The following is a 72,089-nucleotide window of genomic DNA, read 5'->3' on the forward strand; positions in this document are numbered from 1 at the left end:
GTTGCCAAACCTGTTTCTTCCACCATTATTATTATTGAAGCCTTGATTAGGCTTCTGTTGATCCTTCCATGAGAGGTTAGGATGATTCCTCCATGAAGGATTGTAACTGTTTCCATAGGAATCTCCCATGTAATTCACTTCTTACATTCTAGGATTCTCAGGATCATAAGTTTCTTTTTCAGAGGAAGCTTCTTTTGTACTGCTTGTTGCTGCTTGCATTCCAGACTGACTCTGAGAAATCATATTGACTTGCTAAGTCAATATTTTGTTCTGAGCCAATATGACATTCAGAGTATCAATCTCAAGAACTCCTTTCTTTTGAGTTGTCCCATTGTTCACAGGATTTCTTTCAGAAGTGTACATGAACTGGTTATTTGCAACCATTTCAATGAGTTCCTGGGCTTCTTCAGGCGTCTTCTTTAGATGAAGAGATCCACCAGCAGAGTTGTCCAATGACATCTTAGACAATTCAGACAAACCATCATAGAATATGCATATGATGCTCCATTCTGAAAGCATGCCAAAAGGACACCTTCTGATCAATTGTTTGTATCTTTCCCAAGCTTCATAGAGGGATTCGTCTTCCTTCTGTCTGAAGGTCTGGACTTCCACTTTAAGCTTACTCAATTTTTGAGGTGGAAAGAACTTTGCCAAGAAGGCATTGACCATCTTTTCCCAAGAGTTCAGGCTTTCTTTAGGTTGTGAGTCCAACCAGGTTCTATCTCTGTCTCTTACAGCAAAAGGAAAAAGCATAAGTCTGTAGACCTCGGGATTAACCCCATTGGTCTTAACAGTGTCATAGATTTGCAAGAATTCAGCTAAAAACTGATGAGGATCTTCCAATGGAAGTCCATGAAACTTGCAATTTTGCTGCATTAGAGAAACTAATTGAGGCTTAAGCTCAAAGTTGTTTGCTCCAATTGCAGGAATTGAGATGCTCCTTCCACAGAAGTCAGAAGAGGGTGCAATAAAGTCACCAAGCATCTTCCTTGCATTGTTGGCATTGTTGTTATTTTCGGCTGCCATGTCTTCTTCTTTTTCAAAAATTTCTGTTAGGTCCTCTCCAGAGAGTTGTGCTTTAGCTTCTCTTAGCTTCCTCTTCAAGGTCCTTTCAGGTTCAAGATCAGCTTCAACAAGAATGCCCTTGTCCTTGTTCCTGCTCATAAGAAAGAAAAAAGATCAAGAAAGTATGGAATCCTCTATGTCACAGTATAGAGATTCCTTGAGGTGTCAGAGGAAAACACGAATAGAGGGATGAGGTACGTAGATAAGAATTTGAACATATGAAGAGAGAGAGAGAGTCCGAATTGCTAATTGAGGGGGAGTGTTAGTCCTTAAATAGAAATAGATGAGAGAGGGAATTTTCGAAAATTTTTAAAAGAAACAAAATAAAATTAAAATTTAAAATAATTAGTTAATTAAAAAGAATTTTGAAAAATGGTTAATGGTTTTTCGAAAATTAAAAGTGAGAAAGTGGTTAGGTGATTTTGAAGAAAGTTTTGAAATCAATAATAAAAAAGATATGATTGAAAAATAATTTAAAAAGATTTGAATATTTTTTTGAAAATCAAAGTTGATTACTTGACTAATAAGAAACTAAAAGATATGATTTTAGAATTTAAAGATTGAACCTTTCTTAATAGGCAAGTAACAACTTGAAATTTTTGAATCAAAATATTAATTGTTAGCATTAATTTCGAAAATTATGAAATAAAAATAAGAAAAAGATTTTGAAAATCAAATTTTAAAATTTTCAAAAATATTAAGAAGGAAATTGAAAAAGATATGATTTGAAAAAGATGTGATTTTGAAAAGGTATGAAGATTTGAAAAAGATTTGAATTAAAAACTAACTTACCTCCCTTGTGTTGTCCTGGCGTTAAACGCCCAGAATGGTATCCATTCTGGCGTTTAACGCCCAAAATCCTACCCTTTTGGGCGTTTAATGCCCAGCCAGGTACCCTGGCTGGCGTTTAAACGCCAGTTTTCCTTCCTCACTGGGCGTTTTGAACGCCCAGCTTTTTCTCTGTAATTCCTCTGTTGTATGTTCTGAATCTTCAATTCTCTGTATTATTGAATTGAAAGACATAATTTTGAAAATTTTTTTGAATTTTTAATGATGAGAGAGAGCAACAACAAAATGAAACTAATCATGAATAACTAAGATCAAATAAACAATGCATGCAAGAACACGTTGAATGTCAAGATGAACATCAACATATATTTTTAAGAAAAGAATGCATGCAAGACACCAAACTTAGAAATTTTCATTCTATAGACACTAATAATTCAAAATGCATATGAAAAACAAGAAAAGACACCAAACAAGAGAATTTAAAGATCAGATCCAAGAAAATCATCAAGAACAACTTGAAGATCAATGAAGTACATAATGCATATATATTTTTTTTCGAAAATTTTTAAGATAATTTAAAGACTATGCAATTGACACCAAACTTAAAATTTGACACTAGACTCAAACAAGAAACATAAAATTTTTGGTTTTTTATGATTTCAATAATTTTTTTTTATTTTTTGAAAATTATTTTGAAAAAAAAATAAAGAAATTCAAAATTTTTAATACAAATTCCAGGAATCATGCAATGTTAGTCTAAAGCTTCAGTCTAAAAAGATTAGACATGGCTAGCCAAGCTTCAGCAGGACATTACATATAACAGCCAAGTTGATGGGAATCAATTAGCTCATGTGATGATAAAAGCATCATCTGAAACTCTAGAATTCATTCTTAAAAATTCAGAAGAACATAGAATAATTTATTTTTTTTAAAATTTTTTTCAAAAATAAAAAGCTTAAAAATAAAATAAAATTACCTAATCTAAGCAACAAGATGAACCGTCAGTTGTCCAAACTCGAACAATCCCCGACAACGGCGCCAAAAACTTGGTGCACGAAATTGTGATCTCAACTGCGCCAACAACTTGGTACGCACGATTGTAATCTCAACTCTTTTTCACAACTTCACACAACTAACCAGCAAGTGCACTGGGTCGTCCAAGTAATAAACCTTACGTGAGTAAGGGTCGATCCCATGGAGATTGTCGGCTTGAAGCAAGCTATGGTCATCCTTGTAAATCTCAGTCAGGCAGATTCAAATGGTTATGAGCTTTGATCATTAAAATATAATTAAAATAGAAAATAAGATAGAAATACTTATGTAATTCATAGGTAGGAATTTTAGATAAGCATCTGGAGATGCTTATTTGCTTCAGAACCTCTGCTTTCCTATTGCCTTCTTCCAACCATGCGTTACCTCCTTCCATGGCAAGTTGTATGATCCTCTCGGATGAAAACAAATCCATATGCGCTGTCACCGCACGGCTAATCATCTGTCGGTTCCTGCTAGCGTCGAAATAAGACCATTGTCTTTTTTCACACTATCACTTGTGCCCCACATTCGCAGGTTTGAAGCTCGTCACAGTCATCCCTTCCTAGATCCTACTCGGAATACCACAGACAAGGTTTAGACTTTTTGAATCCCAGGAATAGCTGCCAATAATTCTAGCCTATATCACGAAGGTTCTAATCTTAGATTAGAAACCCAAGAGATATGCACTCAAGCTATTGCAGATAGAACGGTAGTGGTTGTCAGGCACGCGTTCATGAGTGAGAATGATGATGAGTGCCACGGGTCATCACTTTCATCAGGTTGAAGTGCGAGTGAATATCTTAGAGAAGAAGTAGGCATGAATTGAAGGAAAAACAGTAGTAATTGCATTAATTCATGAACAACAGCAAAGCTCCACACCTTAATCTATGGGGTGTAGAAACTCCACCGTAAAAAATACATAAGTGAAAGAAGGTCTAAGCATGGCTGAATGGCCAGCCTCCCAAAGAGGGTTCAATCATCAAAACATGATTCAAAGATGATCAAAAGATGAAAATACAATAGTAAAAGGTCCTATTTATAATGAACGAGTAGCCTAGGGTTTACAGAAATAAATAAATTTGATGCAGAAATCCACTTCCGGGGACCACTTGGTGTGTGCTTAGGCTGAGCATTGAAGCTTTTTCGTGCTTAGGCTGTTCCTGGAGTTAAACGCCAGCTTTGGTGCCAGTTTGGGCGTTTAACTCCAATTCTGGTGCCAGTTTGGACATTTTACGCCAGAATTCCTTGGGCTGACTTTGAACGTCAGTTTAGGCCAACAAATCTCGGGTAAAGTATGGACTATTATATTATGCTGGAAAGCCCAAGATGTCTACTTTCCAATGCAATGGAGAGTGCGCCAATCGGGCTTCTGTAGCTCTAGAAAATCCACTTCGAGTGCAGGGAGGTCAAAATCCAAAGCATCTGTAGTTCTTTTTCAGCCTCTGAATCAGATATTTGCTCAGGTCCCTCAATTTCAGCCAGAAAATACCTGAAATCACAGAAAAATACACAAACTTATAGTAAAGTCCAGAAATGTGATTTTTATTTAAAAACTAATAAAAATATAATAAAAAGTAATAAAAACATACTAAAAACTATGTAAAAACAATGCCAAAAAGCGTATAAATTATCCGCTCATCATATACTCTTAGCTTTAATTGATGAAAAGACATTTTTATTCGAGTAGATTTCCTTCCCTTTTGGCTTTGGATAAGTAATTGGTGACACTTCAGTTGTCAAACTCAGCGGTTGATTGAAAATTGGGAATTGCTAATTGATTTGGATCCCTCTAAAGCTAGTCTTTCCATAGGAGTTGACTAGGACTTGAGGAATCAAGTTAATTAGTCCACTTGACTTTTCTTTATTTAGTAAGGGTTAACTAAGTGGGAGCAATAAACAATTCTTATCACATCTGATAAGGATAACTAGGATGGGATTTCCAGTTCTCATACCTTGCCAAAAGTTTTCTAATTATTAATTTATTTTTCTTGCCATTTAAATTACTTGTTCCTTATTTCAAAAACCCACAAATATACAATTCCATAACCAATAATAAATCATACTTCCCTGCAATTCCTTGAGAGACGACCCGAGGTTTGAATATTTTGGTTATAAATTTTATTGGGTTCTGTTACTTGTGACAACCAAACTTTTGTACGAAAGGATTCTCTGTTGGTTTAGAAGCTATACCTACAACGTGATTATTTTCATAAAATTCTCTACTAGCAAGAATCCCGTTCGTCAAAATGGTGCCGTTGCCGGGGAATTGCAATTGTGTGCATTATTATTGGTTATTGTAAATATTTTATTTTGCTGTTTATTTATTTTTATTTTTGTTTTTTTTATTTTTTTAGCTACTATGATCTCTCACCCCCGTCGCTTTGAGTTTGGATCTAATGTTGTTGAAAGACATGGAAGCTATAATAGGAACATGCATCAAGGTCGAAACAATCACGGATGGAAGGAGCCACGAGGATCTGATCAATCCTTTTGGCAACAACACTTTCCAAGATACCATGGACAACGACCATTCTACAATGGATGCCAAGACAATAGTTATGGTGGACCCCCTCATGACAAACCACCTCCACCAAATTGCTATGGTCAAGAACCATTCCGAGGTGCGTGCCAAGATGATAGATATGGTAGACCCTATTATGGTTACCAACAAGCCCCATCATATGCCAATAAACCACCTCCTCAACATAGCTTCGAACCACCATGCTCACAAGCCACCTACAACCATTCACCTCTATATGCCCCTAATCCATATCCACCCCAATCCCAATCCAATTTCTTCCAAGAACCACCACTCCCATATGCACCATATCCACATCCATCGAACCAAGAATCACAGGATCATCTCAAGGACACAGTGAACCAATTTCTTGCAACCCTTCATCAATTGGAGCAAGTGATAAATCGATTAGCCCCAGTACGAAGGAGACACTAGAAGCTCCGGTGGACAGTAAAGAATATGACTTTGAACTGGAACAAGTAGAGGGAGCTACAATTATCGAAGAAGAAGAATTGGTTGAAGACTTGGGAGATGCTGAACCTCCATGGGAATCAAGAGTTGTGGAGAATTCCGCCCAGAAATTTGCAGTTGATGCTAAGGAGGATAGTGCACAACCCCCAAGGCATGTATCTTCTAAAGAACTGGAAGGAATAGATCAAGAAGTAATTTTCCTTGGTAATGATAATCATGAATCAAGTTCTCCTAATGATGACCTCGCAATCACAATTGAACTCTTTGAGCTAGAAGAATCTTCCCTGAGTGAATATAAAGATGATGTAGAGGTAGACTTTTCTCAACCTCCAACTTATGACTTGAGTGATGGAGAAGACATTGAAGACTTTGATCAAGACGAGGTTGCAATTAAAGAGGTCTGTCAGGAAATGGAAGAATTCACAGAGGAGTACAAGGAAGTGGAGCTTGCAAAACTACCGGAAACACCTCTCCCAAGGCCATTACCACCTAATACAAACTTCAAGTGGGTAAAATCCTTAGCCTTTATCTTTACCTTTCCACTTGAATATGGTTTGCTTGAAACCGATGGCCAGCTTAGAGCTCTTTGTGGCTTTAAGAGTAAGCGGGAGATGGTTAGTAATAGAAGTTGGAATCCAAAGTTCAATATGGTTCCACGCTCTAAATGGAAGTGCAAGGATTGGTATTGAACTCGATTGAATGAATTTCGGAAGAAGTTTGGATATCTCAGTGGAAATTCAGGTTGTGTACCGCCCGGGTGGAATAATGAAGATAGAAGTGGAGATGGTTACAAAAGCAAGGTTTGGGATCCTGGAATTTATCCTGACAATCAATACTCCTGGAGCCTAAAAACCTGCGTTAACTTGCTCAAAGGCTTTACGTGCCTAGTATGGGACCCCGGAGGCTATTGGAATTGCAAGCGTTGGTCCAGATTCTTGGATGAGTTCAAGCACAAGCCACCATAACAAGGAGCTCATCAAATGTCCAACTTAAGGACTTTAACTAAAAGTGCTAGGTGGGAGACAACCCACCACAATATGATCGTTCTTTTTTCAATTTTAATGTGCGCATGGGTCACGCGTGGGCGTCGACTCCAAATCGACGTCACAATCCAATGCCCAGAAAAGTTGGGGTGGAATCGTGTGGCTGTTATGCGTACGCGTCACTTTCACTTCACACACACCACACGTAAGCGTGGGTGACGCGTACGCATCGCGTAAAAATTATAGCCCCCTTAATTGAAACAGAGAGTTGCACCAAAACGACGTTGGATTTGTGCGTTTAGCACAATTGTAGTCAATGCGTATGCGTTCTCCACGTGTACGCATCATTGTCCTTATCCTCCATTCACGCGTTCTCGTCAATGACGCTTTTGCGTCACTGCATTTCTGCCTTATCCACGCTTTCGCATGACCCATGCGTCCGCGTGGATTTGAATCCACTTACCCCCGACGCGGAACCCTAGCCCTCTTCGCGTCACCCTTTTTCCCCCCTTCCTCTCTCACAGCCTTCCCTCTCCACTCTCTCTTCCCCTCTGCAATTACCACCGCCGCGCCCCCGCCATCCCGCCGCCACCACCCTCACCCCCTCTTTCCCCCTCTCTTCCTCTTCTCCCCCTCCCTCACCCCTCCTTCCCCTGCCTCCGCCACCACCGAACCAGCCCTGCCGCCACCATCCACCACCCTTTTGCCGTGCCACCGCGCTGCCCCCACCCATCACCGCCGCCCACCACACCCCCCAACGCCACCACCCACCAGACCCCCTTCCTTTCTCTCCCCCTCCCTCTTTCTTCCCCTGCCCCACCACCCACTGCCCGCACTTCCAACGCCGCCGTGCTGCCTCCCATCGCTGCCGTGCCGCCACCAACACTACCACACCACCACCCTCTCTCTGCGTTCAAATTGTTACTACGCCCACCATGTTCCGCTGCACACCGATTCCTTTCCCAGTTAGTTAGTTAGTTGCATCTTTTTCAAATTCTGTTCCAATTAGGATAGTTAAAGATGTATGATCGTAGTGGATTTTAGGTGGTTAGGTAGTTAGGATGTGGTTAGTAGATTTAGGTATGATAATTGCGCCGTTCTTGCTGCTTGCTTTATCTATTTCGCAATTCTGAAATTGCTGTGCTGTTCATTACTGTTTAATGTTGTTTTGATTTAAATTGCAATTCTTGCTAAAAATTGAGTTTGTTTATTCTGAATTCATGTGACTTGCTATTTGTTACTCGTTTGTGCACTACTTTAATGTCTTATGAACTGTTTCTACTGCTGTTTATTACCCGGGAACGTCTAATTTTTAGCCGGAATGCTGCCCGATTTTTTTTCCGCAAATTGTTTCACTCAACCCCCATTCATGAATTAGTTCAGGTGCTTTTAAATTCTGCACTAATTATTTTCAACCAAGCCAATTCATGGATAAAGGGGCTAGCATTCTTATTCTTTCTGGTTCCCTTATTAGTTAATTCACATTATTGATGATTTTATTGTCATTTTGCAATTCTTTTATTTATATGATTTATCATCAATAAACTGCAATCTTTGCTTGAACGTGAGTTGCTTGTTCTTCAAGTTTATGCAATTTTTGTTAATTAGGACATACAATACCATGCCACTCACTTTAACCTTACTTTTTAACTCTTAACTGCATTAACTTTCTAACTCTCTTTTAGTTTTCACCTAACTACTTTTATCCTATTTCAAGGCATGATTGTTGTTGTTCTTGATAAACACGCATTCCGCATATCATAGAACTTGGATTGTGATATTATTTCAATTCTTTGACTTTTAGCTTGCATACGGTCCAAAATTCTACATCTATCTAACTCACCTCATGCTTATATTGCTAAAATCCTATTTGCTTACCTGTTTTCCTTCTCTAGTTTAATAAACTGTATCCTGGAACCTTTGCTTTTTTGGATGTCAGACCCAAAAGGCAAAGGGAAAAGTAACCACAGGCAAAAGAAAAAGAGGCGAATCCTCTACCACTATTTTGGATATCCTCCATGATGATTCTGGCGGGAGAAGAATTTTACCCCGCAGGAAAAGGCTGATCAGCTACTGCCTGCCATCGACCCATTCAAGTTTGCAAACCGATACTGTGAACTAAAGTATCCGGTCTTTGCAACTTCAAGGAACCTATATCTAGAAAAGACCCTCCGAATTCCAGCCAAACTCCTACAGTACACCACCGAACAAATCAAACAGAGAGGCTGGTACATTCTTTAGAGAAACTTGACTGAGGTCAATGCATCTTGGGTCAAAGAATTTTACTGCAACTACTTTAAAACGACCCTGGATGCAGTGCAGCTCAGAGGCAAACAGATTCTGGTTACTAAAGAGGCAATTGAAGATATCCTCCAGCTCCTACCTAAATCAGATCAGCCAAATGGTTATCAGCAAGCTGAGGAGGATATGAGATTTATGAGGTTTGACTGGGACGCCGTAAAGCGCAATATAGCTCTTGATCCGACTATTCCATGGGTCATGGGTAAATCATTAGTGGCCCCAAAGGGCATAAAAATTATTTATCTAAATGATGAGGTTCGGCTATGGCAGTAGATTCTGAGCAACTATGTGATGCCGAGCACTCACGAGACTGAGGTGCCAACCGCCATGACTACCCTTATTTGGTGTGTGATGGAGGGCAAGGACCTATATCTTCCCCGCTTTATCCGGTACTACATGGCTAGGGTCCATGTCCGAGGCACTCTACCATGGGAGTGGAGGTACCATGAGAGCTTGCGGATGAGAAGCCACCAGCCGCCGATTGCAAGAAGATCATCCCTCATGGCAGAAAGTTCATGGCTCTGGGCTACAGACCACCCTTTCTCACTGCCTCCACTGATGGAGCCACCTCTTCTACTACCCCTTCAGCATCTGTTGCCCCAGCCACCCCCACAGCACCCTCACCTGCTCCCGAGCCCATTTACCACCTAGTGCACCGACTCTTCGAGCGCCTGGATCGGATGGAGCGCTGCAACAAGCGACGTTATGAGCATTTGAAGCTGATGATCCGGTCAAGCAACCCTGACATCCCCTCCGAGCCTGACACACCATCGGAGCCATCTGAGGAGGAGGCGGATGATCATGAGGAGGAGGCACGTGCAGAGCACCAGCAGACAGCATCCCAGCGGGCAGAGCCCCAGCATGAGGAGCCTCTGCAGACACAGCCATCAGACCCACAGGCACCGATACAGGCAGAGCCTTAGGCACTATCACTACCAGAGCCCACAGAGACACCACAGCACATCCTTTCGGAGATGCCACATCTTCACACCCAGCTTGATTGAGCATCGAGGACGATGCTATTATTTAAGTGTGGGGAGGTTGCCATCTCTGGCGAACCTTATTTTTGGTGAACTAGTTTCAGACTCTTTTTATCCTATTTTGTTTATTTTCTATATTTTTATTTTTATTTTATTTTTATTTTATTTTATCTTATTTATCTTTCAGTACTTGTGCATTTTCTTTTGCTGTATTTCTACTTTATTTCGGCATTTTGCACTTTGGGCTGTATATATCTTAGATATTTAGCTTAATTTGCACTTTTAGCTTATTAGTTGTGATATAGAAAATATGGATTATTTAGTTTAGTTTACCCTTTTAGCATATAATAATTTGGTTTAATTGAAAAGAAAAGAGTAAACTAGAAATTTTAGTTTTTTAGAGTCACAACAATTCACCCACCATATATATATATATATATATATTTATAAGAGCCATTCAAAGACTCACATTGAGTTGAATGGAAAATCTTGATTTCTACTTGTATGATATACATAACTGATATATGATTTTTGAGTCAAAGAACACACAACCCGTGAGTTTTTTAGCTTAATTGCATGGTTACATTTAACCATATTTTTCATTCTTGTGTGTTTCGCCCTTCGTTTCTATGCTTGCAATCTTTACGTTGTTTCAGTCTATATGTCCAATATAGAATGTATTTACATACTTGCATATGATTGAGGCCATTACTTATTTTTGCTCACTTATCCCAAATAAGCCTACCCTTTTATGTCACCCTTGTTAGCCCCCTTGAGCCTTTTGAATCCCCTTCTGTTCTATAACCACATCACTAGCTTTAAGTAGAAAAACAAATTAAAAATCCCAAATTGAATCTTTGGTTAGCTTAAGATAGAGATTATGTATCAACTAAGTGTGGCGAAACTGTGGGAACTTGGGTTGATAGGAAGGTATTAACTCTATAAATCATTTGAAATTTGGGAGCATGCTCATGTGAAACCAAAATAATTAAAATACCATATGTATTGATATGTTGTATTTATGTTTCAAAAAAAATCCCTTTTTAATAAATAAATGAATAAGAGGACAAAATTACTCCAATAATGAGTTTAGTAAAGAAATCAGTGCACATGGGGTAAAATAAAAAAGAATTTGGTGCATGAGTATGTGATACAAAAGTAGAAAATTGGGTAGCTAGGCATAATTTTAACTGTATAGAGTATGTATATGTTAGGTGAGATCTTAGACTAATCAAGGATTCAATTTATAACTCACTTAGCCTTATATATATATACCCTCACCTTTACCTTAGCCCCATTACAACCTTGAAAAATTCCTCATGATGTTTGCATGTATACATTAAATATTTGTTGATTGGTTAGATGAAGAACAAAGTTTTAGAAAGTATGACTAGAGAAGGATAGAGTGATTAACCCCAAACACTGAGTGACTAGAGTGTATACACAAATCCAGTGAGGGTTCAATAGCTCATTTCCATATATCCATGTTTAATTATTGATTTTCTTGCAAGTTTGTGAAATCTTTTGATTAAATCAACTCAATTGTGAATATGTATTTTAACATGATTTAGCCTTGGCTGTGCATATATGATTCCTTGAAAAATTTGACTCAATTTAATCATATGTAAGCTTTATATATATAAGTGGATAGTAATTAGAATTGCATGATTCATTTAGGTAGCTTGCATTTAGAATAGATTGCATTGCATAAGGTTCCATCATTCTTCACTCTTTTCTCTTGGATTTAGCATGAGGACATGCTAATGTTTAAGTGTGGGGAGGTTGATAAACTACTATTTTATGATTTATCTTGTTCTCAATTGAGTGTTTTTATCAATTCTTCACCCACTTATTCATAAGATTTGCATGGTTTTAGAATTCCTTCCTTATTCCATGATATATGTGAAAACATGTTTCCTATGCTTTAAAAATATTAATTTTAATTATCCTTTATTACCATTTGGTACCGTGATCTGTGTGTTAAGTAATTTCAGGTTTCATAGGGCGGGAATGGCTCAGAGGACTGATGAGCGGATAATTTATATGCTTTTTGGCATTGTTTTTAGTATGTTTTTAGTTGAATCTGGTTACTTTTAGGGACGTTTTCATTAGTTTTTATGTTAAATTCACATTTCTAGACTTTACTATGAGTTTGTGTGTTTTTCTGTGATTTCAGGTATTTTCTGGCTGAAATTGAGGGGCTTGAGCAAAAATCAGATTCAGAGGTTGAAGAAGGACTGCTGATGCTGTTGGATTCTGACCTCCCTGCACTCAAAATGAATTTTCTGGAGCTACAGAACTCAAAATGGCGCGCTTCCAATTGCTTTAGAAAGTAGACATCCAGGGCTTTCCAGAAATGTATAATAGTCCATACTTTGCCCAAGTTTAGATGACGCAAACTGGCGTTCAACGACAGCTATCTGCCCAATTCTGGCGTCCAGCGCCAGAAACAAGTTGCAAAGTGGAGTTCAACGCCCAAACTGGCACAAAAGCTGGCGTTCAACTCCAAGAATGATCTCTCCACATGTAGACTTCAAGCTCAGCCCAAACACACACCAAGTGGGACCCGAAAGTGGATTTATGCATCAATTACTTACTTCTGTAAACCCTAGTAGCTAGTTTATTATAAATAGGACTTTTTACTATTGTATTAGACATCTTTGGATGCCTGGTTCTTAGATCAGAGGGGCTGGCCATTCGGCCATGCCTGGACCTTTCACTTATGTATTTTCAAATGGTAGAGTTTCTACACTCCATAGATTAAGGTGTGGAGCTCTACTGTTCCTCAAAGATTAATGCAAAGTACTACTATTTTCTATTCAATTCATCTTATTTCGCTTCTAAGATATTCATTCGCACTTCAACCTGAATGTGATGAACGTGACAATCATCATCATTCCCTATGAACACGTGCCTGACAACCACTTCCGTTCTACATTAGATTGAATGAGTATCTCTTAGATCTCTTAATCAGAATCTTCGTGGTGTAAGCTAGAATGATGGCGGCATTCAAGAGAATCCAGAAAGTCTAAACCTTGTCTGTGGTATTCCGAGTAGGATTCAATGATTGAATGACTGTGACGAGCTTCAAACTTGCGATTGTTGGGCGTAGTGACAGACGCAAAAGGATAGTAAATCCTATTCCAGCATGATCGAGAACCGACAGATGAATAGCCGTGCCGTGACAGGGTGCGTTGACCACTTTCACTGAGAGGATAGGATGTAACCATTGACAAGGGTGATGCCTCCAGACGATTAGCCGTGCTGTGACAGAGCATTTGGACCATTTTCCCGAGAGGATTGAAAGTAGCCATTGGCACCGGTGACATCCTTACAAAAAGCCAGCCATAGAAAGGAGTAAGACTGATTGGATGAAGACAGCAGGAAAGCAGAGGTTCAGAGGAACGAAAGCATCTCTATGCGCTTATCTGAAATTCTCACCAATGATTTACATAAGTATTTCTATCCTTATTATATTATCCATTTTCGAAAACTCCATAATTATTTTATATCCACCTGACTGAGATTTACAAGGTGACCATAGCTTGCTTCATACCAACAATCTCCGTGGGATCGACCCTTACTCACGTAAGGTTTATTACTTGGACGACCCAGTGCACTTGCTGGTTAGTTGTATCGAAGTTGTGACAAATTATAAATTGAGATTAGAGCACCAAGCCTTTGGAGCCATTACCAGAGATCACAATTTCGTGCACCAAGTTTTTGGCGCCGTTGCCGGGGATTGTTCGAGTTTGGACAACTGACGGTTCATCTTGTTGCTCAGATTAGGTAATTTTCTTTTTGTTTTCTTTTCAAAAATTTTTCAAAACTTTTTCAAAATTTTCTCATTTGTTTTCGAAAAAAAAAAATTTTAAAATAAAAAAAATGTTTTCAAAAATATATTTTTCTTCAGAATTTTTAAGAATGAATTCTAGTGTTTCATGAAGCATGTTGAAACCTGGCTGGCTGTAAAGCCATGTCTAAATTCTTTTGGACAGAGGTTTCACTTATACTCAAGAGAAGAGCTTCTTTGTCTTTCTTAGCAAATTAGCTGATGCATGTAATAGCATACTAAAGCTTGACTGGCTATTAAGCCATGCCTCACCCTCAGATTGGAGCTTTAGACTAAAAAGCACAAGATTCCTGGAATTCATATTAAAAATTTTGGAATCCTTATTTTCCTTTTTCAAATTTATTTTCGAAAAATATAAAATGAAAATACAAAAAAAAAAATCATAAAATCATAAAAAAAAATCATAAATATTTTTGTGTTTCTTGTTTGAGTCTTGAGTCATGTTATAAGTTTGGTGTCAATTGCATATTCATCTTGCATTTTTTCGAAAAATTCATGCATTCATAGTGTTCTTCATGATCTTCAAGTTGTTCTTGGTAAGTCTTCTTGTTTGATCTTTGCATTTGCATGTTTTGTGTCTTTTCTTTTTTTCATATGCATTCCTGAATTCTTTATGTCTAAGCATTAAATAATTCTAAGTTTGGTGTCTTGCATGTTTTCTTTGCATTAAAAATTTTTTCAAAAATGTGTTCTTGATGTTCATCATGATCTTCATAGTGTTCTTGGTGTTCATCTTGACATTCATAGCATTCTTGCATGCATTCATTGTTTTGATCCATAACTTTCATGCATTGCATCATTTTTCTTGTTTCTCTCTCTCATCATAAAAATTCAAAAATCAAAAAAATATCTTTCCCTTTTTCTCTCTTAAAATTTCGAAAATTAGATTTGACTTTTTCAAAAATTTTTAAAATCTAGTTGTTTTTATGAGTCAAATCAAATTTTCAATTTAAAAATCTTATCTTTTTCAAAATCTTTTTCAAAAATCAAATCTTTTTCAAATTTCTTAGTTATTTTCGAAAATTCCAAAAATATTTTTCAAAAACCTTTTTTCTTATTTTTATATCAAATTTTCGAAAATAACATCATCAATTAATGTTTTGATTCAAAAATTTCAAGTTTGTTACTTACTTGTTAAGAAAGATTCAAACTTTAAGTTCTAGAATCATATCTTATGATTTCTTGTGAATCAAGTCATTAATTGTGATTTTAAAAATCAAATCCTTTTCCAAAACTAATTTCAATCATAGTTTTTCAAAAATATCTTCCTTATCTTATCTTCTTCAAAATATGATTTTAAAATATCTTTTCTAACTTCCTATCTTCTTATCTTTTCAAAATTGATTTTCAAAATTTGTTTCAACTAACTAACTAACTTTTTGTTTGTTTCTTATCTTTTTCAAAACTACCTAACTAACTCTTTCCTCTAATTTTCGAAAATATTTCCCTCTTTTTCAAAAATTCTTTTTGATTAACTAACTATTTTAATTTTTGATTTTTTATTTTTGAAAATTACTAACCTTTTTCGAAAACTATTTTCAAAAATCACTAACTCTTTTTCAAAAATTATTTTCGAAATTTTCCCTCTCTTATCTTATTCTATTTATTTATTCATCTACTAACATCTCTCCCTCACCCACCAAAAATCCGAACTCTCTCTCTCTCTTTCTGAGTTCAGATTTTTCTCTTCTTCTTTTCTTCTACTAACAATAAGGAACCTCTTTACTGTGACATAGAGGATTCCTCTTCTTTTCTTGTTTTCTTCTCTTTCTTATGAGCAGGAATAAGGAAAAAGGCATTCTTGTTGAAGCTGATCCAGAACCTGAAAGGACTCTGAAGAGGAACCTAAGAGAAGCTAAATTACAACAATCCAGAGACAACCTTATTGAAAATTTCAAACAAGTAAAGGAGATGGCAGCCGAACCCAACAACAATAATGCAAGGAGAATGCTTGGTGACTTTACTGCACCTAATTCCAATTTACATGGAAGAAGCATCTTCATTCCCACCATTGGAGCAAACAATTTTGAGCTGAAACCTCAGCTAGTTTCTCTGATGCAGCAGAACTGCAAGTTTTATGGACTTCCATCTGAAGATCCTTTTCAGTTTTTAACTGAATTCTTGCAGAACTATGATACTGTTAAGACTAATGGAGTAAATCCTGAAGTCTACAGGCTCATGCTTTTCCCTTTTGTTGTAAGAGACAGAGCTAGAGTGTGGTTGGACTCTCAACCCAAAGACAGCCTGAACTCTTGGAATAAGCTGGTCATGGCTTTCTTAGCCAAGTTCTTTCCTCCTCAAAAGCTGAGCAAGCTTAGAGCTGATGTTCAAACCTTCAGACAGAAAGAAGGTGAATCCCTCTATGAAGCTTGGAAAAGATACAAGCAGCTGACCAAAAAGTGTCCTTCTGATATGCTTTCAGAATGGACCATCCTGGATATCTTCTATGATGGTTTATCTGAGCTATCAAAGATGTCATTGGATACTTCTGCAGGTGGATCCATTCACCTAAAGAAAATGCCTGCAGAAGCTCAAGAACTCATTGACATGGTTGCTAATAACCAGTTCATGTACACTTCTGAGAGGAATCCTGTGAATAATGGGACGCCTATGAAGAAGGGAGTTCTTGAAATTGATACTTTGAATGCCATATTGGCTCAGAATAAAATATTGACTCAGCAAGTCAATATGATTTCTCAGAGTCTGAATGGAATGCAAGCTGCATCCAACAGTACTCAAGAGGCTTCTCCTGAAGAAGAAGCTTATGATCTTGAGAACCCTGCAATAGCAGAGGTAAATTACATGGGTGAACCTTATAGAAACACCTATAATCCATCATGGAGAAATCATCCAAATTTCTCATGGAAAGATCAAAAGCCTCAACAAGGCTTTAATAATGGTAGAAGAAACGGGTTTAACAATAATAAACCTTTTCCATCATCCACTCAGCAACAGACAGAGAACTCTGAACAAAATACCTCTAATTTAGCAAACTTAGTCTCTGATCTATCCAAGGGCACTGTAAGTTTCATGAATGAAACAAGGTCTTCCATTAGAAATATGGAAGCACAAGTGGGCCAGCTGAGTAAAAGGATCACTGAAATCCCTCCTAGTACTCTCCCAATCAATACAGAAGAGAATCCAAAAGGAGAGTGCAAGGCCATTGACATAACCAAAATGGCCGAACCCAAAGAAGGAGAGGAGGACGTGAATCCCAAGGAGGAAGACCTCTTGGGACGTCCAGTGATCAATAAGGAGCTTCCCTCTGAGGAACCAAAGGACTCTGAAGCTCAACTAGAGACCATAGAGATTCCATTAAACCTCCTTATGCCCTTCATGAGCTCTGATGAGTATTCCTCTTCTGAAGAGAATGAGGATGTTACTGAAGAGCAAACTGCCAAGTTTCTTGGTGAAATCATGAAGCTGAATGCCAAATTATTTGGTATTGAAACTTGGAAAGATGAACCTCCCTTGTTCACCAATGAACTAAGTGATCTGGATCAACTGACATTGCCTCAGAAGAGACAGGATCTTGGAAAGTTCATAATACCTTGTACCATAGGCACCATGATCTTTAAGGCTCTGTGTGACCTTGGCTCAGGAATAAACCTCATGCCCCTCTCTGTAATAGAGAAACTGGGAATCTATGGGGTGCAAGCTGCTAAAATCTCATTAGAGATGGCAGACAATTCAAGAAAACAGGCATATGGACAAGTAGAGGACCTGTTAGTAAAGGTTGAAGGCCTTTACATCCCTGATGATTTCATAGTCCTGGATACTGGAATGGAAGAGGATGAATCCATCATCCTAGGAAGACCTTTCCTGGCCACAGCAAGAGCTGTGATTGATGTTGACAGAGGTGAACTAGTCCTTCAATGGAATGAGGACTCCCTTGTGTTTAAAACTCAAGGATCTCCCTCTGCAACCATGGAGAGGAAGCATGAAAAACTTCTCTCAAAGTAGAGTCAACCCAAGTCCCCACAGTCAAACTCTAAGTTTGGTGTTGGGAGGCCACAACCAAACTCTAAGTTTGGTGTTGAACTCCCATATCCAAACTCTAAGTTTGGTGTTGGAGAGTTTCAACAATGCTCTGAACATCTGTGAGGCTCCATGAGAGCCCACTGTCAAGCTATTGACATTAAAGAAGCGCTTGTTGGGAGGCAACCCAATGTTTATTTATCTAATTTTGTTTTTGTTTTTCATGTTTTATTAGGTTCATGATCATGTGGAGTCACAAAATAAATATAAAAATTGAAAATGGAATCAAAAACAGCAGAAGAAAAATCACACCCTGGAGAAAGCATCTGCCTGGCGTTCAACGCCAGAACAGAGCATGGTTCTGGCACTGAACGCCCAAAATGGGCAGCATCCTGGCACTGAACGCCCAGAACAAGCATGGTTCTGGTGTTCAACGCCAGAAATGGCTAGTAAATGGGCGTTGAACGCCCAGAATAGGCACCAACCTGGCGCTGAACGCCCAGAATTGTGTGCAAGGGCATTTTACATGCCTAATGTGGTGCAAGGTTGTAAATCCTTAAACATCTCAGGATCTATGGACCCCACAGGATCATCTTAGGATCTGTGGACCCCACAGGATCCCCACCTACCTCCACTCACTTCTTCTCACCTCTCTTTCACACAATCCCATAAACACCCTTCCCCAAAAACCCTTCACCAATCTCCTCAACCTCTCTTCCCCATCACCTCTTCACCACTCACATCCATCCACTCTTCCCCATAAACCTACCTCATAAACCCCACCTACCTTCAAAATTCAAAACCAATTACCCACCCAAACCCATCCTAAATAGCCGAACCTTAACCCCCCCTCCCTTCCCTATATAAAACCCTCCATTCTTCATCAAACTCACACAACACACCCCTCTACACCCTTCTTGGCCGAAACATTTCCTACTCTCTCTCTCCTCCATCTCTTTTTCTTCTTCATCTATTCTTTCTTTTATTGCTCGAGGGCGAGCAAAATTCTAAGTTTGGTGTGGTAAAAGCATAAGCTTTTTGATTTTCCATTACCATTGATGGCACCTAAGACCGGAGAATCCTCTAGAAAGGGGAAAGGGAAGACAAAAGCTTACACATCCGAGTCATGGGAGATGGAAAGGTTCATCTCCAAAGCCCATCAAGACCACTTCTATGATGTTGTGGCCAAGAAGAAGGTGATCCCTGAGGTCCCTTTCAAACTCAAAAGAAATGAGTATCCGGAAATCCGACATGAAATTCAAAGAAGAGGTTGGGAAGTTCTAACAAATCCCATCCAACAAGTCGGCATCCTAATGGTTCAAGAGTTCTATGCCAATGCATGGATCACCAAGAACCATGATCAAAGTAAGAACCCGGATCCAAAGAACTATGTTACAATGGTTCGGGGGAAATACTTAGATTTTAGTCTGGAAAATATGAGGTTGGCGTTCAACTTGCCAAACATGGAAGAGAACGCACGCCCCTACACAAGGAGAGTCAACTTTGATCAAAGGTTGGACCAAGTCCTTATGGACATATGTGTAGAAGGAGCTCAATGGAAGATTGACTCCAAAGGCAAGCCAGTTCAACTAAGAAGATTGGACCTCAAGCCTGTAGCTAGAGGATGGTTAGAGTTCATTCAATGCTCAATCATTCCCACTAGCAACCGGTCTGAAGTTACTATAGACCGGACCATCATGATCCATAGCATCATGATTGGAGAAGAGGTGGAAGTTCATGAGATTATACCTCAAGAACTCTACAAGGTGGCTGACAAGTCCTCCACTATGGCAAGGTTAGCCTTTCCTCACCTCATTTGCCACCTATGCAATTCGGCTGGGATTGACATAGAGGGAGATATCCTCATTAAAGAGGACAAGCCCATCACTAAAAAAAAGATAGAGCAAGCAAGAGAGCCCATTCATGGAGCTCAAGAGGCGTATGAAGCTCATCACCATGAGATCCCGGAGATGCCTCAAATGCACTTTCCTCCACAAAACTATTGGGAGCAAATCAACACCTCCCTAGGAGAATTGAGTTCTAATATGGGACAACTAAGGGTGGAACATCAAGAGCACTCCATCATGCTTCATGAAATAAGAGAAGATCAAAAAAGCAATGAGGGAGGAGCAACAAAGACAAGGAAGAGACATAGAAGAGCTCAAGGACATCATTGGTTCCTCAAGAAGGAAACGCCACCATCACTAAGGTGGATTCATTCCTTGCTCTTAATTCTTTTGTTTTTCGTTTTCTATGTTATGTGCTTATCTATGTTTGTGTCTTCATTACATGATCATTAGTAGTTAGTAACTTTGTCTTAAAAGTTATGAATGTCCTATGAATCCATCACCTCTCTTAAATGAAAAATGTTTTAATTCAAAAGAACAAGAAGTACATGAGTTTCGAATTTATCCTTGAACTTAGTTTAATTATATTGATGTGGTGACAATGCTTCTTGTTTTCTTAATGAATGCTTGAACAGTGCATATGTCTTTTGAAGTTGTTGTTTAAGAATGTTAAATATGTTGGCTCTTGAAAGAATGATGACTAGGAGACATGTTATTTGATAATCTGAAAAATCATAAAAATGATTCTTGAAGCAAGAAAAAGCAGCAAAGAACAAAGCTTGTAGAAAAAAAAATAGCAAAAAAAAAAATAGAAAGAAAAAGAAAAAGCAAGCAGAAAAAGCCAAAAGCTCTTAAAACCAAGAGGCAAGGGCAAATAAAAAGGATCCCAAGGCTTTGAGCATCAGTGGATAGGAGGGCCTACAAGAATAAAATTCTGGCATAAGCGGCTAAACCAAGCTGTCCCTAACCATGTGCTTGTGGCGTGAAGGTGTCAAGTGAAAACTTGAGACTGAGCGGTTAAAGTCAAGGTCCAAAGCAAAAAAAGAGAGTGTGCTTAAGAACCTTGGACACCTCTAATTGGGGACTTTAGCAAAGCTGAGTCACAATCTGAAAAGGTTCACCCAATTATGTGTCTGTGGCATTTATGTATCCGGTGGTAATACTGGAAAACAAAGTGCTTAGGGCCACGGCCAAGACTCATAAAATAGCTGTGTTCAAGAATCATCATACTGAACTAGAAGAATCAATAACACTATCTGAACTCTGAGTTCCTATAGATGCCAATCATTCTGAACTTCAATGGATAAAGTGAGATGCCAAAACTATTCAAGAGGCAAAAAGCTATAAGTCCCGCTCATTTAATTGGAGCTATGTTTCATTGATAGTTTGGAATTTATAGTATATTCTCTTCTTTTTATCCTCTTTTATTTTCATTTTCTTGGGGACAAGCAACAATTTAAGTTTGGTGTTGTGATGAGCGGATAATTTATACGCTTTTTGGCATTGTTTTTAGTATGTTTTTAGTTGAATCTGGTTACTTTTAGGGACGTTTTCATTAGTTTTTATGTTAAATTCACATTACTGGACTTTACTATGACTTTGTGTGTTTTTCTGTGATTTCAGGTATTTTCTGGCTGAAATTGAGGGACTTGAGCAAAAATCAGATTCAGAGGTTGAAGAAGGACTGCTGATGCTGTTGGATTCTGACCTCCCTGCACTCAAAATGGATTTTCTGGAGCTACAGAACTCAAAAATCGCGCGGTTCCAATTGCGTTAGAAAGTAGACATCCAGGGCTTTTCAGAAATATATAATAGTCCATACTTTTCGCAAGTTTAGATGACGCAAACTGGCGTTCAACGCCAGCTCTCTGCCCAATTCTGGCGTCCAGCGTCAGAAACAAGTTGCAAAGTGGAGTTCAACGCCCAAACTGGCACAAAAGCTGGCGTTCAACTCCAAGAATGACCTCTCCATATGTAGACTTCAAGCTCAGCCCAAACACACACCAAGTGGGCCCCGGAAGTGGATTTATGCATCAATTACTTACTTCTGTAAACCCTAGTAGCTAGTTTATTATAAATAGGACTTTTTACTATTGTATTAGACATCTTTGGACGCCTGGTTCTTAGATCAGAGGGGCTGGCCATTCGGCCATGCTTGGACCTTTCACTTATGTATTTTCAAACGGTAGAGTTTCTACACTCCATAGATTAAGGTGTGGAGTTCTGCTGTTCCTCAAAGATTAATGCAAAGTACTACTGTTTTCTATTCAATTCATCTTATTTCGCTTCTAAGATATTCATTCGCACTTCAACCTGAATGTGATGAACGTGACAATCATCATCATTCCCTATGAACGCGTGCCTGACAACCACTTCCGTTCTACATTAGATTGAATGAGTATCTCTTAGATCTCTTAATCAGAATCTTCGTGGTGTAAGCTAGAATGATGGCAGCATTCAAGAGAATCCGGAAAGTCTAAACCTTGTCTGTGGTATTCCGAGTAGGATTCAATGATTGAATGACTGTGACGAGCTTCAAACTCACGATTGTTGGGCGTAGTGACAGACGCAAAAGGATAGTAAATCCTATTCCAGCATGATCGAGAACCGACAGATGAATAGCCGTGCCATGACAGGGTGCATTGACCACTTTCACTGAGAGGATAGGATGTAACCATTGACAAGGGTGATGCCTCCAGACGATTAGCCGTGCTGTGACAGAGCATTTGGACCATTTTCCCGAGAGGATTGAAAGTAGCCATTGGCACCGGTGACATCCTTACAAAAAGCCAGCCATAGAAAGGAGTAAGACTAATTGGATGAAGACAGCAGAAAAGCAGAGGTTCAGAGGAACGAAAGCATCTCTATGCGCTTATCTGAAATTCTCACCAATGATTTACATAAGTATTTCTATCCTTATTATATTATCTATTTTCGAAAACTCCATAATTATTTTATATCCACCTGACTAAGATTTACAAGGTGACCGTAGCTTGCTTCATACCAACAATCTCCGTGGGATCGACCATTACTCACGTAAGGTTTATTACTTGGACGACGCAGTGCACTTGCTGGTTAGTTGTATCGAAGTTGTGACAAATTATGAATTGAGATTAGAGCACCAAGCCTTTGGAGCCATTACCAGAGATCACAATTTCGTGCACCAAGGACAAAAAGAAAACACGCAAAAATGGAAGGAACGCACAAAATAGAGTTTTGAAGAAAATGGCAGCGACGCGCACGCATGGATGACGCAGACGGGTGCCTAGCGCAAAACACGAGCGACTCGTACGCATGACAAGGAAAAACTCCAAATGACGCGCACGCGCGACCCACGCGCAAGCGTGACGGACGCCACGTGTAGAAAATTGCAGAAGTCGCCCCATCGATTTCTGGGCCCTTTTTCAGCCCAAATCCAAGCCTAAAAACACAGAATAGAAGCTAGAGAATAGGGGAATCAATGGAGAGAATGGAGAGAACATTCATCATTCACAATTTTAGGTTTTAGATGTAGTTTTAGAGAGAGAGGGGCTCTCTCCTCTCTCTTAGGTTTTAGAATTAGGATATCTCTTAGAGTATGGTTATTTCTTAATCCAGGTTCAATGTTCCTTTAATTTATGTTTCTCTCCTACTTTTATTTACTCTAATTCTTTTACTTGTTAATTACTTATGTTGCCAATTTGGCTTATGATCCTTCCCATGTTAGATTTGAATTTATGTTTAAATGCAATTTGAGGTATTAGAATTATGATACTCTTAGCTTTAATTGATGAAAAGGAATTTTTATTCGAGTAGATTTCCTTCCATTTTGGCTTTGGATAAGTAATTGGTGACACTTAAGTTGTCAAACTCAGCGGTTAATTGAAAATTGGGAATTACTGATTGATTTGGATCCCTCTAAAGCTAGTCTTTCCATAGGAGTTGACTAGGACTTGAGGAATCAAGTTAATTAGTCCACTTGACTTTTCTTTATTTAGTAAGGGTTAACTAAGTGGGAGAAATAAACAATTCTCATCACATCTGATAAGAATAACTAGGATGGGATTTCCAGTTCTCATACCTTGCCAAATGTTTTCTAATTATTAATTTATTTTTCTTGCCATTTAAATTACTTGTTCCTTATTTCAAAAACCCATAAATATACAATTCCATAACCAATAATAAATCATACTTCCTTGCAATTCCTTGAGAGACGACCCGAGGTTTGAATACTTCGGTTATAAATTTTATTGGGTTTTGTTACTTGTGACAACCAAACTTTTGTACGAAAGGATTCTCTGTTGGTTTAGAAGCTATACCTACAACGTGATTATTTTCATAAAATTCTTTACTAGCAAGAATCCCGTTCGTCAATAGTTCTAAACCAGAATTCAATACTATTAAAGTTTAGTAAAAAATATCACAAAACTCAAATCAATAACCGGGATTTTACGCCCAGATCATTTCCCTTGGACTCACAATATAGTGCATTAGAATTAGCTATGAGAAAATAGGAGTTTATTGCAATTATGAAAATTTAAATTTACTAGAACTTAAAGGAGCAAGTAAAGATTAAATGGCAAAGCAGTAAGACTAAGAGTAATTAAAGTAATTATCTAGAGGAAAAAGTAGTAAATTCAAGCTCTAAAAAGGCCTTTGCTGGGGTTGAGGGTTAAGGATCATTATCCTTATCAGTAACCACAATATGATAATTACAACGAGAAAATCCAACTCGTCAATCTCTACAAATTGAGAAAAGTCAATTAGGCTTAATTAACCCTATTTCACAAGTCCTGATTGATAAAATATTAGCATTAGTGGAAACAAGATTATTTAATATCTCTTAATTATCAATCAACTTGGACATTAGTAACTCAAGATTATCCAAGTTCCCAACCCAAATCAAGAATGAAAAATCTACTCCATAACTAAGTCAATCATTTTGTCAAATACCTAGAGTGCATAAATATAAAACTTCATAGATTGTAAGAATTAGTAAAAACTATTACTGCCCATTACAAGAATCTAATGATAACAACTCAATTAAGTAATAATAAAATATAAAACATCAAATTCATTAATAAAAAATATAAATTCAACAAGAATTTATAAACTAAATGACATAACAAGAAAATAATAAGAAAGTGCGAATGAGCTAAGTGATGAGCAGATAATTTATACGCTTTTTGGCATTGTTTTTAGTATGTTTTCAGTATGATTTAGTTAGTTTTTAGTATATTTTTATTAGTTTTTAATTAAAAATCACATTTCTGGACTTTACTATGAGTTTGTGTGTTTTTCTGTGATTTCAGGTATTTTCTGGCTGAAATTGAGGGACCTGAGCTAAAATTAGATTCAGAGGTTGAAGAAGGACTGCAGATGCTGTTGGATTCTGACCTCCCTGCACTCAAATGGGATTTTCTGGAGCTACAGAACTCCAAATGGCGCGCTTCCAATTGTGTTGGAAAGTAGACCTCTCCAAGAATGACCTCTCCACGTGTAAACTTCAATCTCAGCCCAAGCACACACCAAGTGGGCCCCAGAAGTGGATTTCTACATCATTTACTCAATTCTGTAAACCCTAGTAACTAGTTTAGTATAAATAGGACTTTTTACTATTGTATTTACATCTGATAATCTTAGAATTTTTAGTTCAACTTTGGATCATATTGATCACGTTTGGGGGCTGGCCATTCGGCCATGCCTGGACCTTCATTACTTATGTATTTTCAACGGTAGAGTTTCTGCACTCCATAGATTAAGGTGTGAAGCTCTGCTGTTCCTCATGATTTAATGCAAAGTACTACTATTTTTCTATTCAATTCAACTTATTCCGCTTCTAAGATATCCATTTGCTCCCAAGAACATGATGAATGTGATGATTATGTGACGCTCATCATCATTCTCACTTATGAACGCATGCCTGACAAACAAGCTAGAATGAATATCTCTTGGATATCTAATACAGAGGACCGAGTCCGAGTTATTAATGTCTTCGTGGTATAAGTTAGAACCCGTGGATGGCCATTCCTGAGATCCGGAAAGTCTAAACCTTGTCTGTGGTATTTCGAGTAGGATCTGGGAAGGGATGGCTGTGACAAACTTCAAACTCGCGAGTGCTGGGCATAGTGACAGACGCAAAAGGAGGGTGAACCCTATTCCAGTATAATCGAAAACCTCCAGATGATTAGCCGTGCCGTGACAGAGCATTTGGACCTTTTTCACAGAGAGGATGGGATGTAGCCATTGACAACGGTGATGCCCTTACAGAAAGCTTGCCATGGAAAGGAACAGGAATGATTGGATGAAGATAGCAGGAAAGCAGAGGTTCAGAGGAACGAGAGCATCTCTATACGCGTATCTGAAATTCTCACCAATGAATTACATAAGTATTTCTATCTTTATTTTCCATTTATTTATTATTATTATTCGAAAACTCCATAACCATTTGATATCTGCCTGACTGAGATTAACAAGATGACCATAGCTTGCTTCATACCAACAATCTCTGTGGGATCGACCCTTACTCACGTAAGGTTTTATTACTTGGACAACCCAGTGCACTTGCTGGTTAGTTGTGCGAAGTTGTGAAGTTATGTTTGGACCATGGTATTGTGGACCAGTTATTGGCGCCATTGCCAGGGAGAGAACGAACAACAAATTTTACAACCTCAGAGTAACAATTTTGCATACCAAGTTTTTGGCGCCGTTACCGAGGATTGTTCGAGTTTGGACAACTGACGGTTCATCGTGTTACTCAGATTGGGTAATTTTCTTCTTATTTTATTTTCAAAAAGTTTTCAAAAATTTTTCAAAAATATTTTCTTCTTTTTTCGTTTTTCCCAATTAAAATTTCAAAAAAAAAATAAATATTTCTTCAAAAATTTCTCATCTGTTTTCGAAAATTATTTCAGAATTTTTAAGAAAGAATTCTAGAGTTTCATGAAGCATATTGAAGCCTGGTTGGCTGTAAAACCATATCCAATTTATTTGGAATGGGGCTTCCACTTATCAGTATATGAAGTTGGATGAAGTACCAGCTGTTATATGCCTGATTTGTATCTTCTAAAGCTTGGCTGGCTAGTAAGCCATGCCTAACCCTTGTATTGGAGCTTTAGGCTAATATTAAAAGATTCCTGGAATTCTTATTAAAAATTTTGAATTTCTTATTTTCTTTTTCCTATATGTTTTTGGAAAAAAAATTTAAAAGAAAATACAAAAAAAAAATCATAAAATCATAAAATAAAAAATATTTTGTGTTTCTTGTTTGAGTCTTGAGTCAATTTTTAAGTTTGGTTGATGACATGTCACCATGTCATGTTTTTCTATGCTTATTCATACAAGAAATTGATGATTTGTGCTTGAATAATGAATGCTTTTGTACTTAAATGGTATATTTCCTTGATCTTTTGATTTTATAAATTTATTAGGAAATAAGAAGAAAAAGAAGCAAAAAGCACAAAATAAGCTAAAAAAGGAGAAAAAAAGAGCTTTGGGGCACACTTTGGAAGCTTAAGCCACGCATTTAAAAGCGTGGCCCAAGACCAAATTAAAGAAAAATTTGCAATCAGCATACAATGCTCCGCTCTTGCCAAGAGCAGAGCATTATCGTGATGCAAAAATAAGCTTGGAAGCAAAATTTTCGCTAAGTTAAAATCTGGGCGCTCACAGCATGACCATGCCTCCTTCGAAGGACTATAACTTGAGCTACAGATGTCTGATTGATGTGCTTCCAGTTGCGTTGAAAAGATGACATTTAAAGCTTTCCAACAATGTATGGAAATCTATATTTGGCACAAAGTTGAGGCACAAGTGAAAGGCATCTTTAAGGACAAAAAAAAAAAAGCAAAAATAGACCAAAGTGCAACCACCAAGATTCGAAGAGGGAGCATCACTCCAAGGCAAAGAGGTGCTTCTAGTAGCACTCACTTGGAGAGCACAGCGCTCTCTTGGAGAGCATTGTCATGCTTCACCAAGAGAAAACGAGGAATACAGCATGGGAAAAGTGGGGATGCTAGGATTCGAACTTGGAAACTGGTGCACGAAATTGTGATGTCCAGGCTCGAATAATCCCTGGCAACGTGAGCAACTTGGTACGCGTAATCGTGATTACACTTTAATTATGTAAAATTCATGGCTCTTTCTTTCCCTGGCAATGGCGCCAAGAACATGGTGCCAATACCATGGTTCACAACTTCGATACAACTAACCAGCAAGTGCACTGGGTCGTCCAAGTAATACCTTACGTGAGTAAGGGTCGAATCCCACGGAGATTATTGGTATGAAGCAAGCTATGGTCACCTTGCAAATCTCAGTTAGGCAGATATAAATGGATAATGGTGTTTTCGAATTTAATATAATAAAATAGGGATAGAAATACTTATGTAATTCATTGGTAGGAATTTCAGATAAGCGAATGGAGATGCTTTCGTTCCTCTGAACCTCTGCTTTCTTGCTATCTTCATCCAATCAGTCTTACTCCTTTCCATGGCTGGCTTTATGCAAGGGCATCACCATTGTCAGTGGCTACATCCCCTCCTCTCAGTGAATAATATGCTCACGCACCCTGTCACAGCACGGCTATTCATCTGTCGGTTCTCGATCATGCTGGAATAGGATTCACCCTCCTTTTCCGTCTGTCACTAACGCCCAACAATCGCGAGTTTGAAGCTCGTCACAGTCATTCAATCATTGAATCCTACTCGGAATACCACAGACAAGGTTTAGACTTTCCGGATTCTCTTGAATGCCGCCATCATTCTAGTTTACGCCACGAAGATTCCGGTTAAGAGATCTAAGAGATATTCATTCTAGCTTATTTCATGTAGAACGGAAGTGTTTGTCAGGCACGTGTTCATAGGGAAGAATGGTGATGAGCGTCACACATAATCATCACCTTCATCACGTTCTTGGGTGCGAATGGATATCTTAGAAGCGAAATAAGATGAATTGAATAGAAAACAGTAGTACTTTGCATTAATCTTTGAGGAACAGCAGAGCTCCACACCTTAATCTATGGAGTGTAGAAACTCTACCGTAGGAAAATACATAAGTGAAGGTCCAGGCATGGCCGAGATGGCCAGCCCCCAAAACGTGATCACAGGATCAAAATACAATCCAGGATGCCAAATACAATAGTAAAAGGTCCTATTTATAATAAACTAGCTACTAGGGTTTACATGAGTAAGTAATTGATGCATAAATCCACTTCCGGGGCCCACTTGGTGTGTGTTTGGGCTGAGCCTGAGTGTTGCACGTGTATAAGTCCTTTTTGGAGTTGAACGCCAGTTTTTGTGCCAGTTTGGGCGTTCAACTCTGGTTTTGGCTCCTTTTCTGGCGTTGGACGCCAGATTTGGGTAGAAAGTTGGCGTTGAACGCCAGTTTATGTCATCTATTCTTGGCCAAAGTATGGACTATTATATATTTTTGGAAAGCCCTGGAAGTCTACTTTCCAACGCAATTGGAAATGCGCCATTTCGAGTTCTATAGCTCCAAAAAATCCACTTTGAGTGCAGGGAGGTCAGAATTCAATAGCATCATCAGTCCTTCTTCAACCTCTGAATCTGATTTCTGCTCAAGTCCCTCAATTTCAGCCAGAAAATACCTGAAATCACAGAAAAACACACAAACTCATAGTAAAGTCCAGAAATGTGACTTTAACATAAAAACTAATGAAAATATCCCTAAAAGTAACTAGATCCTACTAAAAACATACTAAAAACAATGCCAAAAAGCGTATAAATTATCCGCTCATCACAACACCAAACTTAAATTGTTGCTTGTCCCCAAGCAACTGAAAATCAAATAGGATAAAAAGAAGAGAATATACTATAAATTCCAAACTATCAATGAAACATAGCTTCAATCAAATGAGCGGGACTTATAGCTTTTTGCCTCTTGAATAGTTTTGGAATCTCACTTTATCCATTGAGGTTCAGAATGATTGGCATCTATAGGAACTTCAGATTTCGAATAGTGTTATTGACTCTCCTAGTTCAGTATGATGATTCTTGAACACAGCTTCTTTATGAGTCTTGGCCGTGGCCCTAAGCACTTTGTTTTCCAGTATTACCTACCGGATACATAAATGCCACAGACACATAATTGGGTGAACCTTTTCAGATTGTGACTCAGCTTTGCTAAAGTCCCCAATTAGAGGTGTCCAGGGTTCTTAAGCACACTCTTCTTTTGCTTTGGACCTTGACTTTAACCGCTCAGTCTCAAGTTTTCACTTGACACCTACACGCCACAAGCACATGGTTAGGGACAGCTTGGTTTAGCCGCTTAGACCAGGATTTTATTCCTTTAGACCCTCCTATCCACTGATGCTCAAAGCCTTGGGATCCTTTTTATTTGCCCTTGCCTTTTGGTTTTAAGGGTTATTGGCTTTTTCTACTTGTTTTTTTCTTTTTCTTTCTATTATTTTTTTTCTATTTTTTTCGCCCCTTTTTTTTCTGCAAGCTTTGTTCTTTGCTGCTTTTTCTTGCTTCAAGAATCATTTTTATGATTTTTCAGATTATCAAATAACATGTCTCCTAGTCATCATTCTTTCAAGAGCCAACATATTTAACATTTCTTAAACAACAACTTCAAAAGACATATTCACTGTTCAAGCATACATTCAGAAAACAAGAAGCATTGTCACCACATCAGTATAATTAAGCTAAGTTCAAGGATAAATTCGAAACTCATGTACTTCTTGTTCTTTTGAATTAAAACATTTTTCTTTTAAGAGAGGTGATGGATTCATAGGACATTCATATCTTTAAGACAAAGTTACTAACTACTAATGATCATGTAATGAAGACACAAACATAGATAAGCACTTAACATAGAAAACGAAAAACAGAGAAAGTAAGAACAAGGAATGAATCCACCTTAGTGATGGTAGCGTTTCCTTCTTGAGGAACCAATGATGTCCTTAAGCTCTTCTATGTCTCTTCCTTGTCTTTGTTGCTCCTCCCTCATTGCTTTTTGATCTTCTCTTATTTCATGAAGCATGATGGAGTGCTCTTGATGTTCCACCCTTAGTTGTCCCATATTGGAACTCAATTCTCCTAGGGAGGTGTTGATTTGCTCCCAATAATTTTGTGGAGGAAAGTGCATTTGAGGCATTTCCGGGATCTCATGGTGATGAGCTTCATACGCCTCTTGAGCTCCATGAGTGGGCTCTCTTGCTTGCTCCATCTTTTTCTTAGTGATGGGCTTGTCCTCTTTGATGAGGATATCTCCCTCTATGTCAATCCCAGCAGAATTGCATAGGTGGCAAATGAGGTGAGGAAAGGCTAACCTTGCCATGGTGGATGACTTGTCAGCCACCTTGTAGAGTTCTTGAGGTATAATCTCATGAACTTCCACCTCTTCTCCAATCATGATGCTATGGATCATGATGGCCCGGTCTATAGTAACTTCAGACCGGTTGCTAGTGGGAATGATTGAGCATTGAATGAACTCCAACCATCCTCTAGCTCTAGGCTTGAGGTTCAATCTTCTTAGTTGAACCGGCTTGCCTTTGGAGTCAATCTTCCATTGAGCTCCTTCTACACATATGTCCATAAGGACTTGGTCCAACCTTTGATCAAAGTTGACTCTCCTTGTGTAGGGGCGTGCGTTCTCTTCCATGTTTGGCAAGTTGAACGCCAACCTTACATTCTCCGGACTAAAATCTAAGTATTTCCCCCGAACCATTGTAATATAGTTCTTTGGATCCGGGTTCTTACTTTGATCATGGTTCTTGGTGATCCATGCATTGGCATAGAACTCTTGAACCATTAGGATGCCGACTTGTTGGATGGGATTTGTTAGAATTTCCCAACCTCTTCTTTGAATTTCATGTCGGATCTCCGGATACTCATTTCTTTTGAGTTTGAAAGGGACCTCGGGGATCACCTTCTTCTTGGCCACAACATCATAGAAGTGGTCTTGATGGGCTTTGGAGATGAACCTTTCCATCTCCCATGACTCGGATGTGGAAGCTTTTGTCTTCCCTTTCCCCTTTCTAGAGGATTCTCCGGTCTTAGGTGCCATCAATGGTAATGGAAAAACAAAAAGCTTATGCTTTTACCACACCAAACTTAGAATATTGCTCGCCCTCGAGCAATAAACAAAAGAATAGAAGAAGAAGAAGAAGAAATATGGAGAGGGAGAGGGAGATGTGGTTTCGGCCAAGAAGGGTGTAGAGGGGTGTGTTGTGTGAATTTGATGAAGATTGGAGGGCTTTATATAGGGAAGGGAGGGGGGAAAGGTTTCGGCCATATGGGTGGGTTTGGGTGGGAAATTGGTTTTGAATTTTGAAGGTAGGTGGAGTTTATGAGGTAGATTTATGGGGAAGAGTGGATGGATGTGAGTGGTGAAGAGGTGATGGGGAAGAGAGTTTGAGGTGATTGGTGAAGGGTTGTGTGAAAGAGAGTGGTGAGAAGAAGTGAGTGGAGGTAGGTGGGGATCCTGTGGGGTCCACAGATCCTGAGTGGATCCTGTGGGGTCAACAGATCCTGAGGTGTTCAAGGATTTACATCCCTGCACCCATTAGGCATGTAAAAATGCCTTTGCACACAACTCTGGGCATTCAGCGCCAGGTTGGTGGCCATTTTGGGCGTTCAACGCCCATTTGTGTGCCATTTCTGGCGTTGAACGCCAGAACCATGCCTGTTCTGGCGTTCAGCGCCCAGAAGCTGCCCATTTTGGGCATTCAGCGCCAGCACCATGCTCTGTTCTGGCGCTGAACGCCAGACAAATGCTCTTCCACGGTGTGATTTTTCTTCTGCTGTTTTTGATTCCGTTTTCAATTTTTATATTTATTTTGTGACTCCACATGATCATGAACCTACAAAGACATATAACTAAGAAAAATATAGTTAGATAAATAAAAATTGGGTTGCCTCCCAACAAGCGCTTCTTTAATGTCAATAGCTTGACAGTGGGCTCTCATGGAGCCTCACAGATGTGCAGAGCTTTGTTGAGACTCTCCAACACCAAACTTAGAGTTTGGATATCGGAGTTCAACACCAAACTTAGAGTTTGGTTGTGGCCTCCCAACACCAAACTTAGAGTTTGACTGTGGGGGCTCTGGTTGACTCTGCTTTGAGAGAAGCTTTTTCTGCTTCCTCTCCATGGTTGCAGAGGGAGATCCTTGAGTTTTAAACACAAGGGAGTCCCCATTCCATTGAAGGACTATTTCACCTCTGTCAACATCAATCATAGCTCTTGTTGTGGCCAGGAAAGGTCTTCCTAGGATGATGGATTCATCCTCTTCCTTTCTAGTATCCAGGACTATAAAATCAGCAGGGATGTAAAGGCCTTCAACCTTTACTAATACGTCCTCTACTTGTCCATAAGCCTGTTTTCTAGAGCTGTCTGCCATCTCTAATGAGATTTTAGCAGCTTGCACCCCATAGATTCCCAGTTTCTCTATTACAGAGAGGGGCATGAGGTTTATTCCTGAACCAAGGTCACACAGAGCCTTAAAGATCATGGTGCCTATGGTACAGGGTATTATGAACTTTCCAGGATCCTGTCTCTTCTGAGGCAATGTCAGTTGATCCAGATCACTTAGTTCATTGATGAACAAGGGAGGTTCAACTTCCCAAGTATCAATGCCAAATAATTTGGCATTCAGCTTCATGATTGCACCAAGAAACTTGGCATTTTTCTCTTCAGTAACATCCTCATTCTCTTCAGAAGAGGAATACTCATCAGAGCTCATGAAGGGTATAAGGAGGTTCAATGGAATCTCTATGGTCTCTAGATGAGCCTCAGAGTCCTTTGGTTCCTCAGAGGGAAGCTCCTTATTGACCACTGGACGTCCCAGGAGGTCTTCCTCCTTGGGATTCACGTCCTCTCCTCTCCTCACAGGTTCGGCCATGGTGCTTATGTCAATGGCCTTGCACTCTCCTTTTGGATTCTCTTCTGTATTGCTTGGGAGAGTACTTGGAGGGATTTCAGTGATCCTTTTACTCAGCTGGCCCACTTGTGCTTCCAAATTTCTAATGGAAGATCTTGTTTCATTCATGTAGCTCACAGTGGCCTTGGATAGATCAGAGACTAGATTTGCTAAATTAGAAGCATTTTGTTCAGAGTTCTCTGTCTGTTGCTAAGTGGATGATGGAAAAGGTTTATTATTGTTAAACCTGTTTCTTCCACCATTATTAAAGCCTTGTTGAGGCTTTTGATCCTTCCATGAGAAATTCGGATGATTTCTCCATGATGAGTTATAGGTGTTTCCATAAGGTTCACCTAAGTAATTCACCTCTGCTATTGCAGGGTTCTCAGGATCATAAGCTTCTTCTTCATAAGAAGCCTCTTGAGTACTGTTGGATGCAGCTTGCATTCCATGCAGACTCTGAGAGATCATATTGACTTGCTGAGTCAATATTTTATTCTGAGCCAATATGGCATTCAGAGTATCAACTTCAAGAACTCCCTTCTTCATAGGCGTCCCATTACTCACAGGATTCCTTTCAGAAGTGTACATGAACTGGTTATTAGCAACCATGTCAATGAGTTCTTGAGCTTCTGCAGGCGTTTTCTTTAGGTGAATGGATCCACCTGCAGAAGTGTCCAGTGACATCTTTGATAGCTCAGATAAACCATCATAGAATATATCCAGGATGGTCCATTCTGAAAGCATGTCAGAAGGACACTTTTTGGTCAACTATTTGTATCTTTCCCAAGCTTCATAGAGGGATTCACCTTCTTTCTGTCTGAAGGTTTGAACATCAGCTCTAAGCTTGCTCAACTTTTGAGGAGGAAAGTACTTGGCTAAGAAAGCCGTGACCAGCTTATCCCAAGAGTTCAGGCTATCTTTAGGTTGAGAGTCCAACCATATTTTAGCTCTATCTCTTACAGCAAAAGGGAAAAGCATGAGCCTGTAGACTTCAGGATCTACTCCATTAGTCTTAACAGTATCACATATCTGTAAGAATTCAGTTAAGAACTGAAAAGGATCTTCAGATGGAAGTCCATAAAACTTGCAGTTCTGCTGCATCAGAGAAACTAATTGAGGTTTCAGCTCAAAGTTGTTTGCTCCAATGGCAGGAATGGAGATGCTTCTTCCATGTAAATTGAAATTAGGTGCAGTGAAGTCATCAAGCATCTTCCTTATATTATTATTATTTTCGGCTGCCATCTCCTTTTCCTGTTCGAAAATTTCTGAAAGGTTATCTCTGGATTGTTGTATTTTAGCTTCTCTTAATTTTTTCTTCAGAGTCCTTTCAGGTTCTGGATCTGCTTCCACAAGAATGTTCTTATCCTTGCTCCTGCTCATATGACAAAGAAGGAGGCACAGAAAAATAATAATAATAATAATAGAGATCCTTTATACCACAGTATAGGGATCCCTGAGTGAGTAGAAGAAGAGGGAGAGACAAAGAATGTAATATAATGGAAGAAACACAACTGTGAGGAGGCTAGATATGTGAGATGAGATGTTAGGATATGAATGAATAAATAGAATGAGATGGAAGAGGGAGAATTTTCGAAAATATTTTTTTGAAAAATAGTTAGTGATTTTCGAAATTGGTTTTTGAAAAATGTTAGTAATTTTCGAAAATTTTTAAAATCAAAAATAAAAAATAAGAATAATTAGTTAATTAAAAAGAAATTTTTGAAAAAGAGGGAAGATATTTTCGAAAATTAGAGAGAGAGAGTTAGTTAGGTAGTTTTGAAAAAGTTAAGAAACAAACAAAAAGTTAGTTAGTTAGTTGAAACAAATTTTGAAAAGATAAGAAGTTAGGAAGTTAGAAAAGATATTTTAAAAAAATATTTTTGAAAAAGATAAGATAAGAAGATATTTTAGAAACTAATTTTGAAAAAAGATTTGATTTTTAAAATCTCAATTAATGACTTGATTCATAAGAAATCACAAGATATGATTCTAGAACTTAAAGTTTGAATCTTTCTTAACAAGCAAGTAACAAACTTCAAATTTTTGAATCAGAACATTAATTGATTATGTTATTTTCGAAAATTTGATATAAAAATAAAAAAAAAGATTTTTGAAAAATATTTTTGGAATTTTCGAAAATAACTAAGAATTTCGAAAAAGATTTGATTTTTGAAAAAGATTTTGAAAAAGATAAGATTTTCAAATTGAAAATTTGATTTGACTCATAAGAAACAACTTGATTTTAAAAATTTTTGAAAAAGTCAACTCAAATTTTCGAATTTGATGAGAGAAAAAGGGAAAGATATTTTTTTGATTTTTGAAATTTTTATGAAAAACATGAAAATTATGCAATGCATGAAATTTTTAGATCAAAACAATGAATGCATGCAAGAATGCTATGAATGTCAAGATGAACACCAAGAACACTATGAATGTCAAGATGAACATCATAGACATAATTTTGAAAAATTTTTAATGCAAAGAAATCATGCAAGACACCAAACTTAGAATTCTTTAATGCTTAGACACTAAGAATTCAAGAATGCATATGAAAAACAAGAAAAGACACAAAACAAAAAATCATCAAGATCAAACAAGAAGACTTACCAAGAACAACTTGAAGATCATGAAGAACACCATGAATGCATGAGAATTTTCGAAAAATGCAAGGTGCACATGCAATTGACACCAAACTTATAACATGACTCAAGACTCAAACAAGAAATAGAAAAATATTTTTGATTTTTATGATTTTCTAATTTTTTTGGGTTTTTTCGAAAATTATATGAAAAAGAAAAAATAAGGATTCCAAAATTTTTAACATGAATTCCAGGAATCTTGCATTCTTAGTCTAAAGCTTCAGTCCAGGAATTAGACATGGCTCATGAGCCAGCCAAGCTTTCAATGAAAGCTCCGGTCCAAAACACTAGACATGGCCAATGGCTAGCCGAGCTTCAGCTTGTAATTCAGACATGACACGCCTGACATACTCATTCCCAAAGGAATTAGACATGGCTTTACAGCCAGCCAGGCTTCAACATGCTTCATGAAACACTAGAATTCATTCTTAAAAATTCTGAATAAATTTATTTTTGAAAACATTTTTATTTATTTTTTTTTTCGAAAACAGATGAGAAAATTTTTGAAATATTTTTGAAAAATTTTTGAAAAGAAAACGAAAAGAAAGTTACCCAATCTGAGCAACAAGATGAACCGTCAGTTGTCCAAACTCAAACAATCCCCGGCAACGGCACCAAAAACTTGGTGCACGAAATTGTGATGTCCAGGCTCGAATAATCCCTGGCAACGTGAGCAACTTGGTACGCATAATCGTGATTACACTTTAATTATGTAAAATTCATGGCTCTTTCTTTCCCTGGCAATGGCGCCAAGAACATGGTGCCAATACCATGGTTCACAACTTCGATACAACTAACCAGCAAGTGCACTAGGTCGTCCAAGTAATACCTTACGTGAGTAAGGGTCGAATCCCACGGAGATTGTTGGTATGAAGCAAGCTATGGTCACCTTGCAAATCTCAGTTAGGCAGATATAAATGGATAATGGTGTTTTCGAATTTAATATAATAAAATAGGGATAGAAATACTTATGTAATTCATTGGTAGGAATTTCAGATAAGCGAATGGAGATGCTTTCGTTCCTCTGAACCTCTGCTTTCCTGCTATCTTCATCCAATCAGTCTTACTCCTTTCCATGGCTGGCTTTATGCAAGGGCATCACCATTGTCAGTGGCTACATCCCCTCCTCTCAGTGAATAATATGCTCACGCACCCTGTCACGGCACGGCTATTCATCTGTCGGTTCTCGATCATGCTGGAATAGGATTCACCCTCCTTTTGCGTCTGTCACTAACGCCCAATAATCGCGAGTTTGAAGCTCGTCACAGTCATTCAATCATTGAATCCTACTCAGAATACCACAGACAAGGTTTAGACTTTCCGGATTCTCTTGAATGCCGCCATCATTCTAGCTTACGCCACGAAGATTCCGGTTAAGAGATCTAAGAGATATTCATTCTAGCTTATTTCATGTAGAACGGAAGTGTTTGTCAGGCACGTGTTCATAGGGAAGAATGGTGATGAGCGTCACACATTATCATCACCTTTATCATGTTCTTGGGTGCGAATGGATATCTTAGAAGCGAAATAAGATGAATTGAATAGAAAACAGTAGTACTTTGCATTAATCTTTGAAGAACAGCAGAGCTCCACACCTTAATCTATGGAGTGTAGAAACTCTATCGTAGGAAAATACATAAGTGAAGGTCCAGGCATGGCCGAGATGGCCAGCCCCCAAAACATGATCACAGGATCAAAATACAATCCAGGATGCCAAATACAATAGTAAAAGGTCCTATTTATAATAAACTAGCTACTAGGGTTTACATGAGTAAGTAATTGATGCATAAATCCACTTCCGGGGCCCACTTGGTGTGTGTTTGGGCTGAGCCTGAGTGTTGCACGTGTAGAGGTCCTTCTTGGAGTTGAACGCCAGTTTTTGTGCCAGTTTGGGCGTTCAACTCTGGTTTTGGCTCCTTTTCTGGCGCTGGACGCCAGATTTGGGTAGAAAGCTGGCGTTGAACGCCAGTTTACGTCATCTATTCTTGGCCAAAGTATGGACTATTATATATTTCTGGAAAGCCCTGGAAGTCTACCTTCCAACGCAATTGGAAGCGCGCCATTTCGAGTTCTGTAGCTCCAGAAAATCCACTTTGAGTGCAGGGAGGTCAGAATTCAACAGCATCATCAGTCCTTCTGCAACCTCTGAATATGATTTCTGCTCAAGTCCCTCAATTTCAGCCAGAAAATACCTGAAATCACAGAAAAACACACAAACTCATAGTAAAGTCCAGAAATGTGAATTTAACATAAAAACTAATGAAAACATCCCTAAAAGTAACTAGATCCTACTAAAAACATACTAAAAACAATGCCAAAAAGCGTATAAATTATCCGCTCATCAGAAGCACACTAAAGATAAAGGGGATGCTGCGCTCTTGTGGGCAACTGAGCGCTACTTTTCCCCCCACACTCCTCACCTTGTCACGCACCAAAAGGGCCAAGGAAACAAGCACTAATGCTGCGCTCTCCCCATGAGCCGAGCATTGCCCTGGGGGCAACACCCATGGGCCAAAAAATTCAATAAAAATTCTATTTTAATTCAATTCTTCACCAATTAAACCAAGGCCATCCAGATCTACTCTTCCTCAAATTTAAAGCAAGCTAAGCCCATTATCATCACTCAAAGGCACAAGGATTAGTTAGCTTAGGAATTTATTTTAATTGTAATTTGTTTAGAATTTCATTTTCATTTTCACTATGTAAAGCCTATATAAAGGCATCAATTCCATCTCATTATGAGAGCTCCATTAGAGAGTATAATGGTCAGCTCCATTAGAGAGCTCACTCTCTTCTAGTTTTTCTTTCTTTGAATTTAAATCTTGGATTGAGGAGTGAAGGAATTCTGTTTCCCTCTTGGTCTAAGATTTCTCTTGGTTGTTCTTCTGCAAAATTTCAGAGAATTGAGAAGTGAATTTGAGTTTTCATTTATTGCTTTCATCTTTAATTTCCTGCATCTTGTTCTCTGTTGGATCTAGGAAGGGAGTGAGATCTAGACTTGTTTTCTAGTCTCTCTGATTCCCTGAGATCTTAAATTTTATTTTGCAATTGAGTTGAGCTCTTGGCTGCTCTTCTGTTTTTACTGTTTCATTGAAATTGTCAATTCCTCTTTCAGATTTCAGATTGCTGAATTACTTTCCTGCTACAATTTTCTTCTCTGTGATTTTTTGCTTTCTGTTCCTATTGCTCTAAATTTATTTTTTCTGCACTTTTGTTCATCTACACTTTACATTTGAGCTACTATGATCTGAATTAAATTTTCTTGCACTTTAAATTTCCTGTTACTTATTCTCAAGATCTCTTCAATTGTTTGCTTTACTGCTTTCTTTAATTTCCAGCACCCACTCCCCTTACATTTAATGCAATTTACATTTCTTGCAATTTAAGTTTCAGCTATTTCACTTTCTTGTTCTTTAAGTTACATGCAATTTTACTTTCTGCATCTTTTAAATTCCTTGCAATTTACTTTCTGTTAGCTACATTTCACACAATTCACTCAATGTTAGCTTGACTAAACTAATCACCCACTAAAGTTGCTTGATCCATCAATCCCTGTGAGATCGACCTCACTCTAAGTGAGTTTTACTACTTGATACGACCCGGTACACTTGCCGGTGAGTTTTGGGTGTTTTGGAAATTCGTTTTTTCCACAAAATACACCATCATTGGTGTCAATTGCATTTTTTTTCTAAAAAATTTTTGCATTTTCCAAAAATTCATGCATTCATGCATTGCATTCATCATGATCTTCAAGTTGTTCTTGATAAACCTTTTTGATTGATCTTCATATTATATTGTTTTTGTGTTGTATGGTATTTTTCATATGCATTCTTGAATCCTTAGTGTCTAAATATTAAAGATTTCTAAGTTTGGTGTCTTGCATGTTTTTCTTTCATTAGAAATTTTCAAAAATAAGTCTTGATGGTCATCTTGATCTTCAAAGTGTTCTTGGTGTTCATCTTGACATTCATAGTGTTCTTGCATGCATCACATCTTTTAATCCAAAATTTTCATGCATTGAGTCTTTTTGATGTTTTTCTCTTTCATCATTAAAAATTCAAAAATAAAAAAAAAATATCTTTCCCTTTTTCACTCATAAAATTCGAAATTTGAGTTGACTTTTTCAAAACTTTTTAAAATTTAGTTGTTTCTTATGAGTCAAATCAAATTTTCAATTTAAAAATCTTATCTTTTTCAAAATCTTTTTCAAAAATCATATCTTTTTCATTTTTCTTATTTATTTTCGAAAATTTTAAAAATATTTTTCAAAAATCTTTTTCTTAATCTTATCTCATAATTTTCGAAAATATCATCAAAAATTAATGTTTTGATTCAAAAATTTCAAGTTTGTTACTTGCTTGTTAAGAAAGATTCAAACTTTAAGTTCTAGAATCATATCTTGTGATTACTTGTGAGTCAAGTCATTAATTTTGATTTTTAAAATTCAAATCTTTTTCAAAACTAATTTTAATCATATCTTTCTATCATATATTTTTCAAAATTTTATCTTTTTCAAAATTTTGATTTTAAAATATCTTTTCTAACTTCTTATCTTCTTATCTTTTAAAAATTGATTTTCAAAATTTGTTTCAACTAACTAATTAACTTTTTGTTTGTTTCTTATCTCTTTCAAAACTACCTAACTAACTATCCCTCTCTAATTTTCGAAAATACCTCCCCTTTTTTTCAAAAATTCTTTTTAATTAATTAATTGTTTCAATTTTTAATTTTAATTTTAATTTTATCTTAATTTTCAAAAATCATTAACTCTTTTTCAAAATTCATTTTCGAAAACTTCTTCTTCTCATCTCCTTCTATTTATTTATTCATTTACTAACACTTCTCTTCATCTCAAATCATTGCTTCTATCCTCACCCTTGTGTTTGGATTATCCATTCTTCTTCACTCTTATTCCCTTTCTTCTTCTACTAACAACAAGGGAACCTCTATACTGTGGTAAAGAGGATCCCCGGTATCTTTAGTCCTCCTCTTTTTCACATGAGCAAGAGTAAGGACAAGAACATTCTTGTTGAAGCAGATTTAGAACCTGAAAGGACTCTGAAAAGGAAACTAAGAGAAGCTAAAATACAACAATCCAGAGACAACCTTACAGGAATTTTCGAACAGGAAGAGGACATGGCAGCCGAAAATAATAATAATGCAAGGAGGATGCTTGGTGACTTTACTGCACCTAATTCCAATTTACATGGAAGAAACATCTCCATCCCTACCATTGGAGCAAACAACTTTGAGCTGAAACCTCAATTAGTTTCTCTGATGGAGCAGAACTGCAAGTTTCATGGACTTCCATCTGAAGATCCTTTTCAGTTCTTAACTGAATTCCTGCAGATCTGTGATACTGTTAAGACTAATGGAGTAGATCCTGAAGTCTACAGGCTCATGCTTTTCCCTTTTGCTGTGAGAGACAAAGCTAGAATATGGTTGGACTCTCAACCTAAGGATAGCCTGAACTCTTGGGATAAGCTGGTCAAGGCTTTCGTAGCCAAGTTCTTTCCTCTTCAAACGCTGAGTAAGCTTAGAGTGGATGTTCAAACCTTCAGACAGAAAGAAGGTGAATCCTTCTATGAAGCTTGGGAGAGATACAAGGAACTGACCAAAAAGTGTCCTTCGGATATGCTTTCAGAATGGACCATCCTGGATATATTCTATGATGGTCTATCTGAATTAGCTAAGATGTCATTGGATACTTCTGCAGGTGGATCCATTCACCTAAAGAAAACGCCTGCAGAAGCTCAAGAACTCATTGACATGGTTGCTAATAACCAGTTCATGTACACTTCTGAGAGGAATCCTGTGGGTAATGGGACGCCTCAGAAGAAGGGAGTTCTTGAAATTGATACTCTGAATGCCATATTGGCTCAGAATAAAATATTGACTCAGCAAGTCAATATGATTTCTCAGAGTCTGAATGGAATGCAAGCTGCATCCAACAGTACTCAAGAGGCATCTTCTGAAGAAGAAGCTTATGATCCTGAGAATCCTGCAATTGCAGAGGTGAACTACATGGGTGAACCATATGGAAACACCTATAACCCCTCATGGAGAAATCATCCAAATCTCTCATGGAAGGATCAACAAAAGCCTCAACAAGGCTTTAATAATGGTGGAAGAAATAGGTTTAGCAATAGCAAGCCTTTTCCATCATCCACTCAGCAATAGACAGAAAACTCTGAACAAAATACCTATAATTTAGCAAACTTAGTCTCTGATCTATCTAAGGCCACTCTAAGTTTCATGAATGAAACAAGGTCCTCCATTAGAAATTTGGAGGCACAAGTGGGCCAGCTGAGTAAGAAGATCACTGAAATCCATCCTAGTGCTCTCCCAAGCAATACAGAAGAAAATCCAAAAGGAGAGTGCAAGGCCATTGATATAACCATCATGGCCAAATCCAAAAAGGAAAGGGAAGACGTGAATCCCAAGGAGGAAGACCTCCTGGGACGTCCAGTGATCAATAAGGAGTTTCCCTCTGAGGAACCAAAGGAATCTGAGACTCATCTAGAGACCATAGAGATTCCATTAAACCTCCTTATGCCATTCATGAGCTCTGATGAGTATTCCTCTTCTGAAGAGAATGAAGATGTTACTGAAGAGCAAGTTGCCAAGTTTCTTGGTGCAATCATGGAGCTGAATGCCAATTTATTTGGTAATGAGACTTGGGGAGATGAACCTCCCCTATTCACCAATGAACTAAATGCATTGGATCAACTGAGATTCCCTCAGAAGAAACAGGATCCTGGAAAGTTCCTAATACCTTGTACCATAGGCACCATGACCTTTGAGAAGGCTCTATGTTACCTTGGGTCAGGAATAAACCTCATGCCACTCTCTGTAATGGAGAAACTGAGAATCTTTGAGGTACAAGCTGCTAAAATCTCATTAGAGATGGCAGATAATTCCAGAAAATAGGCTTATGGACAAGTAGAGGACATATTAGTAAAGGTTGAAGGCCTTTACATCCCTGCTGATTTCATAATCCTAGATACTGGGAAGGATGAGGATGAATCCATCATCCTTGGAAGACCCTTCCTAGCCACAGCAAGAGCTGTGATTGATGTTAACAGAGGTGAACCAGTCCTTCAATTGAATGAGGACTCCCTTGAGTTTAAAACTCAAGGACATCCTTCTGTAAACATGGAAAAGAGGCACATTAAGCTTCTCTCAAAACAGAGTCAACCAGAGCCCCCACAGTCAAACTCTAAGTTTAGTGTTGGGATGCCACAACCAAACTCTAAGTTTGGTGTTGAACTCCCATATCCAAACTCTAAGTTTGGTGTTGGGGAGTCTCAACAATACTTTGAACATTTGTGAGGCTCCATGAGAGCCCACTGTCAAGCTATTGACATTAAAGAAGCACTTGTTGGGAGGTAACCCAATTTTTATTTATCTAATTTTATTTTTATATTTTTTGTTCTTTCATGTTTTATTAGGTTCATGATCATGTGGAGTCACAAAATAAATTGAAAAATCAAAAATAGAATAAAAAATAGCAGAAGAAAAATCACACCCTGGAGGAAGGACTTACTGGCGTTTAAACGCCAGTAAGGAGCATCTGGCTGGCGTTCAACGCCAGAACAGAGCATAGATCTGGCGTTGAACGCCAGAAACAAGCATAGAACTGGCGTTCAACGCCAGAAACATGATGCAGATGGGCGCTGAACACCCAGAACAAGCATCAATTCGGCGTTTAAACGCCAGAATTGTATGCAAAGGCATTTTACATGCCTAATTGGTGCAGGGATGCAATTCCTTGACACCTTAGGATCTGTGGACTCCACAGGATCATCTCGGCATCTGTGGACCCCACAGGATCCCCACCTACCTCCACTCATACTCTTCCCTCTTCTCAATGTTCATCCTCTCTTCCCAATAAACACCCTTCCCCAAAACCCTTCACCAATCACCTCAAGCTCTCTTGCCTATTACCTATTCACCACTCACATCCACCCACTCTTCCCCATAAACCTACTTCATACACCCCACCTACCTTCAAAATTCAAAATCACTTTCCCACCCAAACCCACCCATATAGCTGAATACACACATCCCTCCATCTCCTTCATATCTTCTTCTTCTTCTACTATTCTTTCTTTTTTTGCTCGAGGGCGAGCAACATTCTAAGTTTGGTGTGGTAAAAGCATAGTTTTTTTTTGTTTTTCCATAACCATTGATGGCACCTAAGGCCAGAGAAACCTCTAGAAAGAGGAAAGGGAAGACAAAAGCTTCCACCTCCGAGTCATAGGAGATGGAGAGATTCATCTCAAGGGTCTATACCTCAGTGGTAGAACATTTGACTGTAAATCAAGAGATCCCTGAGATACCTCAGGGGATACATTTTCCTCCACATAATTATTGGGAGCAACTAAGGGTGGAACATCAAGAGCACTCCATCATCCTTCATGAAATTAGAGAAGATCAAAGAGCAATGAGGGAGGAGCAACAAAGACAAGAAAGAGACATAGAAGAGCTCAAGGACATCATTGGTTCCTCAAGGAGAAAATGCCACCATCACTAAGGTGGACTCATTCCTTGTTCTTAAATTTTTTGTTTTTCATTTTTATGTCAAATGTTTATCTATATTTGTGTCTTATTACATGATCATTAGTGTCTAAGTGTCTATGCCTTAAAGTAGTGAATATGAATCCATCACCTCTCTTAAATGAAAAATGTTTTAAAAACAAAAGAACAAGAAGTACATGGTTTCGAATTCATCCTCGAAACTAGTTTAATTATTTTTGATGTGGTGACAATACTTTTTGTTTTCTGAATGAATGCTTGAACAGTGCATATGTCTTTTGAATTTGATGTTTAAGAATGTTAAATATGTTGGCTCTTGAAAGAATGATGACAAGGAGACATGTTATTTGATAATCTGAAAAATTATAAAAATAATTCTTGAAGCAAGAAAAAGCAGTGAATACAAAGCTTGCAGAAAAAAATAGCGAAAAAAAGAGAGAAAAAGAACAAGCAAGCAGAAAAAGCTAAAAGCTCTTAAAACCAAGAGGCAAGAGCAAAAAGCCAGTAACCCTTAAAACCAAAAGGCAAGGGTAATAAAAAGGATCCCAAGGCTTTGAGCATCAGTGGATAGGAGGGCCTAAAGGAATAAAATCCTGGCCTAAGCGGCTAAACCAAGCTGTCCCTAACCATGTGCTTGTGGCGTGAAGGTGTCAAGTGAAAACTTGAGACTGAGCGGTTAAAGTCAAGGTCCAAAGCAAAAGAAGAGTGTGCTTAAGAACCCTGGACACCTCTAATTGGGGACTTTAGTAAAGCTGAGTTACAATCTGAAAAGGTTCACCCAGTTATGTGTCTGTGGCATTTATGTATCCGGTGGTAATACTGGAAAACAAAGTGCTTAGGGCCACGGCCAAGACTCATAAAGTAGCTGTGTTCAAGAATTAACATACTGAACTAGGAGAATCAATAACACTATCTGAATTCTAAGTTCCTATAGATGCCAATCATTCTGAACTTCAATGGATAAAGCGAGATGCCAAAACTATTCAAGAGACAAAAAGCTACAAGTCCCGCTCATCTGATTGGAGCTATGTTTTATTGATATTTTGGAATTTATAGTATATTCTCTTCTTTTTATCCTATTTGATTTTCAGTTACTTGGGGACAAGCAACAATTTAAGTTTGGTGTTGTGATGAGCGGATAATTTATACGCTTTTTGGCATTGTTTTTAGTATGTTTTTCAGTATGATTTAGTTAGTTTTTAGTATATTTTTATTAGTTTTTAATTAAAAATCACATTTATGGACTTTACTATGAGTTTGTGTGTTTTTCTGTGATTTCAGGTATTTTCTGCCTGAAATTGAGGGACCTGAGCTAAAATTAGATTCAGAGGTTGAAGAAGGACTGCAGATGCTGTTGGATTCTGACCTCCCTGCACTCAAAGTGGATTTTCTGGAGCTACAGAACTCCAAATGGCGCCCTTTTAATTGCTTTGGAAAGTACACATCCAGGGCTTTCCAAAAATATATAATAGTCCATACTTTGAATAAGGATTGATGACGTACACTGGCGTTCAACGCCAGTTCCATGCTGCAGTGTGGCGTCCAGCGCCAGAAACAAGTTGCAAAGTGGAGTTCAACGCCAGAAACACGTTACAAACTGGCGCTCAACTCCAAGAATGACCTCTCCACGTGTAAATTTCAAGCTCAGCCCAAGCACACACCAAGTGGGCCCCAGAAGTGGATTTCTACATCATTTACTCAATTCTGTAAACCCTAGTAACTAGTTTAGTATAAATAGGACTTTTTACTATTGTATTTACATCTGATAATATTAGGATTTTTAGTTCAACTTTGGATATATGATCACGTTTGGGGGCTGGCCATTCGGCCATGCCTGGACCTTCATTACTTATGTATTTTCAACGGTAGAGTTTCTGCACTCCATAGATTAAGGTGTGGAGCTCTGCTGTTCCTCATGATTTAATGCAAAGTACTACTGTTTTTCTATTCAATTCAACTTATTCCGCTTCTAAGATATCCATTCACTCCCAAGAACATGATGAATGTGATGATTATGTGACGCTCATCATCATTCTCACTTATGAACGCGTGCCTGACAAACACATCCGTTCTACATGCAAACAAGCTAGAATAAATATCTCTTGGATATCTAATACAGGGGACCGAGTCCGAGTTATTAGTGTCTTCGTGGTATAAGTTAGAACCCATGGATGGCCATTCCTGAGATCCGAAAAGTATAAACCTTGTCTGTGGTATTCCGAGTAGGATCTGGGAAGGGATGGCTGTGACGAACTTCAAATTCGTGAGTGCTGAGCGTAGTGACAGACGCAAAAGGAGGGTGAACCCTATTCCAGTATGATCGAGAACCTCCAGATGATTAGCCGTGCCGTGACAGAGCATTTGGACCTTTTTCAGAGAGAGGATGGGATGTAGCCATTGACAACGGTGATGCCCTTACAGAAAGCTTGCCATGAAAAGGAGTAGGAATGATTGGATGAAGCTAAGACAGCAAGAAAGCAGAGGTTCAGAGGAACGAGAGCATCTCTATACACTTATCTGAAATTCTCACCAATGAATTACATAAGTATTTCTATCTTTATTTTCTGTTTATTTATTATTATTATTATTCGAAAACTCCATAACCATTTGATATCCGCCTGACTGAGATTAACAAGATAACCATAGCTTGCTTCATACCAACAATCTCCGTGGGATCGACCCTTACTCACGTAAGGTTTTATTACTTGGACGACCCAGTGCACTTGCTGGTTAGTTGTGCGAAGTTGTGAAGTTATATTTGGACCATGGTATTGTGCACCAGTTATTGGCGCCATTGCCAGGGAGAGAACGAACAACAAATTTTACAACCTCAGAGTAACAATTTCGCATACCACTAAGATAGTAGAATAAGAAAATATAAAAACAATTAAACTACAATAATATTAGAAACAAAAACTAGAGAAAATTTGATAATAAATTAACTAAATCTACTTTAATTCTAGAAAGAAGGAAGACCTTCTCTCTATAGAAACTTAAGAACATCATACTAAAACTAACCCTAAATTCTCCTCTCTTTCCTCCTTCATATTTTTTCTTTAAATACTCAAAAAAATATGAAGTTTGGGGCCTTTTGGAGGCTCAAAATGTGAGGCATGTGCTTTATTAATGATGGTGTGTATGGCTCGTATTCACTATCCACCATAGACATATGTATATCATTTTGAAGCTCTAGATGTTAGCTTTCTAATGCCTCTAGAACCGCCTTATTCGAACTTCTATATCTCAAGTTATGAAAAAATTAGTACAAAGAGATCAGGAATAATAGTATCCGGAATATTCTTGGCTCTAATATTTGGTTATGAATTACACCTAGAATCGTTAAAAATTGGAGAAAGTATTCATCATAAAGGTTGTATAGATTGAGTTCTTCTTTCCGATAACTCTAAGTTTGCTTCAATCTGATCACTATAGCTCTTTATGATGCTTTTTCTTAAATAATACCCTGTATTTCGACACAAAAACTCGAACAAAATTTGTCACGAGTACCAGTTGGATATCAAACCAATTATATTCAAATCAAAGGAAAAATTCATTCAAATTATCAAGATTAGAAGAGAGAATTCAAAACTAATTGAAATTACATGAAAAGTGATTTTTTTTATTAAAACCGAATTGAATATATGCATTTTCTAGTCATTAAACCGAGTTCTATCAACTTCCAATACAATTAGACGCCCAAGCCAATGTCTCGTTGGCCTTATTCGTGGCTCAGCGACACTTGAATTCATCATCATTCTCCCAATATTTGTAGAGGCCTTTGTTAATGTCCGGTTGGAGCCACTGAGTAAGGCAGTTTCACCTCTCATGTACATCCTCAAGCATGTGCTGAAGTCGCCTAACCATGCAGTAGTGGAATATCTTCTTAATCATGCCATCATGAGTCTTCTCCAATGTGAATTCCTCCTCCATAAATAAATAATTGGAATGAGTTAATTGAAATTAAATACATAAACGAAACAAAAGATAGAAAATAAGAAGTTTAAATAAATAGACATTTTATCACCCACTTATCAAACCGTCGCTCTCTGGTCTTAGAGGAAATCTTCTTGTACAATAGCTTCATGATATTAGTACACTCTTGTGTACAAGCATTATTATCCTGTGCAAACCTATCACAGGAGAACTTAATATTAGTATACACAATAATTATTTAACAATTTCAATATAAAATTTAATTAAAATCAATTAAAATGGTGCTTACACAATCAATCTGTTAGGCCAAATTCCTAAACATTGAGTACTGTCAGAGTTACTGGCAGAATAACAAAAATAATCCGCTGTAATTTACCGGCAAATTTACCGTCGAACACAATCCGACGGTATAACCCTCGTTGGTAACCAGTTATCATCAGACTTTCTAATCAGCTAGTAATTACTGTCAAATTCTGCGGTGAAAATTCTTTGCCTGAAAACTATTTGATTATTGGAAAAAATTTTCCGCCGGTAGTGTTGCTGTGACACTATTTTGTTTCCTGCCTAATTACCATCATGTTTTTTTCCGAGAAATCTAATGGAAACTACAATTTATTTTTATTTTTTTAAATATAATTAGTAGTCAAATTCCAGTTTTTTTTTGTTTAAAATTAATTTGTTTACCTAATTAATAGTTGATGAGCGGATAATTTATACCATTTTTGACATTTTTTTTACATAGTTTTTAGTTTGATTTTTTTACTTTTTATTATATTTTTATTAGTTTTTATGCAAAAATCACATTTCTGGACTTTACTATGAGTTTATGTGTTTTTCTATGATTTCAGGTATTTTCTGGCTGAAATTGAGGGACCTGAGCAAAAATCTAATTCAGAGACATTAGACTTTTACCATCTTATGCTATTGTACACGTTTGGAGGCTGGCTTCACGGTCATACCTAGACTTTTTTCACTTATGTATTTTCAACGGTGGAGTTTCTACACCCCATAGATTAAGGTGTAGAGCTCTGCTGTTCTTCATGAATTAATGCAATTACTACTATTTTCTATTCAATTCATGCCTACTTCTTCTCCAAGATATACTCTCGTACTTAATTCAGTTAAGTCAGAATGAAGGGGTGACCCGTGACAATCACCCAATCTTTGTTACTCGCTTAGCCAAGATCGCGTGCCTGACAACCACAAAGCGGTCTACATGATGTTCAACATAGTCATTGGACGACAGCTGGAGTATATTCTCTTTGATGTCTAATACACGGACCAAGTCCGTGAGATTAGTATCTTCGTGGTATAGGCTAGAATTATTGGCAGCCATTCCTGGGATCCGGAAAGTCTAAACCTTGTCTGTGGTATTCCGAGTAGGATCCGGGAAGGAATGACTATGACGAGCTTCAAACCTGTGAATGTTGGGCGCAAGTGACAGCGTGCAAAAGGATCAATGGATCCTATTCCGACGCTAGTGGGAACCGACAGATGATTAGCCATGCAATAGCTGTATCTGGTATTTTTCATCCAAGACGAGAAATCCGACAGTTGATTAGCCGTGCAAAAACCGTAGAGGACCATTTTCACTGAGAGGATCTTACAGCTTGCCAGGGAAGGAAGTAACGCTTGGTTGGAAGAAGGCAATAGGAAAGCAGAAGGTCAGAAGCAACAAAGCATCTCTAGACGCTTATCTGAAATTCCCAACAATGAATTACATAAGTAACTTTATCTTTTTTTCTATTTAATTTATATTTCAATTATCAAACCTCAAAACCATTTGAATCTACCTGACTGAGATTTACAAGATGACCATAGCTTGCTTCAAGCCGACAATCTCCGTGGGATCGACCCATACTCACGTAAGGTTTATTACTTGGACGACCCAGTGTACTTGCTGGTTAGTTGCGCGGAGTTGTGAGAAAAGTGTGAGATAACGATTTCGGGTACCAAGTTTTTGGCGCCGTTGCCGGGGATTGTTCGAGTTTGGACAACTGACGGTTCATCTTGTTGCTTAGATTAGGTAATTTTATTTTATGTTTTAGCTTTTTAATTTTAATTTCAAAAAAAAAATTTTAAAAAATATATAATTTTTCATTAGAATTTTTAAGAATGAATTCTAGAGTTTCATGAGATATGTTGAAGCCTGGCTGGCTGTTAAGCCATGTCTAATCTTTTGGACTGAGGCTTCCACTTATCATTGCAGGAGCTTTTTTTGATTCCCATCAAATTGGCTGTTGTATGTAATGCTCTGCTAAAGCTTGGCTGGCCATTAGGCCATGTCTAATATTTTGGACCGAAGCTTTCTGGTATGCGAAATTGTTACTCAGGTTGTAAAATTTGTTGTTCGTTCTCTCCCTGGCAATGGCGCCAACAAACTGGTGCACAATACCATGGTCCAAACATAACTTCACAACTTCGCACAACTAACCAGCAAGTGCACTAGGTCGTCCAAGTAATAAAACCTTACGTGAGTAAGGGTCGATCCCACGGAGATTGTTGGTATGAAGCAAGCTATGGTCATCTTGTAAATCTTAGTCAGGCAGATATCAAATGGTTATAGTATTTTCGAATAATAATAATAAATAAACATAAAATAAAGATAAAAATACTTATGTAAATCATTGGTGAGAATTTCAGATAAGCGTATAGAGATGCTTTCGTTCCTCTGACTCTCTGCTTTCCCGCTATCTTCATCCAATCAGTCTTACCCCTTTCCATGGCAAGCTTTCCGTAAGGGCATCACCGTTGTCAATGGCTACATCCCATCCTCTCTTGTGAAAATGGTCCAAATGCTCTGTCACGGCATGGCTAATCATCTGGAGGTTCTCGATCATACTGGAATAGGATTCACCCTCCTTTTGCGTCTGTCACTACGCCCAGCACTCGCGAGTTTAAAGTTCGTCACAGCCATCCCTTCCCAGATCCTACTCGGAATACCACAGACAAGGTTTAGACTTTCCAGATCTCAGGAATGGCCATCCATGGTTTCTAACTTATACCACGAAGATTCTGATTAAGGAATCCAAGAGATACTCATTCAATCTAAGGTAGAACGGAAGTGGTTGTCAGGCACGTGTTCATAGGGAATGATGATGACTGTCACGATCATCACATTCATGTTGAAGTGCGAATGGATATCTTAGAAGCAGAATAAATTGAATTGAATAGAAAAATAGTAGTACTTTGTATTAATTCATGAGAAACAGTAGAGCTCCACACCTTAATCTATGGAGTGCAGAAACTCTACCGTTGAAAAATACATAAGTAATGAAGGTTCAGGCATGGCCGAATGGCCAGCCCCCAAACGTGATCAATAGATCAAAAGATAATCCAAAGATCCTAAGATGTCTAATACAATAGTAAAAAGTCCTATTTATACTAAACTAGTTACTAGGGTTTACAGAAGTAAGTAATTGATGCATAAATCCACTTCCAGGGCCCACTTGGTGTGTGCTTGGGCTGAGCTTGAAGTTTACACGTGGAGAGGTCATTCTTGGAGTTGAACGCCAGTTTGTAACGTGTTTCTGGCGTTCAACTCTGGTTCGTGACGTGTTTCTGGCGTTTAACTCCAGACTGCAGCGTAGAACTGACGTTCAACACCCTTTTGCATCGTCTAAACTCGGCCAAAGTATGGACTATTATATATTGCTGAAAAGTCCAGGATGTCTACTTTCCAACGCAATTGGAAGCGCACCATTTTGAGTTCTGTAGCTCCAGAAAATCCACTTTGAGTGCAGGGAGGTCAGAATCCAACAGCATCAGCAGTCCTTCTTCAACCTCTGAATCTGATTTTTGCTCAAGTCCCTCAATTTCAGCCACAAAATACCTGAAATCACAGAAAAATACACAAACTCATAGTAAAGTCCATAAATGTAAATTTAACATAAAAACTAATAAAAACATCCCTAAAAGTAACTAGATCCTACTAAAAACATACTAAAAACAATGCCAAAAAGCGTATAAATTATCTGCTCATCACTTTCACATAAAGCTTGGTTGGCTATTTAGACATGTCTAGATTTTTGGACCGAAGCTTTAGACTAACATTGCATGATTCCTGGAATTCTTATTAAAAATTTTGAATTTCTTTATTTTCCTTTTCTAAAATAATTTTCGAAAAATACAAAAAAATTAATAAAACCATAAAAACAAAAAATTTTGTGGTTCTTGTTTGAGTCTTTGTGTCAAATTTTAAGTTTGATGTCAATTGCATGTTTTTCTTTTTCATAAATTTTCGAAAATTCATGCATGTGTTCTTTCATGATCTTCAAGTTATTCTTGATGATTTTCTTTTTTTGATCTTTAATTTTTCTTGTTTTGTGTCTTTTTTTATTTTTCATATGCATTTTCGAATTATTAGTGTCTAAAGTCCAAAAATTTTTAAGTTTGGTGTCTTGCTTGTCTTTCTTTTCTTAAAAATTTTCAAAAATATGTTCTTGATGTTCATCATGATCTTCAAAGTGTTCTTGATGTTCATCTTGACATTCAAAGTGTTCTTGTATGCATTAGTTGTTTTGATTTTGATTTTTATGTCTTGTGTCATTTTGTTGTTTTTCTCTCTCCTCATTAAAAATTTAAAAATAAAAAAATATCTTTCCCTTATTTTACTCATAATTTTCGAAATTTTGAATTGATTTGGTCAAAAAATTTTGAAATTTAGTTGTTTCTTGTTAGTCAAGTCAAAATTTCAATTTAAAAACTTTATCTTTTCAAATCTTTTTCAAAAATCAAATCTTTTTCAATTTTCTTTCATGTTTTTTGAAAATTATAAAAATTGATTTTCAAAATTTTTTTCTTACTTTTTATTTCATATTTTCGAAATTATCACTAACAATTAATGTTTAGATTCAAAAAATTTTTAAGTTGTTACTTGCCTATTAAGAAAGGACCAATCTTTAAATTCTAGAATCATATCTTTTAATTTCTTGCAATTGGAGCAAACAACTTTGAGCTTAAGCCTCAATTAGTTTCTCTAATGCAGCAGAATTGCAAGTTTCATGGACTTCTATTGGAAGATTCTCATCAGTTTTTAACTAAATTCTTGCAAATCTGGGACACTGTTAAGACCAATGGGGTTAATCCCGAGGTCTACAGGCTTATGCTTTTCCCCTTTGTTGTAAGAGACAGAGCTAGGACATGGTTGGACTCACAACCTAAAGAAAGTCTGAACTCTTGGGAAAAGTTGGTCAATGCCTTCTTGGCCAAATTCTTTCCACCTCAAAAGTTGAGCAACCTTAGAGTGGAAGTCCAAACCTTCAGATAGAAGGAAGGTGAATCCCTCTATGAAGCTTGGGAAAGATACAAGCAATAGATTAGAAGATGTCCTTCTGACATGCTTTCAAAATGGAGCATCCTATGTATATTCTATAATGGTCTGTCTGAATTGTCCAAGATGTCATTGGACCACTCTGCTGGTGGATCTCTTCATCTGAAGAAGAAGCCTACAGAAGCCCAGGAACTCATTGAAATAGTTACAAATAACCAATTCATGTACACTTCTGAAAGAAATCCTGTGAATAATGGGACAACTCAGAAGAAAGGAGTTCTTAAGATTGATACTCTGAATGCAATATTGGCTCAGAATAAAATATTAACTCAGCAAGTCAATATGATTTCTCACAGTCTGACTGGAATGCAAGCTGCATCCGGCAGTACTAAAGAAGCTTCCTCTGAAGAAGAAGCTTATGACCCTGAGAATCCTGCAATGGAAGAAGTGAATTACATGGGAGAGTCCTATGGAAACACCTATAATCCTTCATGGAAAAATTAAAGCAAAATGAAAAACAGCATGAAAAATAGCACACCCTGGAGGACAGGCTTACTGGCGTTTAAACGCCAGTAAGGATAACAGAATGGGTGTTTAATGCCTAGCCTGGCAGCATTCTGGGCGTTAAACGCCAGAATGGGTAGCACTCTGGGCGTTTAATGCCAGAAAAGGCTGTCTGGTGTCTGGCTAGCGTTAAACGCCAGAAATGGAAAGCAGACTGGCGTTTAACGCCAGGAAAGGTAGCAGAGCTGGCGTTTAACGCCAGAGTTGGCACATAGAGGGCGTTTGAATTCCAGATTAGTGCAGGAAGCAGAATTTCTTGACACCTCATGATCTGTAGACCCCACATGATCCCCACCTACCCCACATCTTCTTCTCTCCTCTTCACACCTTTCCATAACACTCTTACCCTATAAATACCCCTCCTTACAACCTTCAATTTCACACTTCATACACACTTAACCCCCTTGGCCGAACCACTCACCCCCCTTCATCTCCTCCACTTCTTCTTCCTCTACTCCTCTCTTTCTTCTTTTGCTTGAGGACGAGCAAACTTTTTAAGTTTGGTATGGAAAAAGCTCTGCTTTTCTATTTTTCCATAACTATCAATGGCACCTAAGGCCGGAGAAACCTCTAGAAAGAGGAAAAAGAAGGCAATTACTTCCAACTCTGAGTCATGGGAGATGGAGAGATTCATCTCAAAAGCCCATCACTAAAAAGATGATGGAGCAAATAAGAGAGCCCACTCATGGACCTCAACAAGAGCATGAGGAAATTCATCATCAAGAAATCCCTGAGATGCCTCAAGAGATGCATTTTCCTCCACACAACTATTGAGGGCAACTCAACACCTCCTTAGGAGAATTGAGTTCCAACATGGGGCAACTAATGAGTATTTTGGTGGAAAAATGAATTTCTCCCAAAACACACAAATCTAACCGGCAAGTGTACCGGGTCGCATCAAGTAATAAAAACTCACGGGAGTGAGGTCGATCCCACAGGGATTGAAGGATTGAGCAATTTTAGCTTTGTGGTTAATTTAGTCAAGCGAATCAAGATTTGGTTGAGTGTTTTGTGATTTGCAGAAATTAAATTGCATGGAATTAAAGAGAATAGGAAATAAATTGCTGAATCTTAAAGAACAAGAAATTAAATGGCAGAAACTTAGAGTGCAAGAAATGTAAATTGCGGAATCTTAAAGTGCAAGAAATGTAAATGACTTGAATTGTAAAGGGGATTGGGACTTGGATTTGCAGAAATTAAACAAGGAAAAGTAAATTTGCATCAAGCAGAGAAGTAGAAGAGGGTTTGGGTTAAATCGGATCTTGAAGCAGAAAAGTAAATGAACATGAAAACAGTAAACAGAGAATTAGAGATTGAAAGTTCAGATCTCAGGACCCAGAGACTAGGAAACCAAGTCTAAATCTCAATGCCTTCCTAGATCCAACAAGAACAATTGCAAGGGAATTGTAAATTGCAAGGAAAGTAGATGAAGAGCAATTAACAGAAATTAAATTCACTCAAGCAGTAAATAAAGCAGAGAGATCCAAGGATGAGATCGAAACAGAATTTCTTCAATTCTCTAACCCAAGATCCAAGACAATTGTAATTGAAATTGAAAGCAATAAAACTAAGAGGAAGAGAAGTGAATTCTTCTTCCCCAAGACTAAGAAATTAAAGATCACTCAATATCCAAAACTCTCCGAAAATTATTATGAAAATTCAAAAGGGAAAGCTTTTTGAAGAACTTGAATTCTATCCTATTTATACACTTTCTTCAAATGATCTTCAAGCCTTGAGTTGGGCCTTTGCTCTTGGTGGAATTGGGTTGAAAGAGGCCTTGGTTGATTGCTCTTGGAGTTTGGAGAAGAACCAAAGTGAACCAAATGAACCGGGTTGGAGTTTTGCAAAAGTTGGAGTAAAAGTTTGAGTAAAAGTTTGAGGCTAACTTTTACTCTAACTTTTCATATCAGCCACCATAATTTGCTGATACCAACGTTGGTGCCAAAGTTAGGGGTCTAACTTTTGCTCCAACGTTGGCTTTACCTTGTGCACTTATGGCGCCAACGTTAGCCCAAAAGTTAGAGGCTAACGTTGGCGCAAACTTTTGCTCCTCCCTTTGTATTTTTCATGTGCCAACGTTAGCCCAAAAGTTAGGGGTCTAACGTTGGCGCAAACTTTTGGTGCCTAGGGAGTAACTTTCATGTGCCAACGTTAGCCCAAAAGTTAGGGGTCTAACGTTGGCGCAAACTTTTGATGCCCAGGGAGTAAATTTCATGTGCCAACGTTAGCCCAAAAGTTAGGGGCTAACGTTGGGGCTAACTTTTCATCCAAAAGTTTGTGCAAAAGTTTGAGGCTCACTTTTTGTCCAGCTTTTTGGTTCCTGGTTCATTTTCACTTCTTCCATTATCCTCTCTTACTCCTAGCCATTCCTTCTTGCTTCAACCTTTCTCCAAGCTTTCTTCACCTATCATTAATCAACCAAACACATCAAAGCTATGCTCATAATCATGAGATATTCATTCTATCATAATATGCAACAATTATAGCATAAAACCTCATGAAATAGCATGAATTCATACATGGTTGATTAAATCAAAGGAAGCATGAAAATCTAACCAATTGGCTTGCTTGTAGCTCAAGAAAGTGCATATTTCAAGTGAAAACAAAAGAAAAAGACTAGTTAAAATAGGCTAAGATGACTTGCCATCACAACACCAAACTTAAAGCTTGCTTGTCCTCAAGCAAGAAATAAATTTATGCTCCAAGGTTCTTTCAATTAAGATGGATTGAAGAATAACTTGTAAAGTCCAGTGAGTGAAGTGATCAAGTACAGTGGGGTGAACTCTAAATCATGTTCTCTTGCAAGGGCTTCAGTGCTTACTAGTCCTCACATATTGGGAGTCTTAGGTCTTAGAATTTTCATCCAAATGGTATCATGGAGATCTCTTTATATGTAATCACCTTGAAGCAGCTTATAGTTTCTGTGCTTTGGCCTCGACTCTAAGTATCATGTCTCAAAGCGGCTCTTTAATTAAGCTTTCAATCAATACTCCTAAACCAGTTGGTTTTAAGGTATTGGGTGTTAAAGCACCCCTAAGGATTTACTTGCTCAAGCCTCTTTCTTTGACACACTTCAACCACAAGCATTTACTAGGATAACAACTCTTTGAGTTTTTGTTTCTCTTCTTTTTTTTTTCTTTTTCTGCCTAGTACTTGATGCTCAGAGCCTTGGGCCATGTTCTTTTTGTTTTTATATTTTCTTTACTTTCTTTTTGTTTTGCTTGCTGCTTCTCAGATCAATTGATTTTTGAAAATCTCCACAATACTTCTTTGAACTTCATATCCTGCCTATGAGCTCCCATGCAAGTTTTCACAAGCATGCAACCTCAATACATAATCATACAACTAGAACCACCACTTCTCCCAATCTTTTGCTTGCCTCAAAACTGATTGATTCCTCAATCCTTCTTTTCAAAGAACTTTCATGTGATGCATTTCTTTGAAAATTGAGTGCAAACAAGTTTTGAAGATAAGAATGTTGTGAATGATCAAGCATCTTGCTTATTGAATTATAAAGAAAGACTATGCTTTGCAGGCAGGCAGGGGTATATAAAAAAAAAACTATACTATGCAGACAAGCAGGGCAGATAAGGATACAATCCAACTTTCAATTACAGCAATATTTGATGTAAAACAATCACTTAACAGTACAACCTGTTGAAGTTCACTTGCTTTCCTTCTTCTCATCATCGTCATTGTTGGCCTTCATGTTCATCTTTCACCTCTTTGATTGATGATGCTAAACATCTCCAAAAGCTTGTATGATACTCTGCAGTGATATTGAAAGTTGCTTGTTCCCCAAGCACTTGGAAACAATGGTTAATTTTCATGATTTATTTGCGGGCTTTATGAACTTACTTTGGTGTGGAAACACCAAACTTAGTACATTGCCAATGGTTAACCATGTGTGATAATTTCTTTTTCTTTTTCAAAAGTGATAGAACTGAAAACTAAGAAAAACAGTAAAATGGCTAACTAGTTCATCCAGTATGCTTGAAGCCTACATTATGCAGAAAGTGAGAATGTGTGTTACAATGGGGTTTTGGTGGACACCAAACTTAGAATCCTTCATTCTCCTTTATATTGTTTTGGTGTGTACACCAAACTTAGCTTCTTGCAATCTAGATAAAACTAATTAGCCTTTTTATTGAAATAGATATGGAAAGATGGTTACCTCCGGTTGGGTTGCCTCCCAACAAGCGCTCTTTTATTGTCACTAGCTTGACATTCATCATTTTGTGCTTATGGCAGTTGAGGCTTCTGTTGCCTCAGGTTTCCTCCTCTTGCTATGGATATCCTTCCTTCTGTTTCTCTCTCCATAGCTTTCTTACTTTCCTCCATGACTTCCTTCTCTTTCAACCCAGCATCCTTTTCATGGCTCTTTGGGTTTAGAGTCCCCTTCCTCTCACCCAATTCAGCAAGACTTTGAACTAGTTGCTCCAGCTGCCTTTCAAGTCTGTTGAGTGAGGCCTCTTGGTTCTTGCTTATCATCTCTTGATGTTTCTTTATCCTTTCCTGCTCTATTATCATCATTTCTTGAATTTTCATGCACCTATCCATCATCATTTCTAGAATATAGAGTCTTTGAAAGGTTGGGAGTGGTTGTGGCTGTGTCAATTGTGGTGGTTGATGAAAGTCATTTTGGTTGTGTGGTGAGATAGGACGGGATTGGAAGTGTGTGTGTTGGGGTTGTGTGTGGTGATTGTTGCTATGGGGGTGTGTTTTATCTTGGTTTCTGGAGCTGGGATCATTGCAGTTGAAGTCCCTTGGTTTTTGGTTTTGGTTCTCAGCCCCTCTCCAGTTAGATTGCATTTTCCATGGTGGATTGTACACATCCTTCAGAGCCTTCTGTTGGAACATACTTGAGTGACTGCTTGGAGATTGTATGTGTCCATAGCTTTGTTGCTCCTGATTAATGATCCCAAAACTTTGTTCATCTTGATTGCCCCTATATGAGCTTTGAGTTAGGTTGTATGTGTGTACTACAGCATGTTTCAGCTCAGTGATTTTTCTGGCCATCATGTCTATTTGTTGTAGAGTTTGATGATGCATATGGTTGTTTTGGCTTATGACTGCACAATCATCTTCAATTCCTTTCTCTTGTGTGAATGGGTGCACTCCTGCCTCTGGTTTAACAGTTCTCTGTGATGGGTTCAGCTTGACTAAGAGTTCATTCATCAGTTCTTCCCATCCATTGATGCTTCCTTGCGGGAAGGCTTCAAACCATTGAGCAACATCATTCATGGCGATGGATAAATGCTTCGAACCAATGTTTACCTTATCCTCTAAGGTGAGGGTATTACTCTCATGATTGCTAGGATTTGTTGAGTTCCCCTTCATGATCTGCACAGTCACAGACAATTCGAGTGATGATTGAATATATTCAAACTTCAGAATGTGATTCAGAAAATTGACTGGCACAAAGTATCAAACAGTTGATAATCTTGAGAGGTTTATGAACGAAATTCACTTCTCTCGATTATTTATCAAGCTGTGAGAATCATACTCAGCAAGATGAACCAAGAAAACTTCACTCTATTGCTAAGGTGAGGTTTCAATTAGCTCAGGCAAAATTTCAAACAGTTAGTGTGCTAGCCAAAGTTAGAGGAAAATAAAGAAAAAGTGCTTGATCTAGATCACCACCTCACTTAATCATTGTCAATCTAATCAATCCCCGGCAACGGCGCCAAAAACTTGATGAGTATTTTGGTGGAAAAATGAATTTCTCCCAAAACACACAAATCTAACCGGCAAGTGTACCAGGTCGCATCAAGTAATAAAAACTCACGGGAGTGAGGTCGATCCCACAGGGATTGAAGGATTGAGCAATTTTAGCTTAGTGGTTAATTTAGTCAAGCGAATCAAGATTTGGTTGAGTGTTTTGTGATTTGCAAAAATTAAATTGCATGGAATTAAAGAGAACAGGAAATAAATTGCTGAATCTTAAAGAACAAGAAATTAAATGGCAGAAACTTAGAGTGCAAGAAATGTAAATTGCGGAATCTTAAAGTGCAAGAAATGTAAATGACTTGAATTGTAAAGGGGATTGGGACTTGGATTTGCAGAAATTAAACAAGGAAAAGTAAATTTGCATCAAGCAAAGAAGTAGAAGAGGGTTTGGGTTAAATCGGATCTTGAAGCAGAAAAGTAAATGAACATGAAAACAGTAAACAGAGAATTAGAGATTGAAAGTTCAGATCTCAGGACCCAGAGACTAGAAAACCAAGTCTAAATCTCAATGCCTTCCTAGATCCAACAAGAACAATTGCAAGGGAATTGTAAATTGCAAGGAAAGTAGATGAAGAGCAATTAACAGAAATTAAATTCACTCAAGCAGTAAATAAAGCAGAGAGATCCAAGGATGAGATCGAAACAGAATTTCTTCAATTCTCCAACCCAAGATCCAAGACAATTGTAATTGAAATTGAAAGCAATAAAACTAAGAGGAAGAGAAGTGAATTCTTCTTCCCCAAGACTAAGAAATTAAAGATCACTCAATATCCAAAGCTCTTCGAAAACTATTATGAAAATTCAAAAGGGAAAGCTTTTTGAAGAACTTGAATTCTATCCTATTTATACACTTTCTTCAAATGATCTTCAAGCCTTGAGTTGGGCCTTTGCTCTTGGTGGAATTGGGTTGAAAGAGGCCTTGGTTGATTGCTCTTGGAGTTTGGAGAAGAACCAAAGTGAACCAAATGAACCGGGTTGGAGTTTTGCAAAAGTTGGAGTAAAAGTTTGAGTAAAAGTTTGAGGCTAACTTTTACTCTAACTTTTCATATCAGCCACCATAATTTGCTGATACCAACGTTGGTGCCAAAGTTAGGGGTCTAACTTTTGCTCCAACGTTGGCTTCACCTTTTGCACTTATAGCGCCAACGTTAGCCCAAAAGTTAGAGGCTAACGTTGGCGCAAACTTTTGCTCCTCCCTTTGTATTTTTCATGTGCCAACGTTAGCCCAAAAGTTAGGGGTCTAACGTTGGCGCAAACTTTTGGTGCCCAGGGAGTAACTTTCATGTGCCAACGTTAGCCCAAAAGTTAGGGGGCTAACGTTGGCGCAAACTTTTGGAGCCCAGGGGAGAAATTCATGTGCCAACGTTAGCCTCAAAGTTAGGGGGCTAACGTTGGCGCAAACTTTTGGAGCCCAAGGGAGAATTTTCAAGTTCCAACGTTAGACTCCAAGTTAGGGGGCTAACGTTGGGGCTAACTTTTCAACCAAAAGTTTGTGCAAAAGTTTGATGCTAACTTTAGGTCCAGCTTTTTGCTTCCTGGTTCAATTTCACTTATTCCATTGTCCTCTCTTCACTCCTAGCTATCCCTTCTTGCTTCAACCTTTCTCCAAGCTTTCTTCACCTATAATTAATCAACCAAACACATCAAAGCTATGCTTAAAATCATGAGATATTCATTTTTTCATAATATGCAACAATTATAGCATAAAACCTCATGAAATGGCATGAATTTATACATGGTTGATTCAATCAAGGGAAACATGAAAATCTACTCAGTTAGCTTGCTTGTAGCTCAAAAAAGTGCATAATTCTAATGAAAACAAAAGAAAAAGACTAGTTAAAATAGGCTAGGATGACTTGTCATTAGGGCCATTCGCCTTTCCCACTGACTTTGTAGTGCTGGAAATGGAGGAGCACAAGAGTGCTACTCTTATTCTAGGAAGACCTTTCCTAGTAACTGGACGAACTCTCATTGATGTCCAAAAGGGGGAAGTAACCCTGAGGGTCAATGAGGATGAGTTCAAGTTGAATGCTGTCAAAGCCATGCAACATCCAGACACACCAAAAGACTGTATGAAAGTTGACCTTATTGACTCTTTGGTAGAAGAGATCAACATGACTAAGAGTCTCGAATCAGAGCTAGAAGACATCTTTAAAGATGCTCAGCCTGATTCAGAGGATTCAGAGGAAATAAAAGAGCCTCTGGAAATTCCTCAGGAAGAGGAAAAACCTCCAAAATCCGAACTCAAACCATTACCACCATCCCTGAAATATGCATTTCTGGGAGAAGGTGACACTTTTTCGGTGATCATAAGCTCCGCTTTAAATCCACAGGAAGAGGTAGCACTAATTCAAGTGCTAAAGGCACACAAGACAGCTCTTGGGTGGTCCATAAGTGACCTTAAGGGCATAAGCCTAGCTAGATGCATGCACAAAATCCTATTGGAGGATGATGCTAGGCCAGTGGTTCAACCACAGAGGCGGCTAAATCCAACCATGAAGGAAGTGGTGCAGAAAGAGGTCACCAAGTTACTGGAGGCTGGGATTATTTATCCTATTTCTGATAGCCCCTGGTGAGCCCTGTCCAAGTTGTCCCTAAAAAGGGAGGCATGACAGTGATTCATAATAAAAAAACAAACTGGTTCCTACAAGAACAGTTACAGGGTGGCGCATGTGTATTGACTATAGAAGGCTCAATACAGCCACCAGAAAGGATCATTTTCCTTTACCATTCATAGACCAGATGCTAGAAAGACTAGCAGGTCATGATTATTACTGCTTTTTGGATGGCTATTCAGGCTACAACCAAATTGCAGTAGATCCCCAGGATCAAGAAAAAACAACATTCACATGTCCATCTGGAGTATTTGCCTACAGAAGGATGCCATTTGGGCTGTGTATTGCACCTGCAACCTTTCAGAGATGCATGCTCTCTATTTTCTCTGAAATGGTGGAAAATTTTTGGAAGTCTTTATGGATGACTTCTCAGTATATGGAGACTCATTCAGCTCCTGTCTTGATCACCTGACACTGGTTCTGAAAAGATGCCAAGAGACTAACCTGGTTTTAAACTGGGAAAAATGTCACTTTATGGTGACTGAAGGGATTGTCCTTGGGCACAAGATTTTGAACAAGGGAATAGAGGTGGATCAAGCTAAGGTAGAGGTAATTGAAAAATTACCACCACCTGCCAATGTTAAGGCAATCAGAAGTTTTCTGGGGCATGCAGAATTCTATAGGAGGTTTATAAAGGATTTTTCAAAAATTGCAAAATCCCTAAGCAACCTGCTAGCTGCTGACATGCCATTTGTGTTTGACACAGAGTGTCTGCAAGCGTTTGAAACTCTGAAAGCTAAGTTGGTCACAGCACCAGTCATTTCTGCACCAGACTGGACATTACCATTCGAACTAATGTGTGATGCCAATGATCATGCCATTGGTGCAGTATTGGGGCAGAGGCATGACAAGCTTCTGCATGTCATTTATTATACTAGCCGTGTTTTAAATAATGCCCAGAAAAATTACACAACCACAGAAAAAGAATTGCTTGCAGTGGTCTATGCCATTGAGAAGTTTAGATCATACTTGGCAGGATTAAAAGTGATTGTGTACACTGACCATGCTGCTCTTAAATATCTACTTACAAAGAAGGATTCAAAACCCAGGCTCATAAGATGGGTGTTGCTTCTGCAATAGTTTGATATAGAAATAAGAGACAAAAAAGAGACAGAAAACCAAGTGGCTGACCATCTGTCCCGGATAGAACCAGTAGAAGGGGTGTCTTTCCCCTCTATTGAGATCTCTGAGATCTTTCCGGATGAGCATTTGTTTGCCACTCAGGAAACACCATGGTTTGCAGACATTGCAAACTATAAAGCTGCAAGGTTCATACCCAAGGAGTATAGTAGGCAACAAAAGAAAAAATTAATTACTGATGCAAAGTACTACTTGTGGGATGAACCCTATCTCTTTAAGAGATGTGCAGATGGAATAATTCGTAGGTGTGTGCCTAGAGAAGAAGCACAGAAGATCTTATGGCATTGCCATGGGTCACAATATGGAGGCCATTTCGGAGGTGAGCGAACAGCCGCCAAGGTCCTCCAATGTGGCTTCTACTGGCCTACCCTCTATAGAGATTCCCGAGAGTTTGTACGTAACTGTGACAGTTGCCAAAGAGCTGGTAATCTGCCTCATGGTTACGCCATGCCTCAACAAAGAATCTTGGAGATTGAGTTGTTTGATGTATAGGGAATCGACTTCATGGGGCCTTTCCTACCATCATACTCAAACACTTATATTCTGGTAGCAGTCGACTATGTATCAAAATGGGTAGAGGCCATTGCCACACCCACTAATGTGATGCACGGAAACTTGTCTCTTAACAATTTCCTTCGGCAAGTATACCGAATTGTCGTCAAGTAAAAACTCACAATAGAGTGAGGTCGAATCCCACAGGGATTGATTGGTCAAGCAACTTTAATTAGAGGAATATTCTAGTTGAACTAAGAAGAATTGGATTTGAGATTTGCAGAAAATTAAATGGCGGGAAAGTAAATTGCAGAAAACGTAAATGCTGGAAATAAAGGGCTGAATGTAAATAGCAAAAAGTAAATTGCAGAATCTTAAATGGGAATGGGGAAGATGCTCATAAAAGTAGATTGCAGAATTTAAAGAGAATGGGTAAGATCAGAAATGGGGAATTCATTGGGCTTAGGAGATGTTGCATTCTCCGGATCAAGTTCATTTTCATCTCTTCCTCAATGAATGCATTCATTGATATCCTTGGCAATCTTAAGTGATCGAATTCCAATTTATTGGTAATTCAATCTCTCAAATCTTGATCAATAGCCAATTCCTTGGTCAATTGCTCATGAGAAGAGATGAAGTATGGTCACTGATTATACCACATGTATTTCCAAATCAAAGTGTTGGTAGGATTATATGTCACTATATCCATCCAAACCCCAATTTGGTCCAACATGAGAAAGCATTTCTAGCATGATCTCTTCATTCCTCTTCCAAAGTTCCAAAGAGATCCAAGTATGAATAGCTTCTTTTCCAAGATAACTACCCAATTGAATGAAGATTGAAAGCTTTCTAGTAAAATCAAGAGAAAAGATAGAAGAAAAATAATGAAAACTAATATTGATCCATCAAATTACAACATAGCTCCCTAACCCAATGAAAGGGGTTTAGTTGTTCATAGCTCTGGAAATGGAAAGCATAGATGGAGAGTACATTTTGAGAATTAAACTAAAAGTTGCAGAGAAAGTAAAATACAGAGAGTAGTTCTCAAATTTCCAACCCCCTTTTTGATTCAAAACTACCCCTATATATACTACTCCTCTGATCTTCTAGTTGGTTCTTCAAATCTTGGATATGGGCCTTTGGATCTTGAGTTTGAAGCATTTATCCTCTTCAGTGGGCTTAGCTTTACTTGCAGAGAGAAAGTGTGAAGTAGGCAGGGACTTTTAGCTTAGGACGTTAGTGGCGTTAACGTTAAGTGAAAGTGTGGGTTCGAGAACGTTAGTGGCAGTCACCTTTTTCACTAATGTTCGTAACCCAAGGATGATCCACGTTAACTTCAACATTAGTGGCACCAACGTGACCACTAACGTTGCCTCTTGGTCCTTCGCACACGTTATTAGGGCTTACCTTTTGCAATAACGTTGAGAATCCTCCCTTCCCCCTACGTTAGAGTTCACGTTAGTGTGGCTAACGTGACCTTTAACGTAGGCTTGCCAAATCTTCGAAAACGTTAGTGACACTTACCTTTGTCACTAACGTTTCAAAACGCCCCTACTTCCCACGTTAGAGTCCACGTTAACTAGGTTAACGTGGCTTCTAACGTTGTGGTGATAGCCATCTCCAACGTTAGTGACAAAGGTGAGTGTCACTAACGTTGGCTCATCATTCTTTCATCCACGTTTGATTCCATGTTAACTAAGTTAACGTGGGAGTTAACGTTGCTCATAGTGGCTCATTCCAACGTTAGTGACAAAGGTGAGTGTCACTAACATTGGCGATTCTTGCTCCCTCCACGTTAGCTTCCACGTTAACTAAGTTAACGTGGCAACTAACGTGGCTCAAAGTGGCTTAGTCCAACGTTAGTGACAAAGGTGAGTGTCACTAACGTTGGCCATTCTTTTGCTTCCCCACGTTAGAGTCCACGTTAACCGAGTTAACGTGGCTCTTAACGTGGCCAATATGAGCTTGGTCCAACGTTAGTGACAAAGGTGAGTGTCACTAACGTTGGCTTCATTTTCTTCTTCCACGTTAGAGTTCACGTTAACTTAGTTAACGTGACTCTTAACGTGGGCTATGATGGCTTCGAGGGCGTTATTGGCGATTACTTTTCTCATTAACGTTGCAAGCTTGCTCCCATTCCATGTTAGTGGTTACGTTAGTTAGACTAACGTGGCTGCTAACGTGGTTCTTCCTTGCTTCCTTTGTCCTGAAATCAAGCAATAGAGTGCATCAAAGTTCTAATCCAAATCATGTGACATGCATCATCCAATTTGTCATTCAATTCTTGCGTAATTCTCATGAAATCATGTAAAATGCACAATATTTGCTTGAATCAAGATGTAAGTGAAATTCTACCCAAAACTTGCTTATTTCCTAAGACAATGCATGAAACTACCCTAAAACAGTAAAGAAAAGGTTAGTGAAACTGGACAAAATGCCCTGGCATCACAACACCAAACTTAAAGCTTGCTTGTCCCTAAGCAAGTACTGGAACAAGGAATGATGAATGAAATGTCAAGAGAACTGAGTCATTATTGTGGAAGTCATGCCCTTGGTTTTACGGTGGTTTCATGCATAGCAACTTAGGTTCATTCCTTCACTGGCTTTCAGACCTTTATCATGTCCTGGAATACTCACTTGATTGCACCCTATGAGACTTTTATTCATTGATCCTTTTGTTGTTTTCAGGGTTTGATTGTGCTCTTAGGCTAAGTGCTCTGTGAGGGGGCGACTCTTTAAGATAAGCTTTCAGCCAGCACTCCCGAACCAGTTGGTTCAAGGTGCTAGGTGTTAGGACACCTCTAAGGACTTACTCCCTCAAGTCTCTTTCCCCCATACATACACACCACAGGCACATGGTTTGTTATTTTCTTTTCTTGAGACCTTGGTGTCCAGCACCTCTTTGGGTTACTAAGTGTTCTGTAGCAAAGGTTACTCTTGATAGTGGACTTTCAGCTAATAATCTCGGGTTAGTTAACCCAAGTTATCAAGTGATAAGGCACCCCTAAGAGCTTATTCATCCAAGTAAATCCCTTACACAGGAACACCACAGACACTTGCCTCAAGATTCAAACCCTTAGTGTCTAGCCTTATTTCTTACTCTTTTTCTTTTATTTTTCAACTTTCATTTTTCTTTTCCCCTTTTCTTATTAGGATCTTGTTATTTAGCTAGTCTCATGGGGTGTGTTTCAAGCATATGAGTCAGGACAGATAGTTGCCTTCTTACCTTATTGGTGAACCAACTTAGCTAATCTATTACCATACCACAAACTTAGGAACTTACTCCACAATATGAACTCCACTCTGGTTTTTCATCACACACATTCTTTTTTTATTTAACTTAAAAGGACAAGCATACAAGTAAACAAGGTGAAGATGTAGCATTGACATTAAAACCAGCACATATATGACAAAAGCAATAAAAACAAACATTAAATTCTAATGATTTAAACTAATGAGTAACTATTAATCAAGGGCACCTTGGGACTTCCAATTTTTAGCATTTCAAGTATATGAAATTAAGTAACAATACAACCTTTGGGTGATGGTTTCTAGCTGTCCCCTTGTTGTCATCATCCATAGTTTTTGCTCCTTCACTTCCTTGGATGATGGTGCACTATTTCCTCAGAAGGTTCCTGCAAAGTTATTGGAAGTTGCATGTTCCCAAAGCACTTGAGAAATAGTTAGCTTGCATGTATGCTTGTGAATTTCTAAACTTAATTTGGTGTGTGAACACCAAACTTAGTTCCTTGCCTAGTACGACAGATTGCATACTTACAGAGAGCCTCATATGTTGTTATTAACTAAACAACTATTAACTAAAGACTAAACTACTGCTAAGTGGTTCCCCTGATTGGTTGGAGCTAGCATTTTGCCATTGGAGTGTAGTGTGATTCTAACTAATATCTTTGGTGGAACACCAAACATAGAATTACACTTTCACTCTTGGATTATTTTGGTGTGGAACACCAAACTTAGCTTCTCGTAATACAGGAGAAACAACTTGTGTTCTTTATTGAAATGACGATGAAAAAGAAACTACCTTAGGTTGGGTTGCCTCCCAAGAAGCGCTTCTTTAGCGTCACTAGCTTGACGTTCTTCCTTTGTCAGGGTGGTTGGTAATGCTTCAAATCTTCCCCTCTTGCAGTAAACCTATATCCATTGGCTTCATCAATGATCTCTACATGTTCTAGGGAGAGAACTTTGTTGATGGTGAAAACCTTAGGTAACTGAGATGGGATGGTGGGGAGATGAGGTGGGATATCTAGGAAGTAAGCTGAGATCACTTTATCCCTTGGAGAGAAATCTTCTGTAGGGATCTTTTTGTTCCTCCATCTCCTTGGTATTTTCTTCTTTGTTTCTTTTGCTGTTACCTTGCTCTTTGTGGTCTCTTTCACTAGGGAGATTTTGTTGCTGGTCTCATATGATTCTGGTGGTTTTGGCTCCACTTGATTTTCCTTGAGCTGTGACAGCTGCTGATTGCCTTGTTCATCAACCAAGGGGATTCCCAGATGTGCTGGTTGTGCTTCAATACTTGTTTCTTCCTTCAGTATCTCACTGTGATCTTTCCTTGGTTCTTTGTTCTCTTGATCTATTTCTTGTGAGAGCTTAAAACATTGAAAGTGAGTTGTTCATCATGGATCCTCAAAACTAGCTCCCCTCGCTCTACATCTATAAGTGCTCTAGCTGTAGCTAGGAATGGTCTTCCCAATATGATTAGGTGGAGGTGACTCTCTTCCATGTCCAATATGACAAAGTCTGTGGGCAGGAAGTATTTTCTAACCTTCACCAGCACGTTTTCAACCACTCCAATTGCTTGTTTTTGAGTTTTGTCTGCCAGCCTGATGACTACGTCTGTGGGCATCAGCTCATTGATTTGCAGCCTCTTCATAAGGGATAAAGGCATTAAGTTGATGCTTGCTCCCAGATCACAGAGTCCTTTGTCAAACATTGTTTCTCCTATGGCACAGGGGATGTGAAAACTCCCTGGGTCCTTCCTTTTTGTAGGCAGCTCTGGTTGAATGAGAGCACTGCACTCCTTATTCATCACTATGGTTTGTCCTCCCTTGAGTGAGCTTTTCCTGGTCAGCAGCTCGTTCATGTACTTAATGTACGAGGGCATTTGTTGGAGGGCCTTGATGAATGGTATGTTTATATGGAGAGATGCAAATATGTCAAGAAACCTTGAGTATATTCTCTTCTCTACACCACCATTGAGTAATTGGAGAAAAGGTGCATAGAGTCTTATCAGCTCCTTCTGTGATATTTTGGGTGCTTGGTGCTCCTTTTCCTGTTTCTCTGCTGATGTATCTCCAGGTTGTTCTAATGGTTTGTTCGGTTCGTCCTCGGTCTCCTTATCACTTATAGTGACCATCTTGCAATCTTTCCATCTTACTTTCTTTGCTTCACCTCTCGGATTTTTCTCTGTGTCACTTGGGAAGCTGTCTGTAGGTTTGGAAATCTGCTCGGAGAGGTATCCCACTTGAAATTCCAGCCTCTTGATGGTGTCTCCCTGATTCTTGATATTGGCTTGCACCTCCTCCTTGAACACCTTGTTATCTTGAATCTCCTTGCATATGCCTTCAAGTAGAGTTTCAATCCTTGAGAGTCTGTCATCAGATGATGGTGGGTTGGGATTGGATGGATGAGAAGGGTTATTTTGGTTTTGGTATGGATGTGGAGAGGTGTTGTTAGGGTGGTGTTGGTATGATCTCTGTGTAGAATGTTGGTGAGCTGCATGGTTGTTGGGGTTGTGACGTCTCTGATCTTGGCCTTGATCTTGTTTATTTCCCCACCCAAAGTTCGGGTGATTCCTCCAACCAGGGTAGTAGGTCTTAGAGTATGGATCATGGGTCTACCTGGGTGAGTTTCCAATGTAGTTGGCTTGTTCATGCTCACCTTCTGCCTCTGCATTCACCCCCTCTTGGGTTGTTGATGAGGTGGTGATTGCTGCTACTTGGTTCCTCTCCATCTTCTTGGTGAGGTCAGCCAGCTGCTTGGTAATAAGCTTGTTTTGGGCCAGCAGTGCATCCACATTGTTTAGCTCCATCACTCTTCTAGTGTTGCCTCTTTCAGAAGCATAGAAGTAGTCATTCTCTGCTACAGTCTCAATGACATCTATGGCCTCCTCAATGGTCTTCTTTTTGTTCAGAGATTCCCCGGATGAGTGGTCTACTGCCTTCTTTGATTCATAGAAGAGGCCTTCATAGAAAATGTGTAGCTGCACCCATTCATTGAACATATCTGGTGGACTCCTTCTTGTCAGATCCTTAAACCTCTCCCATGCTTCGTATAGAGTCTCACCATCTTGTTGCCTGAAAGTTTGAACCTCAGCTCTCAACCTGTTGATTCTTTGAGGAGGATAGAATCTTGCCAAGAATTTGTTCACCACATCTTCCCAGGTTGTTAAGCTCTCCTTCGGAAAGGACTCCAGCCATTTAGATGCTTTGTCCTTGAGTGAGAAGGGAAATAAGAGTAGTCTATAGGTATCAGGATGAACACCGTTAGACTTCACAGTATCACATATCCTCAGGAAGGTGGTTAAATGTTAGTTTGGGTCTTCTTGGACACCTCCTCTGAACGAATAGCTGTTCTGAACAAGGGTGATGAGCTGTGGCTTTAGTTCAAAGTTGTTGGCATGTATGGTTGGCTTTTGAATGCTACTCCCACAGTTTCCTGGGTTTGGGTTGATATAAGAGCCTAAAACTCTTCTCTCCTGCCCAGCATGATTTGCTAGACCTTCTCTGCCATAGTTGTGAGCCTCTTCTTCATGATGGTTCTCCATATTTTCATCCATGTTTGGTTCAAAATACTCCTCTTCTTCCTCTACACCAACTACTCGTTTTCCTCTTGCTTCCCTCCTTAATCTCAAGAATGTCCTCTCAGGTTCAGAATCAAAGGAAGTTGAAGCCCCGCTTCTTCTCCCTGTCATACAACCAACAAGGCACAAGCAAGGAAATAGATGCAGAAAGTATTTCTATTAGAATTGCTGTTAGTGTGAGTGATGCAATATATCAAACAGTTAGTGGGTTAGTGGACTGAATTGTAAACAACTAAGAAAATGGGTGGGGGAAAGGGGAGAAAATAACTAAAACTGAAAGTAAATTACTCAAACAGAATTTTAAATCAAACAAAAGAAAAATGCTCAATCTAGTTATCCTCCAATTTAATCATTGTTGATACAAAATCAATCCCCGGCAACGGCGCCCTAAACTTGATGCACGGAAACTTGTCTCTCAACAATTTCCTTCGGCAAGTATACCGAATTGTCGTCAAGTAAAAACTCACAATAGAGTGAGGTCGAATCCCACAGGGATTGATTGGTCAAGCAACTTTAATTAGAGTAATGTTCTAGTTAAACTAAGCAGAATTGGATTTGAGATTTGCAAAAAATTAAATGGCGGGAAAGTAAATTGCAGAAAATGTAAATGTTGGAAATAAAGAGCTGAATGTAAATAGCGGAAAGTAAATTGCAGAATCTTAAATGGG

General features: G+C 38.4%; 4 non-coding genes across 4 annotated transcripts; 1 reads left to right on the forward strand and 3 right to left on the reverse strand.

Moving 5' to 3' along the window:
* Positions 1-16,302: 16,302 nt before the first annotated feature.
* Positions 16,303-16,410, reverse strand: LOC148576132 (small nucleolar RNA R71). Its single transcript, XR_015903504.1, has one exon. It is a non-coding gene; the product is annotated as a small nucleolar RNA R71 (small nucleolar RNA).
* Positions 16,411-34,416: 18,006 nt separating this feature from the next.
* On the forward strand, positions 34,417-34,524 carry LOC148576133 (small nucleolar RNA R71). Its single transcript, XR_015902973.1, has one exon. It is a non-coding gene; the product is annotated as a small nucleolar RNA R71 (small nucleolar RNA).
* A 7,325-nt stretch (positions 34,525-41,849) lies between these two features.
* LOC148576134 (small nucleolar RNA R71) lies at positions 41,850-41,957 on the reverse strand. The gene has a single exon (XR_015903399.1). It is a non-coding gene; the product is annotated as a small nucleolar RNA R71 (small nucleolar RNA).
* Positions 41,958-54,024: 12,067 nt separating this feature from the next.
* Positions 54,025-54,131, reverse strand: LOC148576135 (small nucleolar RNA R71). Its single transcript, XR_015903986.1, has one exon. It is a non-coding gene; the product is annotated as a small nucleolar RNA R71 (small nucleolar RNA).
* Positions 54,132-72,089: the final 17,958 nt, after the last annotated feature.

The sequence above is a fragment of the Arachis ipaensis genome, chromosome B1 (genome assembly GCF_059453495.1).
Source record: "Arachis ipaensis isolate K30076 ecotype BB chromosome B1, ASM5945349v1, whole genome shotgun sequence".
Classification (NCBI taxonomy): domain Eukaryota; kingdom Viridiplantae; phylum Streptophyta; class Magnoliopsida; order Fabales; family Fabaceae; genus Arachis; species Arachis ipaensis.